At 45.5% G+C, this 54,638-nt stretch overlaps 1 long non-coding RNA gene and 13 pseudogenes across 2 annotated transcripts; 10 read left to right on the top strand and 4 right to left on the bottom strand.

Moving 5' to 3' along the window:
- On the bottom strand, positions 2,136–2,426 carry Rcrg1-ps36 (Riken clone 5830469G19 related pseudogene 36; annotated as a pseudogene).
- Positions 2,137–2,427, top strand: Rcrg1-ps29 (Riken clone 5830469G19 related pseudogene 29; annotated as a pseudogene).
- Positions 2,455–2,932, bottom strand: 2945a1a2 (class I gene fragment 2945; annotated as a pseudogene).
- Positions 2,736–2,933, top strand: 2764a1 (2764a1 pseudogene; annotated as a pseudogene).
- Rcrg1-ps23 (Riken clone 5830469G19 related pseudogene 23) lies at positions 5,585–5,875 on the top strand (annotated as a pseudogene).
- Positions 5,585–6,381, bottom strand: 2941a1a2 (class I gene fragment 2941; annotated as a pseudogene).
- On the top strand, positions 5,904–6,381 carry 2768a1a2 (2768a1a2 pseudogene; annotated as a pseudogene).
- Rcrg1-ps18 (Riken clone 5830469G19 related pseudogene 18) lies at positions 12,967–13,275 on the top strand (annotated as a pseudogene).
- On the top strand, positions 16,087–16,605 carry Nerg-ps10 (EST221625 related pseudogene 10; annotated as a pseudogene).
- 2994a1 (class I gene fragment 2994) lies at positions 19,702–19,958 on the top strand (annotated as a pseudogene).
- Positions 35,447–38,032, bottom strand: LOC147998433 (uncharacterized). Of its 2 annotated transcripts, XR_015645991.1 has the most exons (3): positions 37,911–38,031; positions 37,109–37,284; positions 35,447–35,897 (listed from the first exon to the last, which is right to left on the bottom strand). It is a non-coding gene; the product is annotated as an uncharacterized LOC147998433 (long non-coding RNA). The 2 variants fall into 2 exon arrangements; XR_015645990.1 differs by lacking the exon at positions 37,109–37,284 and having other exon boundaries at positions 37,911–38,032.
- Positions 35,459–35,977, top strand: Nerg-ps15 (EST221625 related pseudogene 15; annotated as a pseudogene).
- On the top strand, positions 36,946–37,254 carry Rcrg1-ps40 (Riken clone 5830469G19 related pseudogene 40; annotated as a pseudogene).
- RT1-P2-ps1 (RT1 class I, locus P2, pseudogene 1) lies at positions 50,286–52,798 on the top strand (annotated as a pseudogene).

The following is a 54,638-nucleotide window of genomic DNA, read 5'->3' as shown; positions in this document are numbered from 1 at the left end:
TCCTTCCTTCCTCCCTTCCTTCCTCCCTTCCCTGTACTCTGCCTTGGCTTTAAGAACTGCCTTCTCAATGGATGGAACTGGAAAATATCATCCTGAGTGAGGTAACCCAATCACAGAATAACACACATGGTGTGCACTCATTGATAAGTGGATATTACCCCAAATGCTCAAATCACCCTAGATGTACAGAACACATGAAACTGAAGAAGGATGACCAAAATTCAAATGCTTCACTCCTTCTTTAAAAGGGGAACAAGAATACCCTTGGGAGGGAATAGGGAAGCAAAGTGTAGAACAGAGGCTGAAGGAACAGCCATTCAGATCCTGCCCCACATGTGGCCCAAACAAATACAGCCACCAAACTGTATAAGATGGATGAAGCAAGGAAGTGCAGGCTGAGAGGAAGCAGATGTGCATCTCTCCTGAGGGACACAGCCAGAATATGGCAAATACATAGGCGAATGCCAGCAGCAAACCACTGAACTGAGAACAGGACCCCCATTGAAGGATTCAGAGAAAGGACTGAAAGAGCTTGAAGGGGCTTGAGACCCCATATGAACAACAATGCCAACCAACCAGAGCTTCCAGGGACTAAGCCACTACCCAAAGACTATACATGGACTGACCCTGGACTCTGACCTCATAGGTAGTAATGAATATCCTAGTAAGAGCACCAGTGGAAGGGGAAGCCCTGGGTCCTGCTAAGACTGAACCCCCAGTGATCAGGATTGTTGGAATGGGCAGTAATGGGGGGAGGATGTGGAGGGGAACACCCATGTAGAAGGGAGGTCGAGGGGTTACGGGATGGCATGGAAACCAGAAAAATGAATATCCTTTGAAATGTAAATAAGAAATACCCAATTTAATAAAGCTGGGGAAAAAAGAATTAATATGAGCCAGGCATGATGGTACATCATCATAATCCAGCATTCAGGAGCCAAAGGCAAGTAGACCTCTGTGAGTTCCAGGACACCCAGGGCTCTGTATGACAAAGAAATCCTGTCTCACAAAACCAAAGTGGGAAAAGAATTAATTGATTTAGGAACAGTGGTTTGTGCCTGCAATTCCAGGGGTTCGGAGATTGAGGATGGAGGAGTGTAGGAAGTCCAGGGCACAAAGCATGTTCTAGGTGATGTAATGCTATACTTGGATCCTTATGTCATAAGTCTCCAAAGAAACTGTGGTGGTATTATATTTCTTTTCCTTTAAAAAAAATCTGCCTTCTCTGTGAAGCAAGGGATGCTTTCCTAAGTTTTGATTTTTCTTTCTGCCCTTTGGATATTTCTCCCTGCAGGCTGAGACTTCTTTAGTCCTCTTCCAGTCCTAGGCTTCGGGAGACTGCAGCCATTGTGGTTGGCACAGGAGTGTTGGGAACTGCAGCCCTCTGGCTGTGCTGGATAGGTAGCCCTCTTAGCTTGTCTTCTACATCTAAGGGAGATAAAGAATGGAGAGGGGCTTGCGGAAGACAGTGTGTAATGGTGGTGAAGGGTCTGTGGTGTGGAAAAGTTGAGCTCAAGATGAATTCTCAGGCATTTTGTCACTGCCTTAGAAATGAGTCCTTACAAGAGAAAGAGAGGGCACCCAGGCCTCTTGTTATTGTTCTTGTTATTTTCAAATATATATTTTGTTTTTTTTAAGATTTATTTTATTTGTACGTGTTGCACATAATAATTAACAAACAGGAGCGCAGCAGATTTACCATCTGCCAGGTTGTAAGTGTTGACTGTCCGGTTTGATGTAGCAGCAGCAGCAGCAGCAGCAGTGACCTTTCAAGGGGCAAGGAGCTGTCAGCTTGCAATGCCTGTAGCAGTGTCAGGAGCAGCAGCAAGGGCACAGGGACTCAGCAGCAGTGTGGCAGCAGCAGCCAGCTGGACCCTGGTCCCCAAAGAAGCAGCTAGCCAGAGTCTTGGAAATGAGGCATCACCTGCCCCACCCTGCCTCCTGGCCTGCTCTGCTGCCCCGTTTGCTCTGCTGCCCCCCACCCCCACGGGGTGGGTGGGTGGGGCAGCTGTTGTTCCAGCTCAGTCCCCAGGCTGGGGTGGAGTCATGGCCACCACTAAGGTGACTGTGGAAAATGGGTTATCCTAGCTCCTGCCTCTGCATGCTACCAATGCCCAGTCCCAAGCTCCACAGAGAAAGCACCTAAGAAAGTGTCATGAATATCAATAAAGAAGTGCCACAGTTTACTTCTGTCCTTGGGTTTGTCTCGAAGTATAAAGTGAGTACTCTACCATCACCTTAGGCATTCAGAAAATGCTTCAGTTTTGTGTCGCTATTACTGGATTAGTACTCCTTTTCCTGCTCTGTGTAACTGAGCATTTTCAGACAGGACAGGAGAGTTCAGCCTTGTTAGTGCACAAGAGAAACTAAGACTACAGAAGAACTCACATTACCAAGGATTTGTTTTTGGATCCTGACATTCTTAGAATCAGATCTGATGATAGGAATGAATAGTTAGGGTGCTGTAAGTGGGGCCATTGTATGCACACCGCAGCTACCAGGGTAGGAGACTCCTTTCGGACCCCAAGTCACAGTCAGATTTCCACTGTGTGGGAGCCCCCAGGAGCCCAAGGACATGCCTGCCCAGCCATCCTTCCCTAGAAATCCTCTCAACTGAAAGTGAAAGAGGGTCCCGGGTCCTGAGTCCCCCCAGGTCCCTAAAGGTGGGGAAGAACCTCAGACATGGGTCATGAGGCCCCTCAGTCCCTTACCTAGTGAAGCAGAGAGGTCTTGGCCCTGGCTCTGGTTGTAGTAACTCAGGAGGGCCCTCAGGTTCACTCCTAAGGTCTGCTCTTCACCTTTTCCACTCTGTGTCTCTTGCTCCCAATACTCTGGGGTCTTGTGCTCCACCAGCAGTGTGAGAGGCTCCATCCTCAGACTTCCTGCATCACAGTCATCACTGTGGACACAGTGGGCACAGGAACTATGTGTCACTGGTGATGGGGTAGTGACAAAATACCAAAATAAGTGAGAGCCTGAGAGCAATGCAAGGTGCAACTCCCACCTCCTCCAGAACCCACAGGCAGGAGTGCATTCTGGGAGTGGGGGTAGGTGCAGAGCTCAGGACTCCACCAGAGGGTCTGGGGCTCATGGGCAACATAGGGAAGCAGCTACCCTGGTTCTACTCTACCACCCCTACACCACAGCCCCAGCACACCCCACCCCATCCTCAGCACACCCTCTCTCAGACTCTCCCCTCTTCAGTCCAGATACCACATTGACCTCTCTGTTCCCTGTCCAGGCCATGGCTGCCATCAGCTACAGGAGAAATATTCAGGTCTCCATCAGGCAGATCAGAGATACAGGACACCTTTGATTAGGGCAGCTCTGTGCAGACTTCTCAACCAGTGCACCCAGTAACCCTTGTTATTTTCTTAGGATCTCACTATCCAGTGCAGAACCTGGTTCTTTCCTTCCACTGTGTGGGTCTGAGGGATAGAACTAGGGTGGTCAGTGGTGGTGGAAAGTGCTGTCCCCACTGCTTTACTGAACTTGTCCTCCAAGCTCCAGAGGTGTTTTTCTTTAGAACAGGAGTCCTCCTTCAAGCACCAGAGACCAAGTTCTAGGTTTGCCTAGAACACATTCTTTTTTTAAAAATTTATTTATTTATTTTATATGAGTACACTGTAGCTGTCTTCAGACACACCAGAAGAGGGCATCAGATCTTATTACACATGATTTTAGCCACTATATTGTTGCTGGGAATTGAACTCAGGACCTCTGGAAGAGCAGTCAGTGCTCTTAACCACTGAGCCATCTCTCCAGCGCCCCCGGGATACATTTTTATAACATAAAATTAAATTAGTTAATCACACTAAAAATGACTCAGTTAGTTGAGGGCATTCTAAGATGATCTAGAGTGAAATGGGTTCCCATGCCTGGAGGTCAGGGTTGTTCTTGCCCTCCAAGATTGGCCTTCTCTAGAGAATGGTGGCTTGCTTGGCCAACTCAGATCTAACTGAGCTCAGTGTGCAACATAAAATTGTAAGAAAACCCTGAGATTCAAGCAATTTCTCTCTTAGTATAATGACAAAATATGAGGAAGTGAAATTGTTCTCTGAAGAGGAGGTTCGAAAAAAAAAAAAAAAACGCTATGTGACTGGTCTCTCCCCGCCTCCATTTCCTAATAATGTGGCCAATATCACCACTTGTCAGGGGTAACATTAGTCACCAAGCCATGTTATTGGCTGAGCACTGCACTTCATCCAGTAGAAAGGAAGTGATCTGCATAAAACAAGGGTCCTGTAATCTAGAGCTGTTCTAGAGCAGGTTGGAAGGATCTAGTGTTCACCATGAACCAGAACCTCTTCTTCTTGGTAAGTAGACCTGGGGTCTACATCAGGTGGGAAAGCCCAGCCGGTAAAGGACAGTTTGGGGTGGAGACAGGTCAAAGTCCATGTAGCACAGTTGTCAAGTGAAGTTTTCCTAGTGGAGGCCAGCATTTCTTTTCTGCAATCTCCCTTGACTAGCAGGGCTCAGCTCTCATACACTTGCTTTTTCTTGTCCTGGAGCTCTGAGCCTCCTTGCAGGACCTTCACTTCCTATACAGAAGACACCATGGGCACCCTTAGTAACATGGGTGATTCTCTAAGGCCACTCATGCAGGGTCCCTCATACCTTCTGTCTATTTTACAAACCTGGTCTTTAGTTTTCAATGGTAAAGTGCCTTATGAAAGTCCTTGTGGGGAGGTCTATGCAATGGATATGATATCGAATGATCATGGTGGCCTCCACTGTCCCTCTGACAAAGCAGACGCCTGCTCCTTCCTACCTTCCCTGGACTCTGCCTTGGCTTGAGAACTTCCTTCTTTGTGAAGCAAGGGATGCTTTCCTAACTCTTGATTTTTTTTTCTGCCCTTAGGATATTTCTCCCTTCAGGCTGAGACTTCTTTTGTCTTTTTCCAGTCGTAGACTTTGGGAGACTGCAGTCATTGTGGTTGTGACAGGAGTGTTGGGAGCTGCAGCCCTCTGTTTCTTCTGGGTAGGTAGCCATCTTAGCTTTTCTTCAACATCTAAGGGAGACAAAAGAAAGGAAGAGGGGCGCACTGTGGACAGTGTGTGAAGGGTATGTAGGGTGGAAAAGATGACTTCAAGATGATTGTTCATCATTTTGTCACTGTAAGTCTTAGAAAAGATACCTTACAAGACTAAGAGAGGCTGCCCAGGCCACTCTTCTTTTCATTTTCAAATATATATTTTCGTTTTTTAAGATTAATTTATGTGTCCGTGTTGCATGTAATAATTCACAAACAGGCACACAGCAGCATTTGCCATCTCCCAAATCTGTAAGTGTCCTCACTCTAGAAGTGGCTATAAAAGGAGCAGCCAGCAGGGAAGGGCCTGGGCAGAACCAATTTGCAGTGCTGGTAGCAGGGGCAGCTGAGGAGCAGCAGGAGGGGGACACAGTAGCCAGAGGGACCCCTGCATCAGAACCACTGCTTGCCCTGAGCTGCCTCCTGGAGAGGCAGGATGTTGGCTCCAAGTGTGGGCTGGGGTGAAGTCCAGCCCACCTGCCTGTGGAGAGAGGCACTTCCTCTGTCCTTCCCCTTCCTGCTATCATTGCTCAATCCACAGCTCCACAGGGAAAGCACCTAAGAAAGTGTCATGAATATCGATAAGAAGTGCCACAGTTTACTTCTGTCCTTGGGTTTGTCTGGAATTATAAAGTGACTAATCTACCTTCACCTTAGGCATTCAGTGAATGCTTCAGTTTGGCGTTGCTATTACTGGATCAGTAGTCCTTTCCCTGCTCTGTGTAACTGAGCAGTTTCAGACAGGACAGGAGAGCTCAGCCTAGTTAGTGCACAAGAGGAAACTAAGACTACAGAAGAACTCACATTACCAAGGATTTGTTTTTGGATCCTGACATTCTTAGAATCAGATCTGATGATAGGAATGAATAGTTAGGGTGCTATAAGTGGGGCCATTGTATGCACACTGCAGGTACCCGGGTAGGAGACTCCTTTTGGGCCCCAAGTCACAGTCAGATTTCCACTGTGTGGGAGTCCCCAGGAGCCCGAGGACATGCCTGCCCAGCCATCCTTCCCTAGAAATCCTCTCAACTGAATGTGAAAGAGGGTCCCAGGCCCAGAGTCCCCCCAGGTCCTTAAAGGTGGGGAAGAACCTCAGACATGGGTCATGAGGCCTCTCAGTCCCTTACCTAGTGAAGCAGAGAGGTCCTGGCCCTGGCTCTGGTTGTAGTAACTCAGCAGGGACCTCAGGTTCACTCCTAAGGTCTGCTCTTCACCTTTTCCACTCTGTGTCTCTTGCTCCCAAAACTCTGGACCCTTGTGCTCCACCAGCAGCGCGAAAGGCTCCATCCTCAGACTTCCTGCATCACAGTCATCACTGTGGACACAGTGGGCACAGGAACTATGTGTCACTGGTGATAGGGTAGTGACAAAATACCAAAATAAGTGAGAGCCTGAGAGCAATGCAAGGTGCAACTCCAACCTCCTCCAGAACCCACAGGCAGGAGTGCATTCTGGGAGTGGGGATAGGTGCAGAGCTCAGGACTCCATCAGAGGGTCTGGGGCTCATGGGCAACATGGGGAAGCACCTACCCTGGTGCTACTCTCCCACCCCTACACCACAGCCCCAGCACACCCCACCCCATCCTCAGCACACCCCCTCAGACTCTCCCCTCTTCAGGCCAGATACCACATTGACCTCTCTGGTCAGATTCCAGGCCAGGGCTGCCCTCAGAAGCAGGAGAAGCCTTCAGGGGTCCATCAGGCAGATCACAGATTCAAGACACCTTTGATTGGGGCAGCTCTGTGCAGACTTCTCAACCAGTGCACCCAGCAATACTGGTTATTTTCTTAGGATCTCTCTATCCAGTGCAGAACCTGGTTCTTTCCTTCCACTGTGTGGTTCTGAGGGATAGAACTAGGGTGGTCAGTGGTGGTGGAAAGTGCTGTCCCCACTGCTTTACTGAATTGTCCTCCAAGCTCCAGAGGTGTTTTTCTTTAGAACAGGAGTTCTCCTTCAAGTACCAGAGACCATGTTCTAGGTTTATCTAGAACATATTCTTTTTTTAAAATTTATTTATTTATTTTATATGAGTACACTGTAGCTGTCTTCAGACACACCAGAAGAGGGCATCAGATCTTATTACAGATGGTTGTGAGCCACCATGTGGTTGCTGGGAATTGAACTCAGGACCTCTGGAAGAGCAGTCAGTGCTCTTAAACTCTGAGCCATCTTTCCAGCCCCCCTTGGACACACTCTTATGAGATAAAATTTAATTAGTTAATCACACTAAAAATGATTCTGGTGGTTGAGGGAATTCTAAGATGATCTAGAGTGAAATGGGTTCCCATGACTGTAGGTCAGGGTTGTTCTTACCCTCCAAGATTTGCCTTCCGTAGAGAATGGTGGCTGCTTGGTCAACTCAGATCCAACTGGGCTCAGTGGGCAACGGAAAAAATGTAAGAAGACCCTGAGATTCGAGCAATTTCTCTCTTAGTGTAATGACAAAATATGAGGAAGTCCAATTGTTCTGTGGAGAGGAGGTTCAAAAAGAGAAAGACTGTGTGACTGGTCTCTCCCGCCTCCATTTCCTAATAAGGTTGCCAATATCACCACTTGTCAGGGGTAACATTAGTCACCAAACCATATTATAGGCTGAACACTGCACTTCATCCAATGTAAAGGAAGTGATCTGCAAGAAAACCAGGGTCCTGTAATCTGTTCTAGAGCAGGTTGGAAGGATCTAGTGTTCACCATGAACCAGAACCTCTTCTTCTTGGTAAGCAGACCTGGGGTCTATATGAGGTGGGAACGTCCAGCCCATAAAAGTCAGTTTTGGGGTCCCACACCCGCGGATCCCGGCCCGCAGCAGCTCTCTGCTCCCAAACCCCGTGGGAGAGAGACCCAACCGCCTGGTCAGGTGGGCACTCCTGAGGCTGCAGAGCGGAGGAGACCACCAACACTGCCCACCCCTGCCCACATCCCTGGCCCAAGAGGCAACTGTATAAGGCCTCTGGGTTCCCGTAGGGGAGGGCCCAGGAGCGGCAGGATCCCTGCGCCTGAGACACCGCCGGAACCTGAAGGAAACAGACCGGATAAACAGTTCTCTGCACCCAAATCCCGTGGGAGGGAGAGCTAAACCTTCAGAGAGGCAGACACGCCTGGGAAACCAGAAGAGACTGCACTCTGTGCACATCCAGACGCCAGAGGAAAACACCAAACGTCATCTGGAACCCTGGTGCACAGAGGCTCCCGGAAAGAGCAGCGCAGATCTTCCCAGTTGCTACCGCCTCGGAGAGGACTTGGGCAGTACCCCACGAGCAAACTTGAGCCTTGGAACCACAGGTAGGACCAACTTTTCCCCTGCAAGAAACCTGCCTGGTGAACTCAAGACACAGGCCCACAGGAACAGCTGAAGACCTGTAGAGAGGAAAAACTACACGCCCGAAAGCAGAACACTCTGTCCCCATAACTGGCTGAAAGAAAACAGGAAAACAGGTCTACAGCACTCCTGACACACAGGCTTATAGGACAGTCTAGCCACGGTCAGAAATAGCAGAACAAAGTAACACTAGAGATAATCTGATGGCGAGAGGCAAGCGCAGGAACCCAAGCAACAGAAACCAAGACTACATGGCATCATCGGAGCCCAATTCTCCCACCAAAGCAAACACGGAATATCCAAACACACCAGAAAAGCAAGATCTAGTTTCAAAATCATATTTGATCATGATGCTGGAGGACTTCAAGAAAGACATAAAGAACTCCCTTAGAGAACAAGTAGAAGCCTACAGAGAGGAATCGCAAAAATCCCTGAAAGAATTCCAGGAAAACACAATCAAACAGTTGAAGGAATTAAAAATGGAAATAGAAGCAATCAAGAAAGAACACATGGAAACAACCCTGGACATAGAAAATCAAAAGAAAAGACAAGGAGCTGTAGATACAAGCTTCCCCAACAGAATACAAGAGATGGAAGAGAGAATCTCGGGAGCAGAAGATTCCATAGAAATCATTGACTCAACTGTCAAAGATAATGTAAAGCAGAAAAAGCTACTGGTCCAAAACATACAGGAAATCCAGGACTCAATGAGAAGATCAAACCTAAGGATAATAGGTATAGAAGAGAGTGAAGACTCCCAGCTCAAAGGACCAGTAAATATCTTCAACAAAATCATAGAAGAAAACTTCCCTAACCTAAAAAAAGAGATACCCATAGGCATACAAGAAGCCTACAGAACTCCAAGTAGATTGGACCAGAAAAGAAACACCTCCCGTCACATAATTGTCAAAACACCAAACGCACAAAATAAAGAAAGAATATTAAAAGCAGTAAGGGAAAAAGGTCAAGTAACATATAAAGGCAGACCTATCAGAATCACACCAGACTTTTCGCCAGAAACTATGAAGGCCAGAAGATCCTGGACTGATGTCATACAGACCCTAAGAGAACACAAATGCCAGCCCAGGTTACTGTATCCTGCAAAACTCTCAATTAACATAGATGGAGAAACCAAGATATTCCATGACAAAACCAAATTTACACAATATCTTTCTACAAATCCAGCACTACAAAGGATAATAAAGGGTAAAGCCCAACATAAGGAGGCAAGCTATACCCTAGAAGAAGCAAGAAACTAATCGTCTTGGCAACAAAACAAAGAGAATGAAAGCACACAAACATAACCTCACATCCAAATATGAATATAACAGGAAGCAATAATCACTATTCCTTAATATCTCTCAACATCAATGGCCTCAACTCCCCAATAAAAAGACATAGATTAACAAACTGGATACGCAATGAGGACCCTGCATTCTGCTGCCTACAGGAAACACACCTCAGAGACAAAGACAGACACTACCTCAGAGTGAAAGGCTGGAAAACAACTTTCCAAGCAAATGGTCAGAAGAAGCAAGCTGGAGTAGCCATTCTAATATCAAATAAAATCAATTTTCAATTAAAAGTCATCAAAAAAGATAAGGAAGGACACTTCATATTCATCAAAGGAAAAATCCACCAAGATGAACTCTCAATCCTCATCTTCGATTGGTTTATATACAAGTGTGCAATTTCTAGGCTTGAAAGTAAAATGATGCTATCTGGTGCTGGATAGAGGAGCCTTATTTTTTATTATGGCAGCTTGCTATTTTTGTAACATGGTGATTTGGTTGAACACAATAAAGTACAGTAGTAACTGATCTCCCCTTCTTCCTGGATGAGTGAGGAGATGATTAAATGTTGATGTCAGCATCCATGAGCATATTCAGATGAGCTTCTGCTTCTGTTGAAAAGGATGCTGTGTTTGATTGTGGTCCGAAGCTTTGAAGCACTACTTGGCATCTCCTTCCTTGGAGGTCTCACTGTTTAAACATAACAGATTTGATAGCTTGTTGGTAAGGTGAGGTCCAGCTTGTCTCCACTAGGTCATCTTCATGTGAATCCGGTGGTTATACGGTTTTGTTCTAGGGATATTTCATTTTTTTAATAACGGTTTTAGCTGACATTCATGGAGAGAATGAATCCTTAGAAGTGCCACTAGTGAAAGGAAATCCTGTCTAGAGTATGTTTCTTTACAAAGCTGTGTCACACCATCCTTTGGGCCCTCTGCTGGAAAAGTAGAATCAAGTCTCAAATAATGCCTTTTAAATTGTATCCTCTAGTATTATAGATGTAGGACAGTACTGTATCATACCTCTGTGGATGTAAAATAGCTTGTACCTGCTTTATGACCGTAGTAGTGACCGTGCTTTATCAGAGCTGTTTTTAATGATGTTGCTCAGAATGTTTTCTTTCCAGATGATGATTGAGAAGCTAATTTTAAAAAAAAATGGTGCCAGGTACCACAAGAGTAACAGAACTGTGCTGTTTTCTCGGGTTTTGTTTTTTTTACTTTTTTTTTTTTTAATGGAGTGTGCTGGATGTCTCTACAGTTTTGTTCAGATGACTGCAGAACCTGGAAAAGCTGTTGCTGCTGTTGATGCATAACACACTGCTATTATTGGTCTTTTTATATAAATATAAATATATATATACAGATATATAATTTGAATTGTTTGAAACTTTACCTGTGCTGTCAACTTTGGAAAAAAGTATCCCCGTTTACTGTGTTGAGTTGGCACTGTACAGAAATTAACAGCCATATTGGTCTAGAAATGTTGAACTTAAGTTTTTTCCATTTGTACAGGGGTAACACACTGTAGTAAATATGTAAGGTCTTATATACGTGGGTTTGATTACAAAAACTAATAAAGTATTCTCTAAATTAAAAAAAAAAAAAACTGCAACCAAAGGTGGCAGCGCACTTCAGAAACGACTGAAGGAACAGTATTGCGGGCAGCGATAGTAGCCGTGAGATAGGAGTCTAAAGGAGAGGGTGGGAAGATTCAGCCACTTAGTGTGATATTAGTACACAGTGCTTCTCCCGGAATATGGGGACACCACATCAGTTATAAATGGCATCACTTAGAGGTGGTGACATTCTTATAAAGAATGTGGTCTGGAATCACTGTTGAAGTGGCGTCCCATGAACTGGCCCATTCCACTGACATTTTGTTTCATCCATATGTAATTGCCACACCTTTTTTATAGTGAATAAATAAAACACTTTTTGCTGCTCTTAGGCCTCTGCTATGAATATATGCTATGTACATAGAATTTCAAAGATTTAATATGAAAAATGTAAAATATTCATTGATAACATTTTTATTGTGATGTTAAAATGACATTTTAAAAAAATAAAATACACAATTGAGGCTAAAAAAAAAAAAAAGTCAGTTTTGGGTGGAGACAGGTCAAAGTCCCATGCAGCACAGTTGTCAAGTGAAGTTTTCCTAGTGGAGGTCAGCATTTCTTTTCTGCAAACTCCCTTGACTAGCAGGGCTCAGCTCTCATACCCTTGCCTTTTCTTGTCCTGGAGCTCTGAGCCTCCTTGCAGGACCCTCACTTCCTATACAGAAGACACCATGGGCACCCTTAGTAACATGGGTGATTCTCTAATGTCAGTCTGCAGGGTCCCTCATACCTCCTGTCTATTTTACAAACCTGGTCTTTAGTTTTCAATTGTAAAGAGCTGTATGAAAGTCCTTGTGGGGAGGTCCAGGCAATGGATATGATACTGAGTGATCATTGTGGCCTCCACTGTCCCTCTGACAAAGCAGACGCCTGCTCCTTCCTTCCTTCCCTGGACTCTGCCTTGTCTTTAAGAACTTCCTTCTCTATGAAGCAAGGGATGCTTTCCTAACTCTTGATTTTTTTTTCTGCCCTTAGGATATTTCTCCCTTCAGGCTGAGACTTCTTTGGTCTTTTTCCAGTCGTAGACCTTGGGAGACTGCAGTCATTTTGGTTGTGACAGGAGCGTGGGGATCTGCAGCCCTTTGTTTGTTCTGGGTAGGTAGCCCTCTTAGCTTTCCTTCAACATCTAAGGGAGACAAAAGAAAGGAAGAGGGGCGCACTGTGGACAGTGTGTGAAGGGTATGTAGGGTGGAAAAGATGACTTCAAGATGATTTTTCATCATTTTGTCACTGTAAGTCTTAGAAAAGATACCTTACAAGACTAAGAGAGGCTGCACAGGCCATTCTTCTTTTCATTTTCAAATATATATTTTCGTTTTTTAAGATTAATTTTATGTGTCCGTGTTGCATGTAATAATTCAAAAACAGGCACAGAGCAGCAATTGTGATCTTCCAAATTGGTAAGTGTTTTTCCTCTGGAAGCTGCTGTATAAGCAGCAGCCATCACTTATGGGGCAAGGCAGAACCAATTTGCAGTGATCTTAGATGGGGCAGCTGGGCAGTGGCAGGAAGGGGACTCAGTAGCCACCAGGACTCCTGCATCAGAACCACTGCTTGCCCTGAGGTGCCTCTGGGTGAGGCAGGATGTTGGGTCCAAGTGTGGGCTGGGGTGGAGTGCTGCCCACCTGGCTGTGGAGAGAGGCACTTCCTCTGTCCTTCCCCTTCCTGCTATCATTGCTCAATCCCCAGCTCTGCAGTGAAAGCACCTAAGAAATGGTCTTAAATATCGATAAAGAAGTGCCACAGTTTTCTTCTGTCCTTGGGTTTGTCTGAAACAATAAAGTGACTAATGTAGCATCGCCATAGGCAGTCAGTGAATGCTTCAGTTTGCAGTCACTAGTACTGGATTGGTCTGTGGTATTCACTTCTTTCCCAGCTCTGTGTTACTGAGCAGTTTCAGACAGGACATGGGAGAAGCTCACCCTTGTTAGTTGGCCAGAGGAGACTAAGACTACAGAAGAACTCACAGTATCAGAGCTTTGTTTTCTGATCCTGACATTTTTAGTTTCAGATCTCATAATAGGAGGAATTGTTAATGAACTTTTTATGAGGGAGTTGTCGAATTAATTCTTCTGTTGCATTTCTTTAATTGTATACTTTTAGAAATTCCAGATAGGTTCTTGTAGTTCAGGCTTGGTCTCATTCTCTTTGGAACAGGCTGGCTTTGAACTCTGATTCTCCTGCCTTAGTCTTCCAAGTGTTAAAAGCATAGGTGTGTGAGTAGGCTGAAGTGGGGTTCAGGATGGAGTGTACTTGGTACAGACTTTATATCTAATGACGCACACATAGAAAGTCAGTGGAAATGAGGAAGGAAGCAGAGTCTGGTTCGCAGGGCTGTGACCTCAGCTACTTTGGTGTAAGACGTCAGAGGATGGAGATGTCAAAGGCAGTGTGTGAAACTTTATGACACCTTAATCTCACAATAGTAAACAGGTCTGGGAATACAGCTCAGTGGTAGAGCACTGCCTCCTGGAAAGAAGAACTCAGTTTAATTCTAGTGCTCCTCCTACCAAAAAATGTTGGGAATACGGAAAGTTAAACAATATACCCTTTGTGATAAAGGGTATAGAATTACAAGAAAATTCAATATAAGACTTGAAGCTAGGAAGTTCACACAACAGTAGTTTTGGGGTCTGGGTCCCTTTCTGTATCCTGGAACTGAAATGCTGGCTGGCATTTGTGGTGTTCTTCATGCAGCTTCCTAACTGCTAGGAGGGCAGGCGTGACCCCACTAAGCCACAGTAGAAATTAATGGTACATTCTTCGTGGCTCTTTTTTTTCTCATAAATTAGCAGGCTCTGCTTGAGAAGCAGTATTGTCCTTCACTGGGAGGTGGGAGGAATCAGTAATAAGCGCTAAGGTCCTACAGGTGTTTTTAAACTATTCACTTAATTCTCAAGGACAGCAAGCTGGAGGATGTCCTTGGTGGCATTCGGTTGGCAGTGGTTATCAGAAGCTTCTGTTTGCTAGGCACTAGGTATGTGGTGCTGTGACCCTGGACTTCACTGTGGGATGAAGAGGTCTATGAGGCACTTTGTTCAGTAGCTTGTCCCAGGTCACACAGATACTAAGAACTGGATTAAAAATTAAGGTCATCTAAGAAGAAGGAAGACTGAAATGTGGATGCTTCAGTGCTGCTCAGAAGGAGAACAAAATACTCATGGGAGGAAATAGAGGGACAAAGAGTGGAGCAGGGATTGAAGGAAAAGTCACCCAGATCTGCTGCTCCTGGGCATCCCTCCCTTAAGCAGCCACATAAACCAGTCACTATTGCTGATGCCAAAAAGTGCTGGCTGACAGGAGCCTGAAGTAGATTTCTCCTGAGAGGTTCTGCCACAGCCTTATTGACACAGATGAGGATGCTCGCAGCTAACCATGTCACTGAGCATTGGGAACCCAATGGAAGAGTTGGAGAAAGGATTGAAGGAGGTGAAGGGATTTGTATCCGCATAGGAGGAGCAACAATATCAACCAAACAGATCCCTCCAGAGCTCCCAGGGACTAAACCACCAACCTACAAGTAGATATGGAGGGTCTCATGGCCCAAGACTCTTCTGTAGCAAAGGATGGCACTGTCTGTCATCATTAGGAGGAGAAGTGCCTGTTCCTGTGAAGAAAAACCCCAGGATGTTGATGTGGGAGTGGGTGTGTGGGACTCGGAGCACCTCATAGAGGCAGGGGGAGAGGGAGGAGAGTGAGAGGGGCAGGATATGGGTTAACATTTGAAATGTGAATACATGAAATATCCAATAAAAATTTTAAGATAAAAATCTGAACTAGTGCTGGCTACAGTCCAGTCTGCAGTCTCCCTCCTCATTGATTTTGTAAACCATGGTTTTTCTCCGTTCCATTTTCCTGCCTCTGAATGTCTTTTATGTTTCCAGCCATATGGCCCCTGTGGCTGCTGTCCGCAATCCCCAGAACCCAGTAAATTCAAAACTCTAGAGGCTTGCTATTTATCAGTCAGATTTACATCAGTAATTACTCAACCTAAAATGATCACTCAAAGATCACAAAACTCATTTGACAGAAACACCAGCTGCACTCCTGGATGGGGCAAATGTGCTATATTATTCTATTCTTCTGTGATATTCATAGTCACCTGTGGCTACTTCAAGTCAAGTGGATCCTTCTTCCCCATCTTCTCTCATCCCTGTGTCTTCTCTGTCTCTCTGTCCCATCTCTAAAACTGTCAGCCCGCCTTCCTTTTCCACTGCCCAATCTCAGGTTGTAGCCTCATCTTTTGCCCACCGTCAGCAGCATGTAGAGAGCAATCCACATAAGAGTATATTTATTTTATGTGTATGAGTGTACTGTGTTTCGGTGCACCAGAGGAGGGCCAAGGATCGCATTACTCATGGTCGTGAGCCATGATGTCAGTGCTGGGAATTGAAGTGAGTACCTCTGCAAGAGCAGACAGTGCTGTGATCCTCTGAGCCATCTCTCCAGCCTGGGCAACTCACTCCAGATAATTCCTTCAGGTGTGCAGTCAGGCTACTTCCCTAGGCTACTCTGGATACTGTCATGTGCAAGATCAATTCTGACCAGCACAGTGTACATTTAACGTTGGCCTGAATAAATAATTTCTTCAATCCTGCTTGATTTTCTGAAGGTCAATTTATGCCTTTCCATGTGGCTAGACTCCTTGTCCGTGACTGAACATGTTTCAGTGTCAGCTTCTCTGTCACCTCCTCCTGCTTTCTTGGTGAGCCTGTTCACGCTCTCATGGTTATAGGCAAGACCTCCATCCATCTCCTTTCTTTATTTTTTTTTCTATCCACGGCTTTGTAGAAAAATCCTTCAATGACCAGAAAACACAGTAGGATAATTGGGATCATTGTGGTAGAATCAGGAAATGTTCATGGTTTACAATACTGAAATTTCTTCCTGATTTTTCAGGGAAGAAATAGAACCCAGGATCATCCCATGAGTTGGAACCACTGAGGCTGCAAGAAGAGGGTCCAAGCCAAGGGCACAGAAAACCCTGATGATGAGAACAGAGCCTAAATATTCCCCACAGATTCCCCCAGGAGATCTGGACAAAACCATGAGAGGCTGGATATGGCTGCTGAGCGAATGCAAACCGCTGTCAGGGGTGATCAAGCAGTGGGGGTAGGAGGATAGGGTTTGGTCTCAAAACAGGGTTTTTCTCATTGGCTGTCCTGGAACTCCCTGGGTGGATCAGGCTGGCCTCAAATTCAGAGCCACCTGCCTGTGCATCCTGAGTGCCAGGATTAAACATGTGTGCCAAGATGCCCGGCAAGGGTACCCTCATTTTTATGAGAGACATGGCCCTTTTCCTATACTCCATGTCCATAAAATAAAGAATAAATTCTGAAAACATCTGAATGTGCTGGCAGTTCTGATTTTGTGTGTGTTGTGGGGCGTGTTGGACAATAAGAAATAACAGAAGGGAAGCAAAGAGAAGGACTGGAGGGCAGAGAGTAGGACACAGAGTGGTGGGCAGGAGAGTGGAGGGGGCAGAGTGGAGGGGGCAGAGTGGAGGGGGCAGAGTGGAGGGGGCAGAGTGGAGGGGGCAGAGTGGAGGGGGCAGAGTGGAGGGAATTTGAGAGGAGGGGAACAGGTTGAGTGGGGCAGAGTGGAGGGAATGAGAGTGGAGGGGGCAGAGTGGAGGGGGCAGAGTGGAGGGGGCAGAGTGGAGGGGGCAGAGTGGAGGGGGCAGAGTGGAGGGGGCAGGGTGGAGGGGGCAGAGTGGAGGGGGCAGAGTGGAGGGAATGAGAGTGGAGGGGAACAGGTTGAGTGGGGCAGAGTGGAGGGGTACAGTGTGGGGACAGAGTGAACGGCAGCAGAGTGACCAGTAGAAGGGTGGGTGAGTCATCCCCAAACCTTTTGTTCCCTTCCTAGTCTGAATCTTCCACTTTGTCCTTTCTATACTTTTTCCTCCTGCCTTCCTCTCATAAGGATACAATTCAGTGTCCTGGTTTTTTCATCCTGTATCTTTCCTGGTGATCCCCTTACTCCCCTGTATTTACCAAGTTCCCAGAGCTGCTCCCAGTAACCTGGAAATCCTCCAAAGCAGCTGAGCTCCTGAAGCTTTGTACTTCCCAGCTGCCTGGGACCCCAGCACCAAGAGGTACCTGCTTTGCAGTTAAACAGGGACATCATGAGAAACACGTGTGTGGTGCTGGAGTTTAAGCAGGGAATCAAGGCATTTCTCAGTTCCCCTCACCAGACTGACTTCCATGCCCCACACTACTCTTGCCTGTTAGAATAGATGGGTGGGGGTGATGGGTGATGGGTGGGCAGGGTGTGGTCCCACCTCCTAGCCAGGGACACTCTCTCTGTGGTCATTACTGTCAGAACATAATAGGTGGACCAAAAGCTGGAGGTGGGTTGTGTTGTCTGAGCCCCCCAAAAGGACACACAGTTTCTCTTCTTGACAAAAACCCAGTCTCTGATGTGAGTCTTGTCCTGGGCTGTGCAGGTGCTTAACAGATACATTGGAGAGAGGCTCTGTTGATCCACATAGAGGAGAGTGGATCCTGTAACCGCTCTTTTTATCCTTTTTTCTGTTCTGGTTCCAGATAGGTAGGAGGTGACTTAAATCAGCATGTCACATCCACTCACTACACAAACCACTGTCCTGCTGCCACTGTGCTGTGTGTCTACCCTCACAAAGCTTTTACGAAATTTACAAAGCAAAAAAAGGTCATCACAGTTTTAGAATCAGGATATTGACTCTGGAGTTTAAAGCTCACCTAATATTGACAGAATCTAAAAAAGTCTTTATCAGGTATATTTTCTCTGCCAGTGAGAAGAACTGATGAGGAAAAATCTCAAGGGTAACCCAAGAGCAGCAGAGAAATCTCCAGTGGACAAACAGACAGAATTACCAATTGAAGAAAACTGCTTATTGTGGGGAGGAAACACATGTAGGGTATAGTTGGGGAAGTCCCTTTGGGCCTGCACATCTTTGTGTACTCAGTCCCAAGTTCTCCTCACCAATTGTCAACCAACAGTGAAGGTAACTGAAGGTCAGGGAGGGTATGGCTATCAGGGCAGACTGTTGTCAGGTTGTCCTGGGGTGGAGAGGCTGTGGGCTCATTCCTGGGGTAGCATCTTGCCACAAGCCATCCTTCTGAGGACTCCTTTGCCCTTTTCACTCAGCTACAGCCAGATTCCTTCCTGTGCCCACACTACTGAGTACTGTGAGTACAGTGGATGGGGTGGGGTGAGTTGGTAGGTGTGGGCTGATAGGGATGTGGTCATACCACTTTAATCCCATAATAGTCATAAAAGCACATTTGGAGTAAAACCTGCTGGGTTTTGTCTGCTTGCTTGCTAGTGCTGTTTTGTTGTTGTTTATGTGTTTGTGTGTAAAACACTAGTTTATACTGGGGGTGCGTGTGTACATTCCACCAAGTGCTTGTGACAGCCTCAGAAGGAGTTTCAAGAGGCCCACTTCTTCCTTCCTGTTGATCCCTGGGATCAAACCCAGGTCCTCAGGTGCAATAGCAGTGCCTCCCTTGATGGCCCTCAGCATAGTTTTCATTATCTTATGTCTATGGCTCCCTTGCAGAGATCACCAGACAGGGGCTGAGGAACACTGTAACTCTTCAAGAAGACAAGACTGAGTGTGCAGAAGAGGAATAAGTACCTGTACCTCAGAAGGGGGCCCATCCAGGGGGCCACAAGAGAACCTAAGAGATGGTAAAGATAAGGAACTTAAGTCAGGGGTACTAACTGTAGATCCGCTTGGAAAACATTAGAGACAAATTAATAAGAAAAATTTACATCAAGGTTAATACAAATCAATAAGAAATTAAACATAACGTTAGAAGATCAAATGCAGTTGTACAACTGGCCAGATCCTGTACGAGAGTGCTGTAGTTGGGTAAGGAAACTGTTACTAGCAACTTGTCTGCATCAGACTCCTGCATAAGGATGAAGCACACAGAAGTCTGTAAAGGAACCATCGTCTCTCTGACAAATTAAAAGAGAAATAGAGGGAGATCAGACAGGGCAGTGAGCTGACTATTTGGGGTGTCATCCGCGCCCACATCCAGTGCCTCAACTCGGTCCACCCCAAAATCTCCTCCATCTGTGAGCTGCTAGATCAGGGGGAGGAGCCATGGCTGCAGAACCAGATCCAGGAGCAGATCCTGAAACATGGCTGTCACTGAAGCCATCTCCTGCCTGCAGTCGGTGGCGCAGCTCCGTGGAACCTGAGAGACCCATGGTGACAGCAGAGGAGTCTGCAGAGCCCGAAGTGTTCCTGGAAATCCTCGCGAAGGGCAGGTCCACGGAATGAAGCTTTTAAACTGTCAACTCTCATAATTGGAAGGAAAGAGAAGGAACAGAGCTGGGCGTCCAGGGGAGAAAGCAAAAGCAAGTGATGGACTGACAGGCTTTGGTCCATGTTGAGCTGGAAACCGTGTGGAGTCCAAAATGCGTGCTCCTGACTATAAAAGGACTGGTTGTAGTAGCCAAGCAGGGTCTTCAGGTTCACTGGAAAGTCAATTCCTCATTCTCTGCTCTCTGTGTCTCCAGCTCCCAGTATTCTGGCCCCTCCTACTCCAGGTAGGGTGCGCGCGGGCTCCTCTCTCAGACTCTTCCTGTGGAAGAGCAGGAACTGCCTGTCCTCCATGTAGCCTGTCCTCACTTCTAGGAATCTTGGCTCCTCCAGGCTGGTAGGCATGCGACTGCGAGGAAAGACCACGGGGAGTGTGAGCCTGGGGACATTGAAGGCTTCTGGAACAACCTCTCCCTTACTGCTGCCCTCAAAATCAAACAAACAATTTGGACAGGAATCCATTGAAGAAAAGTTTAAAAAGAATGTGACAAGGATACTGACATATATTTCTATACAGTCGATGGCTTCTGTCAGGGGTGGGGTGAGGAAGGAACCAGGTATCTTTTTTATTTATTTTATTTATTTTTTTATTAACTTGAGTATTTCTTATTTACATTTTGAATGTTATTCCCTTTCCCGGTTTCCGGGCAAACATCCCCCTAGTCCCTCCCCCTCCCCTTCTTTATGAGTGTTCCCTCCACCCTCCTCCCATTACAGCCCTCCCCCCAACAATCACGTTCACTGGGGGTTCAGTCTTAGCAGGACCAAGGGCTTCCCCTTCCACTGGTGCTCTTACTAGGATATTCATTGCTACCTATGAGGTCAGAGTCCAGGGTCAGTCCATGTATAGTCTTTAGGTAATGGCTTAGTCCCTGGAAGCTCTAGTTGCTTGGCATTGTTGTTCATAAGGGGTCTCGAGCCCCTTCAAGCTCTTCCAGTTCTTTCTCTGATTCCTTCAACGGGGGTTCTATTCTCAGTTCAGTGGGAACCAGGTATCTTTAAGGGGGATGGCCACTGGGAGTTTCACTGTGCTCCAGTGCAGCATATTTGGGCAACACAGTTAGACTTGGCATTGTTTCCTTTTTTGTTTTCTGGGAGGTCATAAGGATTGGGGGAGGTCAACTGGGAGGACTGGGAAGTGAATGGGATTGGGGTGCATCATGTGAAATTTCCGAATAATCAGTAAATACAGTAAGTTAGAGAAAGAGAGAAGTAAAGTCCCCCTGCGTCACTTTTTATAAGATTGCATCCCGAATATCTTTCCAAAGCTGTGATTTGAGGGCAGAGCATCTGGAAGCTTGCTTTGATGTGGAACAAGGACAGCTGAGGTACTGGACCTTGGAATTAGCTTTTAAGTGGAAGAACTGAATGCCACAGACAATGGCGTGGCCAACTGAACTAACATGCAAGTCCCAGACCCAGTCAGGTGATCGGCTCTGTACAAGGTTCCCCTGTTCACAGCATCCTCATAGGGCACTTTGGGAGGCACTGAGTGCAGATCATTGCTGTCTGCATCTCTGTTATTGGAGACATTTAGGATGTGGGTGCAGACTCTGATTTCTTCCACAGGGCAAGGGAATCCATCGCCATCCCTGACAGGTCTCCCTTCGTCGTGTCTGATCTTTATCAGCTTGGAAGGAACCCACAGCTTTTCTTTTCCTGTGGAAACATAGGTATAAACCCTTCCTCAGTGTAACACATTTCCCACTTTCCGTTCTGATGTCAGAATGTCCTTAGTATAAACAGGCTGGTTTAGTTCAATAGTTTTTTCCACAGTTCAATGTCTTTCAGCAGCTGAGCTGTTTTGTTCATCAGCGTGTAAAACATTTAAGGTTAATAAAGCACTATTAATCTGTCTTTGGGGGTTTTGTTGCCCCTGACTGACTGCATCTCCTTTAGAGTTCAATTAAATCTCTCCACAATCGCTTGTCTTGTAAGATTGTGTGATATGACTGTAACATGTTTTATAGTATAATACTAAGAATGCTTCGTCTTATTAGAGATATCTCACTGTCCGTTTTAATTTGTATGGGTGTTCCCGTAATGGCCATAACTTCTAACAAATGTGTAATTACAGAATCAGCCTTTTCTGATGCTAAGGCAGTTGCCCATTGAAATCCTGAATATGTGTCTCTAGGATGGTGCACATATTTCAGTTTACCAAACTCTGTAAAATGGAAGATATCCATTTGCCAAATTTCATTTTTTGGGTACCCTTTGGGTCAGTTCCTGTAGGCAATGGAGTTTGGTTATAAAATGTGCAAATAGGACAAATAGGGAGGATGTTGGCAGATCTCAGAGCAATTAATAAGATTATTCAGCCTTCTTTGTTGCCTATGAAAGTGCCAATCACAGTGATTGACCTGAAAGATTGTTTTCTCACAATTCCTCTACATGAAAGTAATAAGGAAAGGTTTGCTTTCTCAATGTATACCTTCAAGAGAAGTCCCCCAATAAAAGGATATCAATGGAAAGTCCTGCCACAAGGAATGTTAAATAGCCCCACCTTGTGTCAAAGTTTCATACAACAGCCATTGGAGATGATTCGCAAACAATGACCCCAATCTATTATCTATCATTACATGGATGGCATCCTTTTGACTGATCCAGATATAAATATCCTGGAAAGAATGTTTGATGAAGTTAAAAAAAAAACCCTTGCTTTTCTGAGGACTGCAAATCGCCCCTGAAAAAATACAAAGAGGGGATTCTATTAATTATCTAGGGTATAAAATAAGTCTGCAAAGGATTAGGCCACAAAGGGTGCAAATCAGAAGAAACCAATTAAGGACCCTTAATGATTGTCAGAAGCTACTGGGAGATACTAATTGTCTGAGAGTTGAGATTGGCTTGACCATTCAAGAGCTAATCAATTTATTTCAAACCTTACAAGGTGATAAAGATTTAAATAGCCCAAGAAAACTATCAGCTGAGATTGAGAAGAACCTAGCTTTGGGAGAAAGGAAATTGCAGGATACACATCTAGATCTTATTGATCCAAAGATGGCCTGCATCTTAGTTATCTGACCTCTATTCAGTCCCCTACAGGAATTCTTATGCAGAGAGAAAATTATATCTTAGAATGGATATTGTTAGCACATAACCAGAGTAAGAAACTAAAAACCTACATTGAGAAGGTCTCTGAATTGATACTAAAAGGAAAAGTGTGATTTTGACAATTAGTTGGAATGGATCCAGCTGAAATTGTGGTACCTTTTACTAAGGCAGAGACTGCCTCATTATGGGCACAGGATGAACACTGGCAAAGAGAATGCAGTGATTTCTTGGGAAAAATTAACAGCAGATACCCTAAAGGCAAGTGACTTCAGTTCATAAAAAGAACTAACTGGATTCTCCCTCAGATAATAAAGGGAACTCCAATATCTGGAGCCCCTACATTTTACACTGATGTCAGTACGTCAGGAAAGGCAGGATATAAATCAGAAGATGTAAGTAAGGTGGGTAAGAGTCCCTATAACTGGTTCAAAAATCTGAATTATCTGCAATGCTTATGTTGTTGTCAGATTTTCAAGAGTCTCTTAATGTAGTAACTGACTCTCAATATGCAGAAAGGTTTGTTTTAAACATAGAGACTGCTGAACGTACTCAGGATGATTCTGAACTGACTTCACGATTTACTCAGATACTACACATTTGTTAGAAGTTATTGGCCATTATGGGAACACCCATACAAATTAAAACAGGCAATGGTTCAGTGTATATCTCTAGTAAGATGAAGCGTTTTTAATATTATAACATAAAACATATTACAGGCATATCACAAGATTTTACAAGACAAGCAATTGTGGAGAGATCTAATCCAATTCTAGAGGAGATGCTTAACAGGCAAAAGGGGTCAACAAAACCCCAAAGACAGATTAATAGTGCTTTATTAACCTTAAATGTTTTACATGCTGATGAACAAAACAGCAGAGCTGCTGAAAAACATTGAATTTCAGAAAAAAGAACTATTGAACTAAGCCAGCCTGTTTATACTAAGGACATTCTGACATCAGAACGGAAAGTGGGAAATGTGTTACACTGGGGAAAGGCTTATACCTATGTTTCCCCAGGAAAAGAAAAGCTGTGGGTTCCTTCCAAGCTGATAAAGATCAGACACAACTAACGGAGACCTCCTGAACACCGTGGTGACAGAGAAGAAAAGGGAGACTAACACAGTCAACAAATAAGTGATATATGGAGATGTTTATGTCTCTGAATACACGGAGGCAGCCCCAGAACTGACTGAGACTAAAATGTCTGTACATGGCCAGTAACATGCTTTGGGTATGAATTTCCCATAACTTGTTATTACATACCATCCTTTAAGATCGTATGTATACAAAGTTATACTACACTTTGATTATATGGTCAAACTGACCTCTGAAGAAAGGCAGTCGTCTTTCTTTGTCGATCTTCAGTAACCAATCCGTGCACCCTGCACAGTCCCAGTGAATGCCTTTACAGAACCATATGACGCCTGTAAGTTTTGTGTGCTGCAGGATGAAAGAAGAGAAACACAGCCCTGAAATGATCCACACTCCCAGATGCTGAGATTCTGAGACCTTCCATTCCAGCTCCGCATTTGATTCTACCTCAACCACATTGAAGCTGCTTCTTTTAAAGACTTGCTTCAGAACTTTTCCGGAACAGCTAGTTCTCCTGTCCAGCCATTTGGACTGCCATAGTCAAGATGTCAGCTAAGGTATGAAGTCTCTCAGCACAGAGTGACTGGAAGGCAAATGATGACAGCTCTCCTTTGACAGAGACAATATTCCTATTTCCCTTAGGGTCCCCAGAAGGAAATTCTTCACCCCAATTCAGCTAGAAGCAGACAAAGGAAGATCGTTGTCCCAGTGCCTTATGTTGGGGTGGATGGTTCTGGTGATTTTAAGAATCATAGATATGTTGTCATTTAAGGGATTCTTCACAAATGTGGCTTTGGACAGGGAGGGAACTAGAGAGTTTAAACTCAGAGATTTCTACCTTTCCTTTCCTCTTCTCTATCCTGTCTTCTTAGGTAAAAGGGAAGGAGTTGGAAGAGAAAGGGAGGATATAGTGTATCATAGAAGTTAGAAAAATAGACAAATAGGGATAGGTTAGCAAATTTACTCAAACAAAATATTACATAGCTATATCTTACATTGGTAGAAATCCTTCTAATTGATACAAAATTGAAGTTGTAATCTTTACAATGGTATAGAATTCATTTGATACAAACTTAAGGTTTTCATTGCTATAATTTCCTATTGATTTAAAATGGAGATTAATATTGTTACTTTCATATAAGCATTGTTCCTATACAATACAGTTAAGAATACAAGTCTTAGACCCAGTTCTATAAGTGCTATTATACACTGTTTTTAGTTGACTAATCAATACAAGTTAAAGGCCAGATAGCAAAGTCATGGTTCCGAGTCAATTAAGGGTGTTTTTGAGATTCTTCAATTACAAATGGCCAACAGTAGTCAATGCTTAACAGTTCAGAAATGCTTTGTGTAGAAAGATAATCTTCAAAGGCGTCAAAAGTCCGCCGAAGGGGTTGGGGATTTAGCTCAGTGGTAGAGCACTTGCCTAGCAAGTGCAAGGCCCTGGGTTAGGTCCCCAGCTCCAGAAAACAAAACAAAACAAAACAAAACAAAACAAAACAAAACAAAACAAAACAAAAAAACCCCAAAAACAAAACCTGGATTCTCAGGAGCCATGTGGTGTGTCCTCCTAGGTTCTGGTGCCCTCTTCTGGCATGCAGACATATAGGAATCAGAGAGAGCCCACATAGTAAGAAAAGTCCACAGAATATGATGTTCATACACTTTTTTTATTAAAAATCATTTGACTAGGGACCTGTCTGCTCCTCACAGCACCCCTTCTTGGACTCTAAGAAGTAATTGAACACCAATGGAGTTGCTCCAATTGTGGCAAGACAGCCACTAGGTAAGAATTGCCTCAATTCATCTACAGACAAAATACTGTCCAGAAAAAGGACAAATTATGCAGAATAGTTGGCTGATAATCTCTGCCAAGACAGTGTAATCAGCCCTTCAAAATTATAGAGGTCTGACAGATGATCCTGGGCCGGAAGGCTGAAGACTGATGGCTCCAACGTTATGAGGAATGATGAGCTGTCCAGGTGATCAGCGGTCTCTGTTTTGTGCTTCTCATATTTTCAGATATCATTAATCATTCTTGGATTTCTGAAGGATTTGAAGACTTGTAGTCTTATAGCCAACCCAAGCTGTTTAGCATTGAGAAGGATAATATAGATTTGAAAGGGTGGTTTTCAGATAACATACAATCTAAAACCAGGAAATAAGTCAGGTGTAGAATCATCTTTTAGGATAGATGGCAAGGTGCTTTAATTAATTGACAAAATTGATGAACTGGGTGTTAAGTGTATCTTATATTTCATAAATTGTACATAATAATAGTTTTACCCAATTTATATTTGAGGAAAAGAGCCTTTTAACTGGACAAAAAGGGCAAATGTTGTGGTTTGCCCTGAGTTGTTTGTATTTTGATGCTAATTCTGCTGCCCCAACAAGGGCTGTTTAGTCATATAGTTGACTCTCTTATCAGAACCTTCTCCCCATTTTAACTTGTAAAATAGAGGTGTGAGTCAGTGATTGGGCAGGGGAAGGCAAGGTGGAGCAGAAGAGTTGAAAGAAAGGGGTGGGGGTTTTATGGGAGAGGAGGAGGTGGAAGGAAGATGGAGCTGATGCAGGTGGGCTGGAGAAGCCGCAAGTTAAAAGGGATCTCATAGCCAGGAGAACAGTGAAGTGTAGTGGTAAATCTTCCCAATCTAGGCATGAGCTTGTATTCATATTAATCGAGTTGTGTTTTCTTTGCAAAGGCTTATATGGGTTGGAGAGGTTTCGGCAACATATATCTGTATTCATTTTACTCTTTATGGTTTTACTGATGTGTACTGTGTGCCTATCACATGTGTGTGGATATCCCTTGGAAGTCAGAAAAGAATGTTGGTTTCCCTGGAGCTAGAGTTACAGGCAGGCAGTTATATTCCATGCAAAGGTGGGTTCTGGGAATCGAACTCGTGTTCTCTGGAAAAGCAGCAAATCCTCTTAACCGCTGAACTGTCTCTCCAGTATAAAAAGAGGTGTTGGGGCAGGGGTATAAACAAAATACCAGATAAACCAAAGTTTAAATGTATAGAAACCTATTTTATACTGTGGCACACTCCTGTTACATATATAAACAAGCAGGCAAGACACTCATTCATGTAAAACAAAATAAATCTAAAAATTAAATAAAAAAGAGCTTGAGCATCAGTATATAATGCTGCCCTCAGAAGTCACTGATCTGTAACTCTGAATCCCACTGCCATGTGTGTGACATCTCCCTATGGCTCATTTGGCAGGGAGTCCTTCCTCCACCCCCACCCTGAGCTCCAGAGACAGCATAGACTAGTGCCCTTGCTCTTAGTTGGGTGTCCACCACAGACAGATGCTAAGGTTCTACTAATGAAGACACCACACACTTTGAATACAGGACACCGGAAAAAAGAGAAGATCTGAAAGCTTTCTCCTGATATTTGGGGATTGGATCATGCAGTCTGTGATGTACCCCCTTGATGGGTACAGAATATGGTGGCATTATTGAGAGTTGGGGAATGAGAGGAAGTGATGTGTAGGCACAGAAAGGAAGCCACTGTGTCATCCCAGCTGTAGACCCTGAGAGTCGTAATGCTGGTCATCCAGGCGGGATCTGTCCACTAGTGTAATGCTGACCGTTCAGGAGGGATGTGTCTATTGCTTCAATAGCAGTATGATTGTCTAGTGATTTAGAAATGCATTCCTTAGGCTCAAGTATTTGAACACTTGGCCCCTAGTTGGTAGTACTGGGAGTCAGGACTTTTAGATTTCCGCCTTCCCTGAAGAAGTAAGCCACTGTGGGCAAGCTTTGAGAGTCTATAGCCTTGAGCCACTGTCGCGCCCACCTCGACCTGCAAGGAAGACGCAACACCGTTGGATCCTTCTCAATCAGCCTTTATTGCAGGAACACCTAGTTGATGATACGGGGACCCCGGGGAACAAAGGCACTTGCCTTAAGTACAAAACAGACAGCATGGCTAAGGACTTGTCCTCGGGGGATTGGTGGAGTAAAGACATCTTATTAACATGCTTATCAATTATGACCTAGTAAAGATGTCAGAAGAAAGCTAAAGGTGGTAGTAAATACAAGCGACCACTAGATGTCAGTGCTATAGATAAATGCTCCCAACAAGCCACTTCCAGTCTGCTCTGTCCTTAGTGTTTGTTGGTGACTGAAGATTTGAGCTCTCAACTTTGCACTCTGGGTTCCGGAGGTTATGCCTCCCTCCCCCACTGGAACAATAAGAAGAATATTTCTTCCATAAGTCATTTTGGGTGGGAGAGGAGGAGGACAATGAGAGAGTGTGGGAAGGGAGGAAGGGAGGAAGGAAGGAAGGAAGGAAGGAAGGAAGGAAGGAAGGAAGGAAGGAAGGAAAGAAGGAAAGAAGGATTTTGAAGCTGTGAGGATAATCCAGCTGCAATCTGTCTACCCATTGATCACCAGGGTTGATTGATTCTGATGATCTGACTAGCTCTAAGTATGCCCATTTCTTCCTCACCTCTCCACAAGTGTGCATTTATCCCCAAGCTGCAGGCTCAGAGGACAGGTATGACCCTCCATGAATATAAGTGGGACAGTCTGTGGTCCCCTGCTAGAAATTCCAAACAGGCTCTCAGGAAAGATTCTTTTGTCTACAACATGAGGTGATGTCTGCCTATAATACTCTTTTCTGTTTATATTGTTTTCATAATTTCTAATTGTGTGTGCACACAAGACCAGGTGACCATAAAAGGTAAAGGTCTTGGATTCCAAGGAGCTGGATCTTTTTTTTTTTTTTAAATTTACTTTAATATGTATACACTGTCACTGTCTCCAGACACACCAGAAGAGGGCATCAGATCCCATTACAGATGGTTGTGAGCCACCATGTGGTTGCTGGTAATTGAACTCAGGACCTCTGAGAGAGCAGTCAGAGCTCTTAACCACTGAGCCATCTCTCCGACCCGAGAAGTGTGTTCTTAACCACTGAGCCATCCCTCCTGTTCCTCTCTGTAATTTTCTGCCTTTGAGTCTCCCCTTCCCACCCTCCTTAGGTTTCCCCATTTCAACTTCTGCATTTAGATTTTACTGAAATTTGCAAAAGGTGTTAACTTTCTCTAAACGGATCTAGAAGATTCTCTTCTGTTTTTTGTTTTGTTTTGTTTCTCTTTCTCCTCCTGGACTCCAGAATAGAGTGTCCAGGAGGAATTGAGCTGTTCATCTGCCTCGGGCACTGCTTTGTTCTACAGTGAGCAGAATGGAGGAGGTGCTCGGTACACGTGGGTCTGTGTCTGCTGACATTTTGTGCATTAGATATTTGTCAGTTAGCACAGAGGGGAGGACTTTTCAGTCTGTAGAAGGAGCCTGTCTGCCCAGTGTCTGCAGCAAATCTGAGGGGACCCACAAGTAGCTGCATCTTAAAATAATTATCAGAGATAAACCTGTATCTGGAGTGAAATCCCAAGAGCAGGGGGCAAAAGAAATCTGAGGCACTTGTCTGGATCAATGTAACTTGATTCCCAGTTGGCTCCTCCCTCAGGGCTGGTCCTCACAGCAAGCAGTCTCCAGGCTCCTTCCTGGAGCCTACCTCAGAGACCAGAATCAGAGGTAGTTGGTGGACAGGGCTCTGGCCTGTGGAATGCCAGCCTAGAGGACCTCAACAAAGCCCAAGACCCTTGTCCTGTGGTGGAAGTGAGGGCTTAAGGGTCCAGTCCAGCAGGCACCCAGGCAGCCTGCCTTGGTGAGGGATGTGAGTGGTTCTTTGAGCCTGAGAGGCTACCAACCAGCAAAGTGGAGGACAAGAGAAAGCCAGATAAGAACCCCGGATGGCCTTATGAAGAGAAACAGGTGCCTTCCAGAACTGTCATTTTAAGTATCCAGAACAAACTATGTGGACAAGGTAGCAACAGGCTCAAGGAAGAAGGAGGCTATGCACTGGGAACCTCTGAGAGCCCCAGCAAAGTCTTTCACACTATGCAAGTTAGCAAGAGTGGTGAGGTTGGCCTGAGCTGTGAGCCACCCACTCCTGTCCAGAAATCTCTACTTTCCCTGGGGAAGATTCCAGAAGAGGCTCCTCTTGTCATGTAGCCCTTCATCTTTAATCCCAGCACTTGGGATGCAGACAAGCAGATCTCAGTGACTTCTGGCCTAGCTTGGTCTACACAGCAAGTTCCAGGAAATTGAGGACTACATAATAGAGAGACCCTGCCTCAAAAAAATTTTTTTTATCCTGATACTGGAAAATCTTCAATTCAAAAATTATACTTTGTAAATCTCAAACTTAACAGGGATAAGTATAGAAATTTTAATCCTATAAAGGTTACTATATTATTGTAAACTCTAGTTAACATATAAAATAATTTATCACCACATAAATGATCCAACGTATCATCTCTACTCGCACTAAGTACAAATGTGATTGATTTACAGAGACAAAGTTGCAGAGAGACCAGTTACATCTCCCAGATATAGTCTCTGTTTATGTTGTCAAAGCTAAGCCTGAAGAAAGTAACTGAAAACAAACTTCAACTTTGTTACACATAAAATAATGTTCAAAATTGGGTATATAAAATACTGATTGTGCAGGCTGGAATGTTGGCTCAGTGGTTAAGAGCACTGACTGTTCTTCCAGAGGTCCTGAGTTCAATTCCCAGCAACCATATTGTGACTCACAACCATGTGTAATAGGATCTGATGCCATCTTCTGGTGTGTCTGAAGAGAGAGACAGTATATGCACATACATTAGATGAATAAATAAATACATACATAAAAAATAAAAAAAATCTGGTTATGGCAGACACTGGGGGCACTCACTTTTAATCTCAGCAATTGGGAGGCAGGGGCAGGCAGATTTCTGATTTTGAGGCCAACCTGGTCTACAGAGCAAGTTCCACAAGATCCAGAGCTACACAGAGAAACTCTGTCTCCCAAAACAAAACAAAAAGAAACAAACACACACACACACACACACACACACACACACACACACACACACACAAACTGGCTATGAGAAATTGAATGCTTGAGTAAACTGGGTTAGATTTGCAATACATTTGCATGGCAGGATGTCCCCGGCTCAATTGGTTCCCTGGGGTGGAGCACAGTCCAACCAGAGTAAGGTGTGTGCTACCCTCATTAAGGTTACATGGGGAAATAACACCCACCAGAAGCCTGCTGCTTCTACCTCTGACTGTAGAGATGTAACCAGAAAAACCCTCCTTATCTACAGGGAACATGAGTTACTCCTCCTGTCTCGACTGTCAGGGATGGCGATGGATTCCCTTGCCCTGTGGAAGAAATCAGAGTCTGCACCCACATCCTAAATGTCTCCAACAACAGAGATGCAGACATCAGTGATCTGCACTCAGTGCCTCCCAAACTGCCCTATGAGGATGCTGTGAACAGGGGAACCTTGTACAGAGCTGATCACCTGAGTGGGTCTGGGACTTGCATGTTAGTTCAGTTGGCCGCGCCATTGTCTGTGGCATTCAGTTCTTCCACTTAAAAGCTAATTCCAAGGTCCAGTACCTCAGCTGTCCTTGTTCCACATCAAAGCAAGCTTCCAGATGCTCTGCCCTCAAATCACAGCTTTGGAAAGATATTCGGGATGCAATCTTATAAAAAGTGATGCAGGGGGACTTTACTTCTCTCTTTCTCTAACTTAATGTATTTATTGATTGTTTGGAAATTTCACATGATGCACCCCAATCCCATTCACTTCCCAATGTTCCCAGTGGACCTCCCCCAACCTTTATGACCTCCCAGGAAACAAAAAAAAAAGAAAAAAGAAAAAAAGAAAGAAAGAGAGAAAGAAAGAAAGAAAGAAAGGAAGGAAGGAAGAAAGAAAGAAAACAAAGCCTAATCTAACTGTGTTGCCCAAATATGCTGCACTGGAGCCCGGTGAAACTCCCAGTGGCCATCCCCCTTAAAGATGGTTCCTTCCTCACCCCACAGCTGACAGAAGACATCCAATGGGTAGAAATATATGTCAGCATTCTTGTCACATTGTTTTTAAACTTTTTTTCAATGGCTTCCCGTCCACATTCTTTTTCCTTTTCTCTCTCTCTTTTTTTTTGAGGGGGGTGATAAGGGAGAGGTTGTCACAGAAGCCTTCCATGTCTCTCATTCTCTGCTAAGAGCCTTGCAGTCATCCCTACCTTGGCCTTTATAGTCAGCAGCTGGCACTTTGCACTTCCAGGCAGTTTCTGGCATTCACCACAGGGTCGCCCTCAGCAGCAGGTATTCAGGACTTCCATGGGACCCTGAGGGCACTGGTTGTACAGTCCACACTGATCTGCAGAAATCAACCTTGCCCTGAATCTGTAGATTTGCATGAGGGTGCCCCCCTGTTCCTCCCTTTGCTGGTTGCCGCCCTGGTTCCCTACACAGAAACGCTCTGGAGAGTGCAGGATCTGGAGGGAATCTGACTCTGCAGGGAAGCTTTCCTGCAAGGCCCACTAGACCCTCTGCCATTCTCCAAGGAAGTGTCACGCCCTGCGTCCTGCTCCCCTACTGGTCGGCTGAGTACTGCAACTGAGTCCTGGGAGGAAGTTGGGATCTCTCAGCTTAAGTTCCCCAGGCTCAAACTTGCTGTGGTACTTCCTCACAGCCAAGTGCCTACCGGACTGCAGGAAACAAGGTTACTGGAAGTCAGCTACTTGGAGGATCGGCAGCTCCCGCGCGCTTCCACAGAGACTCGGAGAATAGGAGAGTGGAGCCCACCCCCCCACCCCCCCCCAGCACATCCTCACCCCCTCATCCTACCTGGAGCAGGAGGGGCCAGAGTACTGAGAGCTGAAGCTGTGGAGAGCAGAGAATGAGGAACTGACTTTCCAGTGAACCTCAAGATCCTGCTTGGTTACTACAACCAGTCCTTTATAAGTCAGGAGCACGCATTTTGGACTCCACACGGTTTCCAGCTCAACATGGACCAAAGCCTGTCAGTCCATCATTTGCTTTTGCTTTCTCCCCTGGACGCCCAGCTCTGTTCCTTCTCTTTCCTTCCGATTGTGAGAGTTGACAGTTTAAAAGCTTCATTCCGTGGACCTGCCCTTCGCGAGGATTTCCAGGAACACTTCGGGCTCTGCAGGCTCCTCTGCTGTCACCATGGGTCTCTCAGGTTCCACGGAGCTGCTCCACCGACTGCAGGCAGGAGATGGCTTCAGTCACAGCCATGTTTCAGGATCTGCTCCTGGATCTGGTTCTGCAGCCATGGCTCCTCCCCCTGATCTAGCAGCTCATAGATGGAGGAGATTTTGGGGTGGACCGAGTTGAAGCACTGGATGTGGGCGCGGATGACACCCCAAATAGTCAGCTCACTGCCCTGTCTGATCTTCCTCTATTTCTCTTTTAATTTGTCAGAGAGACGATGGTTCCTTTACAGACTTCTGTGTGCTTCATCCTTATGCAGGAGTCTGATGCAGACAAGTTGCTAGTAACAGTTTCCTTACCCAACTACAGCACTCTCCTACAGGATCCGGCCAGTTGTACAACTGCATTTAATCTTCTAACGTTATATTTAATTTCTTATTGATTTGTATTAATCTTGATGTAAATTTTTCTTATTAATTTGTCTCTAATGTTTTCCAAGCGGGTCTACAGTTAGTACCCCTGACTTAAGTTCCTTATCTTTACCATCTCTTAGGTTCCCTTGTGGCCCCCTGGATGGGCCCCCTTTTGAGGTACAGGTACTTATTCCTCTTCTGCATACTCAGTCTTGTCTTCTTGAAGAGTTACAGTGTTCCTCAGCCCCTGACTGGTGATCTCTGCAAGGGAGCCATATACATAAGATAATGAAAACTATGCTGAGGGCCATCAAGGGAGGCACTGCTATTGCACCTGAGGACCTGGGTTTGATCCCAGGGATCAACAGGAAGGAAGAAGTGGGCCTCTTGAAACTCCTTCTGAGGCTGTCACAAGCACTTGGTGGAATACATGCACACACCCTCACTATAAAGTAATTTTACACGGAACACACAAACAACAACAAAAACAGGACAAGCAAACAAGCAAACAAAACTCACTAGGTTGTGCTCCAAATGTCCTTTATGACTATTCTGGGATAAAGAGTGGTGTGACCACATCCCCATCAGCCCTCCCCTACCAACCCACCCCACCCCATCCACTGTACTAACAGTCATGAGTAGTGTGGGCACAGAAAGGAGTCTGGCTGTAGCTGAGTGAAAAGGGCAAAGGAGACCTCAGAAGGATGGCTTGTGGCAAGACACTATCCCCAGGAATGAGCCCACAGCCTCTCCACCCCAGGCCAACCTGACAACAGTCTGTCCTGTTAGCCATACCCTCTCTGCCCTGCAGTTCTCTTGACTATTGATTGACTATTGGTGAGGAGGACTTGGGACTGAGAACAGAAAAATCTGCAGGCCCAGAGGGACTTCCCCAACTGTGCCCTACATGGGTTTCCTTGCCCACAATAAACCTTTTTCTTCAATAGCTTATTCTGTCTGTTTGCCCACTGGAGCTTTCTCTGCTGCTCTTGGGTTACCCTTGAGTTTTTTCCTCAGTAGTTCTTCTGACAGGTAGAGGAAATTTACCTGATCAAGACTTTTTAAAGATGGTGTCAGTATTAGGTTTACTTTAAACTCTAGAGTCAATATCTTGAGGCTAAAACTGTGAGATTTTTTGTTTTGGAAATTCCTTGAAAGTTTTGTGAGGGTGCACACACAGCACAGTGGCAGCAGGACAGTGGTTTCTGTAGTGAGGGGATGTGACTTCTCCATGCTGATTTAAGTCACCTCCTACTTATCTGGAACCAGGACAGAAAGAAGGTTAAAAGGAGCAGTAAATGCATCCACTCCCCTCTATGTGGATCAACAGAGCCTCTCTCCAATGTATCTGTTAAGCACCTGCACACACCAGGACAAGACTCACATCAGAGACTGGGTTTGTGTCAAGAAGAGAAACTATGTGTCCTTTTAGGGGCTCAGACAACACCACCCACCTCCAGCTTTTGGTCCACCTATTATTTTCTGACAGTAATGACCACAGAGAGAATGTCCCTGGCTAGGAGGTGCGACCACACCCTGCCCACCCATCACCCATCAACCACACCCATCTATTCTAACAGGCAAGAGGAGTGCGGGCATGGAAGTCAGTCTGGTGAGTGATGCCAACTGAGAAATGCCCGATTCCCTGCTTAAACTCCAGCACTCCACACGTGTTTCTCATGATGTCCCTGTTTAACTGCAGTGCAGGTAGCTCTTGGTGCTGGGATCCCAGGCAGTTGGGCAGCACAAAGCTTCAGGAGCTCAGCTGCTTTAGAGGATTTCCAGGCTACTGGGAGCAGCTCTGGGAGCTTGATAAATACAGGGGAGAAAGGGGATCACCAGAAGCGAGGGAGGATTAAAAACAGGACCCTAACTTGTGTGCTTATGAGAGGAAGGCAGGAACACAAAGTATAGAAAGTGGAGAGTGGGAGAGTCAGACTAGGAAAGAAACAGATTTGGGCATGACTCAACCACTCTTCTACTGGTCACTCTGCTCCCCTCCACTATGTCCCCCTACTCTGCTCTCCTTCACTCTGCCACCTCCACTCTGCTCCCCTCCACTCTGCCCCACCAAATCTCCTTCCCTCCACTCTCATTCCCTCCACTCTCATTCCCTCCACTCTGCCCCTCTACTCCCCTGCCCTGCACTCTCCTGCCCACCACTCTGTGGCCTACTCTCTGCCCTCCAGTCCTTCTCTTTGCCTCCCTTCTATTTCTTCTTTTTGTCCAACACCCCTACCCCCAACACACACACAAACAGAACTGCCAGCACATTCAGATGTTTTCAGAATTTATTCTGTATTTTCTGGATATGGAGTAGAGGACAAGGACCATGTCTCTGATAAAAAATGAGGGTTCCCTAGCCAGGCATCTTCACATACATGTTTAATCCTGGCACTCAGGATGCATAGGCAGGTGGCTCTGAATTTGAGGCCAGCCTGATCTACCCAGGAAATTCCAGGACAGCCAGGGAGTAAAACCCTGTTTTGAGACCCAAACCTTGCCCCCTACCCCCACTGCTTGATCACCCCTGACAGAGTTTTGCATTCAGCCCAGCAGTCATCTGCAGCCTCTGATGGTTTTGTCCAGAGCTGCTGGGGAATCTGTGGAGATCATTTAGTCTCTGTGTTCATCAGGAGGGCTGGTGTGCCCTTGGCTTGGATCCTCTTCTGGCAGCCTCAGTGGTTCCAGCTCACGGGATGATCCTGGTTTTCCAATTCTCCCCTGAAAATCAGGAAGAAATTTCCATATTGTAAACCATGAACATTTCCTGTTTCTAACACAGTTATCCCAATTTTCCTACTACGTTTTGAAGGATTTTTCTACAAAGCTGTGGGTAGAAGAAAAAAATAAAGATTTGAGGTGTGTGGAGGTTTGCCTGTAACCATGAGAGAGTGAACAGGCTCACCAGGAAAGCAGGGGGAGGCAACAGAGAAGCTGACAGTGAAACCTGTTCAGTCAGGGACAAGGAGTCTGGCCACATGGAAAGGCAGAAATTGACCTTCAGAAAATCCAGCAGGATTGAAGAAATTATTTACTCAGGTCAATGTTAAATGTAGACTGTGCTGGTCAGAATTGATCTCCCACTTGACAGTATCCAGAGTAGCCTAGGGAAGTAGCCTGCAGGCACACCTGGAGGAATTATCAAGAGTGAGTTACGCAGAATGGAGAGATGGCTCAGAGGATAACAGCACTGTCTGCTCTTCCAGAGGTACTCAGTTCAATTCCCAGCACTGACATGGTGGCTCAGGACCGACCATCTGTAATGGGATCCTATGCCCTCCTCTGGTGTGCAGGAAGACAGTGTACTCATACACATAAAATAAACATGCTCATATCTGCATTGCTCTCTATATGCTGGTTAGGTTGGGTGAAAGATAAGACTAGAGCCTGAGATTGGGCAGTGGGAAAGGAAGGCGGGCTGACAGTTTTAGAGATGGGACAGAGAGAGAGAGAGAGAAGACACAGGGATGAGACAAGATGGGGGAAGAAGGATCCACTTGACTTGAAGTAGCCACAGGTAGTGATGAATATTACAGAAGAAGAATAGAATAATATAGCACATTTGCCCCATCCAGGAGTGCAGCTGTTGTTTATATCAAGTGAGTTTTGTGGTCTTTGAGTGATCATTCTTGAGGTTGAGTAATTACTGATATAAATCTGACTGATAAATTCCAAGCCTCTAGAGTTTTGAATTTACTGGGTTCTGGGGATTGGTGACAGCTAGCCACAGGGGGCACATGGCTGGGACCATAAAAGCCATTCAGAGGCTTCCTATCATCAGCTCCAAAACTAAGAATGTCAGGATCAGAAAACAAAGTTCTGATAATGTGAGTTCTTCTGTAGTCTTAGTCTCCTCTTGGGAACTAACAAGGCTGAACTTCTCTCATGTCCTGTCTGAAACTGCTCAGTAATGCAAAGAATTAAAGACGTACCAGCAATAGCGACTCCAAACCGAAGCATTCGCTGAATGCCTACGGTGATGGTAGATTAGTCACTTTATTTTTGAGACAAATCCAAGGACAGAAGTAAACTGTGGCACATCTTTATCGATATTTATGGCCATTTCTTAGGTGCTTTCGCTGTCGAGCTGGGGACTGGGCATTGATAGCTGATAGAGGAAGGAGAGAGGAAATGCCTCTATCCACAGCCAGGTCAGCAGGACTTCCGAACAGTCAATACTGAAAACCCACATCCTGCCACACGGGGTCGGGGTGGCAGGGCAAAGCCTGAGGCCACTCCACCTCAAGAGGAGACTCCAGGGCTCCAGCGCAAGGGGCGGCTCTGATCCAGGAGTCCCGCCGCTGGCAAAGCTGCCCGGACTGGCACTGAGTCCCCCTCCTGCCCTTGCCCTGCTGCCCCTGCTACCCGCATTGCAAGCTTGTTCTGCCTCGCCCCATACATGGTGGCTGCTGCTTACTCAGCCGCTTCCAGAGGGACAACACTTACAGATTTGGCAGATCGCAAATGCTGCCGCGCGCCTGTTTGTTAATTCTTACATGCAACACGTAGGCATAAAATTAATCTTAAAATACAAAAATATATTATATATTTGAAAATAAGAAGAAGAGGGGCCTGGGCCCCTCTCATAGTTTTGTAAGGTCTCATTTCTAAGACTTACAGTGACAAAATGATGAAAAATATCCTTCACATACCTTCACATACTGTCCTCAGTGCGCCCCTCTCCCTTTCCTTTTCTCCCTTAGACGTGAAAGACAAGCTAAGAGGGCTACCTACCCAGCACAGCCAGAGGGCTGCAGCTCCCAACACTCCTGTGCCAGCCACAATGGCTGCAGTCTCCCAAAGCCTAGAACTGGAGAAAGACCAAAGAAGTCTCAGCCTGAAGGGAGAAACATCCTAAGGGCAGAAAGAAAAATCAAGAGTTAGGACAGCATCCCTTGCTTCACAGAGAAGGAAGTTCTTAAAGCCAAGGCAGAGTCCAGGGAAGGAAGGAAGGAGCAGGCGTCTGCCTTACCAGAGGGACAATGGAGGCCACCATGATCACTCGGTATCATGCCCATTGCATAGACCTCCCCACAAGGACTTTCATGCAGCACTTTGCAGTTGAAAACTAAAGACTTGGCTTTTAAAATAGACAGGAGGTATGAGGGACCCTGCATGATTGATCTTAGAGGACCACCCACAATACTCAGGGTGCCCATGGTGTCTTCTGTATAGGAAGTGAGGGTCCTGCAATGAGGCTCAGATCCCCAGGACAAGAAAAGGACAGGGTATGAGAGCTGAGCCCTGCTAGTCAAGGGAGATTGCAGAAAAGAAATGCTGACCTCCACTAGGAAAACTTCATTTGAGGTCATGGCTGTATGGGACTTTGACCTGTCTCCTCCCCAAACTGTCTTTTCATGGCTTTCCCACCTGATGTAGATCCTAGGTCTTCTTACCAAGAGTAAGAGGCTCTGGTTCATGGTGAACACTAGATCTTCTAACCTGCTCTAGAAGAACTCTAGAAAATAGGTCCTGGGGATCCCTGCAGATCACTTGCCTTGTGCTGCACCACATGCTGTCTGTGACTGACTGTTTAGTGACTGATGTGACTCCAGCAAGCTTGATTTGTCAGTCTTATTAAAATATGTGAGTTGGTGCAGGCCAATCACAGTGACTGCTGATGAATTAGCATACAAATATTCAAGAGCTCATTGGTTGGTCACCAGGTTTCCCACAAAGCTCTTTAACCTCTTCTGCTTCTTCCTCTAACTTTATGGTTTGTGATTCTAATATAGAAAGTGCTGGAGGCTCAGGGGCTTCTGCAAACTTTCCCTTGCTCACTGAGTTGAGCTAGGGGTGGCATCCCTGGTGCTGAGTTGGGCAGGCATGCCACATTCTCCAGGGCATGACAATTTGTGTGACTCTCACCTCCAATCATGAGAACTCATGTAACCCGAGATCATCTTAGAATAGCTTCAACCAACAGTCATTTTTACTGTGATTGACTAATTAAACCTTATGGTTAAGTCAGGTGTCCTTGGTAAACATAGATCTTGGTCTCAGGTGATTGAAGGAAAACTCCTGCAGCTCTAGAAGAAAACATATATAAGCTGGAAGACAAGTTTAGTGGCTTAGTTGAGAAAGCATTTGCTACCAATGCTATCCCAGAGACCAACACAGTGAAAGGAGAGAACCAGGTTTGGCAATTTCCCTCTGAATTCCACATCTGTGCTGCAGTCAGATGATGGCTGGGAACACATTCAAAAAGACAGACAGACAGACACGCACATACACTCATACACACAAATGCATACAGGAATGCATGTATGTACACGGGCACATGCTCATACAGTAATGTAATAAAATGTAAAAGCCAGAGTTTGGGGTCTTATGGTAGGAAGGGAAAGAAGAAGAGGAAAGAGGAAGGAGATGAAGAAATAAGATTTTCCTGTAGGTCTCTTCTCAATTCCAGGTTAAGAAAGGTGTGGGGAGAGGGCTACTTGCCAGTGCTCTCTCCAGCAACACAGGGTCTGGACAAGTCTGCTATTGAGGTCTGGGATGGAGTAGACATAGCAGGCTCTTCCCCATCTCCCTAGTTTCACACCCCACCCCAGTGAACTCCTTCTGTACTGGCACTCATGACAAGTTGGCTATTATCACCCCTATTGGATAGTGAGATCCTGAAAAAGCAGCCAGCTTGTTTAAGGGCACTGGTTATAAAGTCTGCACAGATCCCGAGGAATCAAACCTGCCCTGCATCTCAAGATCTGCCTAACTGGTGGCTGCCCTGGTTCCTAACCAGTATAGCACCTGTGAGTACAAGCACGGAGGGGGAGGAAAATGGCCTCTGCAGAGAAGAGGGGGAGTGGCTACTGGGGAAGCCACGCCCCTGCGTTTCTGACCACACCACCTGACACTTTTCTACCCCTGTTGCCAGTCATGAGCAATGTTCACCTTCAGCCCTCTGCATGCCCTCACCCCTTACACTCCACAGGATCACACTCACTGTGGTATTTCCTCACTGCCCTGTCCTGGAGGAGCCCTGGTTCTTGGAAGGCTAGGGGGACAACAACTATTTTGTGAGCTTCCACAGGGACACAGTGATTTGAACCGCGGGCTTCTTAGCTACATCAGGAGTTGCCTGAGTACTGGGAGCTGCAGAGAAAGAGAGCCAAGGGCCCAGAGCAGACTTTCCTACTGGACCAGAAGACCCTGCTTGGCTACTGACACCAGCCCTTTGTAGTCAGCAGCTCAGCAGCAGGAAATTGCAGTTTCTGGCTTAGCGTGGACCAGAGCATCACAGTCCTTAGTTTTTTCATTCGACCCTGGACACCCAGCTCTGTTCCTCCATCTCTCCTTCCAATTTTGTGAGTTCGCTGTGCAAAGGCGTCTTTCCCTGGACATTCCGGTCTCAGGTATTTCCAGAAACGCTCGGTCTCTGCAGACTTCTCTCCTGCCCCCACATCAAGGGAGCCTCCATGGGTGTCTTGGGCTCCTGCTCTGCAGGCTGCAGGTGGGAGGCGGCTTCAGTCACAGCCATGCTTCAGGACCTGTTCCTGGATCTGGTTCTGCAGCACTCGCTCCTCCCGCCCCCCCCCGATCTAGCAGCTCATAGATGGAGGAGATGTTGGGGTGGACTGACTCGACGTGCTGGATCTGAAACTGGATGACAGCGGAATTGGTCAGCCTGCACGCGGCAGTGGGCCTTCTTCTATTTCTCTTTTAATTTGTCAAACAGATGGTGGCTTCATTTACAAGGCTTTCAGCTGCTTGTTCCTTCTGCATTTTGATTTGTGTTAACCTGGATGTAATTTCTTATTGACTGTCTCTTAATGATTCCCACGCAGTTGCACAGTTATTGCCACCTGTTAGGTTCTCTTGGGGCCCCATGGATGACGCTCTTCTGAGGTACAGGAACTTCTCCTTCTGCACATTAAGTCTTGTCACCTACGAAGGTTGACAGTGATTCTCAGCCCCCGACTGGTGATCTCTGAAGGGGAGCCACACACATAAAAGTATAAAAACAATACAGAGGGCCATCAAGAGAGGCTCGTGCCACACCTGAGGACATGGGTGTGATCCCAGGGATCCACAGGAAGGAAGAAGCCAGTCTCTTGAAATGTCTTCTGAGGCTGTCACAAGCGCTTGGTGGAATGCATGCACACACCCTCACTCCCCACCACCACAAAGTAATTTCACACACAAACACTCAAACAACGACAAAAACAACAAAGCAAATGAGAAAAAAAAACCACCGGGTTTTGCTCCAAATGTCCTTTTATGACACTTATGGGATAAAGAGTGGTGTGACCACATCCCCATCATCCCTCACCTACCAACCCACCCCACCCCATCCACTGTACTCACAGTCATGAGTAGTGTGGGCACAGAAAGGAGTCTGGCTGTAGCTGAGTGAAAAGGGGAAAGGAGTCCTCAGAAGGATGGCTTGTGGCAAGATGCTATCCCCAGGAATGAGCCCACTGTCCCTCCACCCCAGGCCAACCTGACAACAGTCTGCCCTGTTAGCCATACCCTCCCTGACCTTCAGTTTCCTTGACTGTTGATTGACTATTGGTGAGGAGGACTTGGGACTGAGGACAGAAAGATCTGCAGGCCCAGAGAGACTTTCTCCTGTTTCTCCTACATGTGGTTCATAAGCCACAATAAATGTCTTCCTTCAACTGCATATTCTATGCGATGTTGGAGTTTTCTCTGCAGCTGGCACTTGCTCTTGAGATTTTTCCTGACTTGTTAGTCTGACTGGCAGAGAAAATAAACCAGTCAAGACTTTTTTTTGACTGTGTCAATATCACGGGAGCTTTAAACTCTACATTCAATATCTTGATGCTAAAACTGTGGGGTTACTTTGATTTTTGCAAATTCATTTAAAGTTTTGCATGGGTGCACACCACAGCGCAGTGGCAGCAGGACAGCGGTTTCTCTGGTGAGTGGATCTGACTTCTCAGCACTGATTAGGCTCACCTTCCACCTATCTGGAACCTGGACAGAAAGAAGGTTGAAGAGAGAACTATCCCTATCCCTACTCCTCAATGAGGATCAACAGAACCTCTCTCTGATATGTTATTAAGGGCCTGCACTACCTGGGGTGTGAACACAGAGCAGACACTGGGTTTGTGTCAACAGGAAAAACCATGCATCACTTGGAGGAGCTGAGGCACCAACACCACCCTCCCCCACTGCCCTAACCTCCAGCTTTTGCAGGATTTGATTCCCTGCTGAAACACTCGCCCTCCACAAGGGTTTCTTCCTGGGTCCCTGTTTCACTGTAAAGCAGCTAGCCCTTTCTGCTAAGTAAAGTATCCTGTCCTTATCTCTGCAGTAATTTACCAGCTCACGCTCTGAGTGAAAGTGGGAGGAAGAAAAAGGGACACTTTGAAAAGTTATTTTCATCTTTATTTCTACATTCTTCTTCTCTAAAACCTCTCCAAAAGTCCTCTCCCCAGAAATTCTCCAAAAACAAACAAACGAACAAAAAACCCCTAATTTCAAAATTCCTTTTTAATTTCTAAATTATTCTGCTCTGCTTTCCTTCTCCCTCTTCCTCCTAATCTTGCTCTCTCCTCCTGGTCTGAAGTTATAATTCCATGCAATGTCATCGTTGCTAGTTTTTTGTGTTTTTCTGGGGGAATAGATTCTATGATTTTTCCAAGAATCTTTTTTTATTACAAAAGTTCTTTAAAAGCTCAAACATAAATTGAAATCATCCATTGAATAAGAAGCTTAAAACCGAGAATGTTTACATATGTTCCCATTAAGACTAGACATCCTGGAATGATGGCTCAGTGATTAAGACCACTGACTGTCCCTTCCCACAGCTACCCCTTCCCAAATCCCATGGGAAAGTGAGCTGAACACCCAGAAGTGGGGACAATCCTGAGACCACAGGACAGACTGCCACTTCTGCCCACCTTTGCCCACTTCCCTGGCCCAAGAGGAAACTGCATAGTGCCTCTGGACACAGGAATATAGGAGCAGTCAGCTGCAGGAACTCACTATCTAGTTCTGGGCCCAGAACTGAACTGAACTGGTCAAATGGCTACCTGCACTGAAATCACATGGGGGTGGGGGTTGGGGGGAGCTGGACCCTCAGAGGTGCAGGCACTCCTGAGAAACCAGAGGAGACCACTCTCTGCCCACATTACTGAACCAAGAGGAAAAAGCCTTGTGCCATCTGTGACCCCTGTGCACAGGGACCTAGGTCCAGTTGTGGGCAGGACTCTTAAGGTTGCTGCCCTCGATGAGAGCTGAAAAGCAGCTGCCAGGAGTGACTACATGCCTGAGAGCAGAACACTTTGTTCCCAGAAATGGCTGAAATAAAACAGGAAAACTGGTCTACAGGAGTGCTGACACACAGGCCTACAGGAGGGTCAAGTCACCATCAGAAACAGCAAGACAAGCTAACACCAGAGACAACCTGATGGTGAGAGGCAAGTGCAGGAACCCAAGCAACAGAAACCAAGACTAGTTGGCAACATCAGAGCCCAGTTCTCTCACCAAAGCAAACACTGGCTATCCAAACACACCGGAAAAGCAAGATTTAGATTTAAAATCACATTCTATCTTGATGATGGAGGACTTTAAGAAGGTCATAAATAATTCCCTTAAGGAAATACAGGACAACACAAGTAAACAAGTAAAAGCCCTTAAACAGGAAACACAAAATCCCTTAAAGAATTACAGGAAAACATATCCAAACAGGAGAAGAAATTGAACAAAACCACCCAGGAGTTAAAAATGGAAATAGAAACAATAGAGAAAGCATAAGAGAAACAACCCTGGAGATAGAAAACATGAGAAGAGATCAGGAGTAATAGATCCGAGCATCACCAACAGAATACAAGAGATAGACGAGATAATCTCAGGAGCAAAAGATACCACAGAAAACATAGACACAACAATCAAAGATCATGTAAATCGGAAAGACTCCTAACCCAAAACATACAGGAAGTCCAGGACGCAATGAGAAGATCAAACCTAAGGAAAATAGGTATAGTAGAGAGTGAAGACTCCCAACTTAAAGGGCCAGTAAATATATTCAATAAAATTATAGAAGAAAACTTCCCTAACCTAAAGAAAGAGATGCCCATAAACATACAAGAAGCCTGCAGAACTGCAGTTTGGACCAGAAAAGAAATTCCTCCCATAACATAATAGTCAAAACACCAAATGCACAAAACAAAGAAAGAATATTAAGGGCAGTAAGGGAAAAATGTCAAGTAACATATAAAGGCAGACCTATCAGAATTACACCAGACTTCTCACCATTGACTATGAAAGCCAGAAGATCCTGGACAGATATCACACAGATCCTAAGAGAACACAAATGCCAGCCCAGGCTACTATATCCAGCAAAACTCTCAATTAACATAGATGGAGAAACCAAGATATTCTATGAGAAAACCAAATTTACCAATATTGTTCTACAAATTCAGTCCTTTAAGGATAATAGATGGAAAAGCCCAACACAAGGAGGGAAACTACACCCTAGAAAAAACAAGAAAGTAATCTCCTTGCAACAAAACCAAAAGAAGAGGGACACACAAACATAATCCCACCTCTAAATATGAAAATAACAGGAAAAAACAACCACTATTCCTTAATACCTCTCAACATCAATGGACTCAATTCCCCAATAAAAAGACATAGACTAACAGACTGGATACATAAAGAGAGCCCAGCATTTTGCTCCATACAGGAAACACACCTCAGAGACAAAGACAGACACTACCTCAGAGTGAAAGGCTGGAAAACGACTTTCCAAGCAAATGGTCTGAAGAAGCAAGCTGGAGTAGCCAGTCTAATATTGAATAAAATCGACTTTCAACCAAAAGTTATCAGAAAAGATAAGGAAGGACACTTCATATTCATCAAAGAGAAAATCCACCAAGATGAACTCTCAATCCTAAATATCTATGCGCCAAATACAAGGGCACCTACATACGTAAAAGAAATCTTACTGAAGCTCAAAACACACATTGCACCTCACACAATAATAGTAGGAGATTTCAATACCCCACTCAGATCATGGAAATAGAAAATAAACAGAGACATAGAGAAACTAACAGAAGTCATGAATCAAATGGATTTAACAGATATTTATAGAACATTCCATCCTAAAACTAAAGGATATACCTTCTTCTCACCACCTCATGATACCTTCCCAAAACTGACCATATATAATCAGTCACAAAACAGGTCTCAACAGATACAGGAAAATAGAAATAATCCCATGCGTGCTATCAGATCACCATGGACTAAGGCTGGTCTTCAACAACAACAATAAGGAAAAAACATCCACATATACATGGAACGTGGACAACCCTCTACGCAATGATAACCTGGTCAAGGAAGAAATGAAGAAAGAAATTAAAGACTTCTTAGAATTTAATGAAAATGAAGGTTCAGCATACTCAAACTTATAGGACACAATGGAAGCTGTGCTAAGAGGAAAACTCATAGCTCTGAGTGCCTGCAAAAAGAAACAGGAGAGAGCATAGGTCAGCAGCTTGACAGCACACCTAAAAGCTCTAGAACAAAAAGAAGCAAATACATCCAAGAGGAGTAGAAGGCAGGAAACAATCAAACTCAGGGCTGAAATCTACCAAGTAGAAACAAAAAGGACTATACAAAGAATCAACAAAACCAAGAGCTGGTTCTTTGAGAAAATCAGCAAGATAGATAAACCCTTAGCCAAACTAACCAGAGGGCACAGAGAGTGTGTCCAAATTAACAAAATCAGAAATGAAAAGGGAGACAACAGAATCTGAGGAAATAAAAAAAAAAAAAACATCAGATCCTACTGCAAAAGCTTATACTCAACAAAACATGAAAATCTGGAGGAATTTTCTAGACAAATACCAGGTACCAAAGTTAAATTGGGAACTGATAAACCATCTAAACAACCCCATAACTCCTAAAGAAATGGGACCTCATAAAACTGCAAAGCTTCTGTAAGGCAAAGGACATTGTCATTAGGACAAAATGGCAACCAACAGATTGAGAAAGGATCTTCACCAATCCAACATCTGATAGAGAGCTAATATCCAAAATTACAAAGAAATCAAGAAGTCAGACTCTGGAGAGCCAAATAACCCTATTAAAAATGAGGTACACGTTAAACAAAGAATTCTTAGGTGAGGAATATTCAATGGTCGAAAAGCACCCAAAGAAATGATCAACATCCTTTAGTCATCAGGGAAATGCAAATCAAAACAACTCTGAGATTCCACCTCACACCAGTCAGAATGGCTATGATCAAAAACTCATGTGACAGGAGATGCTGGCGAGGATGTGGAGAAAGAGGAACACTCCTCCATTGTTGGTGGGACTGCAAACTGGTACAACGTCTCTGGAAATCAGTCTGGAGGTTCCTCAGAAAATTGGACATTGCACTACCTGAGGATCCAGCTATACCACTCCTGGGCATATATCCAAAATATGCTTCAACATACAACAAAAGCCTTATTTATAATAGCCAGAAGCTGGAAAGAACCCAGATGCCCTTCAACAGAGGAATGGATTAAAAAAATGTGGTACATCTACACAGTGGAGTACTACTCAGCTATCAAAAACAATGACTTCGTGAAATTCATAGGCAAATGGAATGAACTAGAGAATATCATCCTGAGTGAGGTAACTCAATCACAGAAAAATACATTTGGTATGCACTCAGTGATAAGAGGAAAAGCTCGAATTACCCAAGGTGCAATCCACAGACCGCAGGAAGCTCAAGAAGAAGGATGACCAAAATGAGGATGCTCCCACCCCTTCTTAAATGGGGGACCGAAATATCCATAGGAGGGGACATGGAGGCAAAGTTAGACCAATGGCTGAAAAGCACCCAAAAAAATGTTCAACATCTTTAGTCATAAGGGAAATGCAAATCAAAACAATCCTGAGATTCTACCTCACACCAGTGAGAATGGCTAAGATCAAAAACTCAGGTGACAGCAGATGCTTGTGAGGATGTGGAGAAAGAGGAACGCTCCTCCATTGTTGGTGGGATTACAAGCTGGTACGACCACTCAAAATTAGTCTAGCAGTTCCTCAGAAAATTGGACATTGTACTACCTGAGGTCCCAGCTATATCACTCCTGGGCACAGACCCAAAAGATACTCCAACATGTAATAAGGACATATGATCCACTATGTTCATAGCAGTCCTATTTATAATTACCAGAAACTGGAAACAACCCAGATGTCCCTCACCAGAGGAATGGATACAGAAAATAGAGTACATTTATACAATGGAATATTACTCAGCCATTAAAAACAATGACTTCATGAACTTCTCAGGCAAATGGATGGATCTAGAAAATATTATCCTGAGTGAGAAAAATCAGTCGCAGAAAAACACACATGGTACGTACTCACTGATACGTGGATATTAGGCAAAGAGCTTGGAATATTCACGATACAACTCACAGACCACATGAAGCTGAAGAGGAGGGAAGACCAAAGAGTGAATGCTTCAGTCCTACTTAGAAGCGGGAACAAAATAATCAAGGGAAGTAATGGGTAGGAGGGACTTGGGAGGAAGAGAGGAGGGGAGGGAAAAAAGAGAGGCAGAATCAGGTATGAGAGGAGATGGCGTAGATGTAAGGGGGTCAGGAACTTGGACAGAAGTATATAGCAATGGGGGATGGGGAGCTGGGGATAGCAATCAGAAAGTTCCAGATGCCAGGAAAGCAAGAGCCTCCCAGGATACCACGGGGATGATATTACCCCTGGAAGAGGAGAAAAAAAAAAACCTGTTGAAACCATATCCAGAGATTAGGCATGGCCCCAGGTTTGAGGGATGGGGCCACTCACCCATCTCCGAATATTTAGCCCAGAATTGCTTCTGTCAAAAGGAAATACACGGACAAAAAGTGGAGCAGGGACTGAAGGAAAGGCCATCCAGAAACTTCTCCACCTGGGGATCCATCCCATATGCAGACACCTAACCCTGACAATATTGCTGATGCCAAGAAGTGCTTGCTGACAGGAGCCTGATACAGCTGTCTCCTGAGGGGCTCTGACAGATCCTGACCAATACAGATGTGGATGCTTGAAGCCAACCAACAGACTGATCACAGGGACCCCAATGGAGGAGTTAGGGGAAGGACTGAAGGAGCTGAAGGAGCCTTATCTGGCATCAATGGGGGTGGGGGGAGGCCCTTGGTCCTGTGAAGGTTTGATGTCTCAATGTAGAGGAATGCTAAGGCAGTGAGGCTAGAGTGGGTGGGTGGGTAGGTAGATGGGTGGGTGTGTGTGGGAGCATAGAAGCAGGGTAAGGAGGGATGGAATGGGGGTTTGCAGAAAGGAAGTTGGAAAAGGGGTTAATATTTGAAATGTATGCAATATCCAATTTAAATAAAAACATAAGGGAAATGGTTAAATAAAAATCTGAGCTGCCTGTCAGCTACATATATTCAGGGAGCCTCTTTCCAGCCCATGTATGTTCTTTGGTTGGAGGCTCAGACTCTAAGAGCCCAGGAGATCCCACGTTTGTTGACTCTGATCGTCTACCTGTGGGGTTCTTATTGACTTCCAGGCCTTCAGTCCTTCTCCCAACTCTTCCATAAGTGTCCCCGACCTCCGTCTAATGTCTGGCTGTGGGTATCTATGTCCGTTTCAGTCTGCTGCTGGGCAGAGCCTCTCAGAGGACAGTTATCTGGGTTCCTGTATGACTGACAGCATAGCAGAGTATCATTAATCCATGCTTGCCCATGGGATGGGTTTCTGTTGAGCAGGTTACCAGCTGGCCTTTCCTTTGCTCTCTGCTCCATCCCTGCACTTCTTTTAGATAGGATAAATTCTGGACAGAAATTTCTGTGGGTGGCTTAGTGTCCTTATCTGTCCACTGGGGGATCCTGTCTGGCTGCAAGAGGTACCCTCTTCAGGTTCTATGTCCCCAGTGTTAGGCATCTTGGCTAAAGTCACCCACATTGACTCCTGGGAGCCTCCTCTATCCCACGTTCCTGTGAGTTCCTAGAGATTCTCCCCTCCCCCATCCCTTCACCCCTAACAACTGTAGATTTCTATCCATTCTCCTGACCATCTGGGCCTCTCTCCTGTCTCCCCCACCACCTGATCCCCCTCCACTTCCCTCCCTCCCTCTGTCCCCTATTTTGTTTCTCCTTCAAGCATCCTTGCTCGGATCGTCTTTCTTGTTTAACTTCTTTGGGTCTGTGGTATTCTGTACTTTATGACTAATATCCACTTATCGGTGAGCATATACCATCCATGTCCTTTGGGGTCTGCATGATATTTTCTAGTTCCATCCATATGCCTGCAAAATTCATGATGTCCTTGTTTTTAATAACTGAATAGTATTCCATTGTGTAAATGAGCCACGTTTTCTGTATCCATTCTTTAGTTGGGTGACATCTGTGTTCTTTCCGGTTTCTGGCTATTATGGACACAGTGGAGCAGGTGTCCTTGTGGTATGGTGGAGCATCTTTTGGGTCTATGGCCAGGATCTTCTTGCTTGAACTGTTTCTGACTTTTTGAGAAACCATGAGATGGATTTCTAGAGTGGTTGTACAAATTTGCACTCCCACCAGCAATGGAGGAGTGTTTCCCTTTCTCCACATCCTCTCCAGCACATGCTGTCCCTTGAGTTTTTGATCTTAGCCATTCTGATGGGTGTGAGGTGGAATCTCAGGGTCGTTTTGGTTTGCTTTTCCCTGGTAACTGATATTAAACATTTCTTTAAGTGCTTCTCGGCCCTTCAAGATTCCTCTGTTGAGAGTTATCCATTCAGATCTGTGCCCCACTTTTAAATTGGGTTATTTGATCTCCTGAAGTTTAACTTCTTGAGTTCTTTATATATTTTGGATACTAACACTCTGTCAGATGTAAGGTTAGTGAAGCTCTTTTCCCAATCTGTGGGTTGCCACTTTGTCCTGCTGACAGTGTCCTTTGCCTTACAGAAGCTTTTCAATTTCATGAAATCCCAATTATCAGTTGTCGATCTTAGGACCTAAGTCATTGGTGTTCTGTTCAGGAAATTTTCTATTGTACCAGGGTGTTTAAGGCTATTTCCAACTTTCTCTTTTCTTAGATTTAGTGTATCCAATATTATGTTGAGGTCCTTGATCCACTTGGACTTGAGTTTTGTGCAGAGTGGTAAATATGGACATATTTTTATTCTTCTACATGTAGACATCCAATTAGACAGCACCATTTGTTGAAGATGCTTTCTTTTTTTCCATTGTACAGTTTTGCCTTCTTTGTCAAAAATCAAGTGTCTATAGGTGTGGGGGTTTATTTCAAAGATATGAGGCACACGACTTGGGTGAAGCAGGAGGGACCTGAGCATTGGGAGCTGCAGCACAGGTTGCCAAGGGCAACAAGCAGATTTGCAAGTGAACCTGTGGACCCTGCTTGATACTAAAACTTGGAGGGAGGGTAACCAGATACTAAGAGATGATCGAGGGCATTGAGTGACCTGAGGGGCCAGAGATGTCCTGGGTCCCAAATCCTAGGAACTCCCAGAAGTTGTGGGAACACCCTGGGACCCAAGACCTGGGACCAACATTCAGTTTCAGTGAAAGGAGGGGTCCAGCAGGCTCTCACACTCATTCCAGCGTCTGCAGTGCGGTGGGACCGGAGCCTCCTCCGCGGAAGTACACATACAAAAGCAGTGATTACATCGCCATAAACGAAGACCTGAAAACGTGGACGACCGCGGACACTGCAGCACAGATAGAAATACAGGGCCTACCTGGAGGGCATGTGCGTGGAGTAGCTCCGCTGATACCAGGAGCACAGGAAGGAGATGCTGCTATGCTGCTGTGCTCAGGCGCTCAGGCACAGGGGCGGAGGGCTTCTCCTCCTCTGCCCTCGGCTGGGGCTCAGTCCGGAGGAAGAAGAAACTTTCAGTTGGGGTAATTTTGGTACAAGGTGAAACCTAAGTATTTGAATTCATCTTCCCATATAGGAATACTGTGTCACAGAATCATTTGTAGTATGCGCTATCCTCCCCGCCCCCACCCCCAATGTGTATCTTGCACTCTTTGTGGAATACTGAGGATGCATATCTTGACATGTCATGACCTGGACGTCTACCCCATGCCTTTGATTTCCTGTCTATTCTCTCCCAGTTCCAGGCTGTCCCTGCCACAACAGCTCTGTGGTGTAATTTGAGGCTGGGATGGAAATGCCTCCAGTTCTTACTCCTTACGTTTGTTTGGTTGTTCATACTCGTTCGTATTTTTTTCTAAACCTATCAAATAAATCAGAATTTTGATAGTAGTGCATGGAATCTGGAGGTTAATTTTATTCGTATGGCCCCTTTCATGGTATTAACTCTGGCAGTCAAGAGCATGGGTTTTCTGTCCAGCGTCTAACATCGTCTTCTCCGATTTCCTTTTTCAGTATCTTGAAGTTTTCATTGTGGAGTTCTCTCATTTCCTAGGATACATAGGTCCCTATAAACCTAATTTTGTATCCAGCTATAATAAGTGTTTATTAGGCCTGGATGTTTTCTAGAGGACTCCACACGATCTTTAGGAATCCTATCTTCTGAAATCAGAGATCACTTGACTGCTTCCTTTCCCTTTCATGCTTCCCTCTTGTCTAATTGAAATAGCTAAGGCTTTGAGCACCATATCAAGGAAGAGAGGGAAAGTGGACACTCCCTTCTTATTCCTGATCTTCCCAGAAATGCTGGGTGTCTCTTCATTTGACAGCAGCTTCCAGCCTTTTGCTCTCTCTCTTCAGTGTAGGAGGGGGAGAGCACTCCTGTGCTTCCTGACTGTATCAGAGCCTGGCTCTCCCAAGGGAGCACCTTTGTCTCCGGACAGTTCAGAGTCTCCTCAGGATGAAGACAGGGTTCCTGAAAGAACAGGAAGCTGCTCCCTTGAATCTGCAGCCCCTTTGAGCTATGGCTTCCCTCAGGCCTTGTTCTCTGCCCACACCCAACCTCTGTGAAGTCTGACATCAGTGATGCTGAATCTCTGAGCCCCACCCAGACAAAAGCAGGGTCCCTTTTTCCTGTTTGGACGCATATCTGATCCTGCCTAGAATTTCCAGGACTCCATATCTAACCTAGTGGGGTAAATTGACCTTTGCCCTAGTCCTTTCCTTCCCAGGTGGTGTCACAGGCACATCTGAGGTTCCCAGGAAGAACACAAGATGCCCAAATTTCCAATTCTTCTCCTCAGATCCCCCAAAGGCACATGTGACCCTTCACCCCAGACCTGAAGGTGATGTCACCCTGAGGTGCTGGGCCCTGGGCTTCTACCCTGCTGACATCATCCTGACCTGGCAGTTGAATGGGGAGGACCTGACCCAGGACATGGAGCTTGTGGAGACCAGGCCTGCAGGGGATGGAACCTTCCAGAAGTGGGCATCTGTGGTGGTGCCTCTTGGGAAGGAGCAAAAATACACATGCCATGTGGAGCATGAGGGGCTGCCTGAGCAGCTCACCCAGAGATGGGGTAAGGAGGGTGTGGGTACAGAGCTGGGGTCAGGAAAAGCTGGAGCCTTCTGCAAACCCTGAACTGGTCAGGGCTGAGAGCTGGGGTCATCGTGTTTCTCCTTTCCCTTCTCTTCTCAGAGCCTCCTCAGTCCAGTATGCCCACCAGGTCCACTGTTGGTACTGTCCTTGGAGCTATGGTCACCATAAATTTTGTGATCAGGGGTGTTATGATGTGGATGAGAATAACAAAGGTATGGAAGAGACTGTGTCTGGTTTGTTATTGTTTTTGTTTTTTGTTTGCTTTTTTTCTCCTTTAAGAGTGGTTCCTTTTGGGCTCGAGAGATGGCTTAGTGGTCAAAAGCACTGACTGCTCTTCCAGACGTCCTGAGTTCAAATCCCAACAACCACATGGTGGCTCGAAACTGTCTGTAATGGGATCTGCTGCCCTCTCCCGATGTGTCTGAGACAGCTACAGTGCACTTATATATAATGAATAAATCTCTTTTTTTAAAGAATGGCTCTTTATGTAAAGCAATATGCATACCCATCTGTGTCTTGCCCATCTCTGCATCTGTTTGCAGACACTCAGGTTACAATGAAAGACAGATTCATAATGGTGATGGGGGGTGCTCTGCACATGATTCTTGATGGTCAGAGGTCAGAGGATAAGCCTCATGTTAAACACTACAGATCTCCAGGCTGGCCTTGATTCATTCCCTGCGTATCTCCCTTCCTGGCGACTTCTGAAACTTCCCTGGTCTGAAGTCATAGTTCTGGAAATGTCCTAAGGGTTGTTCCTCCAGGCCACCAATCAGTCTCCAGAGTGTGCCTTGTTACTTCTACTGAAGGCAGGAACAGTTCCTGATTGTCTCTGGAGACTTGAAAGGTTGACACCTAGAGGCCAAGGATTAGGACTGAGGCAAACAGGAGAGGACTGAGTCCCAGGGCATCTCAGAGTTTGGATGCAAGGTGAACCTTTGAGATGTTTTCATACTGACTGTGCTGACTCCTGTTTTGTACCTTGGGACAGCTGCCTGGTGGAATCCAGTGACAAGTTCTGACTTCTAAACGGTGGATTCTCTTTGGACATCAATGTCTGGGGGGTTTATGCTTTTGGCTGTGCACACAATGGGGAAATCTGAAGAGCCCAGCCCACCCCTGCACTCCAGGACCCTGTCTGTGCACTGCCTGTCTTCCCTTGCATAGCCAACCTTAGACAGCAGAAAACATCTGCATCCTGTTAGCTCCATGTTGCCCTGGGCTGCAGCTCCTCACTTCCACACAGAAATAAGGATCTAAGTGTACACTCCTTGACCTGAGTCGTTCACTGGTGGGGAAGTTACTGGATTGAGAACAGTCAGAGTATTGTGAAGGAAATAAATGGCAGATGGAGAACCTTCCAGAATCTGTGTTTCCTGTGTTGAGTGTTAGCTGGACAGGAGTCCTCTGTGGCATCTGCATGCAAATGGGGCTGTGGCAGGTGGAGCTCAGTCCATGTGCACTTCCTTGCTGGTCTGGCCATTCCTCAGTTATATTTCCTTGGTACTTGGCACTTAATAGAGCCACTGGCTGACTGACTCTGATCTTAGGAACCTTGTTCTGTGGCAACAGTTATGAGCCCTCAAGCCTTAACAGGCCTCCCTATATAGTTGGGATGCTGACATTAGCAGTGAAGAATTTGCTGGGGAGTGGTGGGGAACACCTTTAATCCCAGCACTCAGGAGGCAGGCAGGAAAATCACTGAGTTTCAGGTCACCCTGCTGTAGGACACTCATGGCTACACAGAGAAACCCTATCTTGATAATTTGGTCCCTGGGAGCCTGGAATTTCTGGGACCAGCCTGACCATGCTGCTCCTTGGCAAAATGTGGATGAATGGACTTTGAATTGGAAGAGCATTTAAATGCATGAAGCAGGGCCTAAGCAGCCATGCTAGTAGGGCCATGAGAGACAGAGCTGAGGGCACTGTGGGGGCCCAGGTAAAGAAGTTTCAGAGGGGAAGAACATTAGTAAGTGGCTTAGAGACAATTCTTCTAATATTTTGGAGAAGAATGTAGCTGCTTTCTGCAGTTGAGCAGATAAAAAAATGCCTCA

This window comes from Rattus norvegicus, chromosome 20, assembly GCF_021556685.1.
Source record: "Rattus norvegicus strain SHRSP/BbbUtx chromosome 20, alternate assembly SHRSP_T2T, whole genome shotgun sequence".
Classification (NCBI taxonomy): Eukaryota; Metazoa; Chordata; class Mammalia; order Rodentia; family Muridae; genus Rattus; species Rattus norvegicus.
The sequence above is the reverse complement of the archived record's forward strand: the minus strand, read 5'-3'. Positions and strand labels throughout refer to the sequence as shown.